Below are 72,089 nucleotides of genomic sequence, written 5' to 3' on the forward strand. Positions count from 1 at the left end.
CTAATATAATAAAAATGACAATTTTACCTAAATCAAATCATATATTTAGTGCCATATCAATCAATTTACCAAAAAACTACTTTATAGAGCTAGAAAAAATAGTAACAAAATTAATTTGGAAGAATAAACAGTCCAGAATATCAAGGAAATTAATGAAAAGAAATGCTAGGGAAGGTGGACTACCTATACCAGATTTCAATCTTTATTATAAAGCAGCAGTCATCAAAACTGCTTTGTACTGGCTGAGAAATAGAGTAGTGGATCAATGGATTAGATTAGGTACACAAGATTCAGCAGTCAATGCCTATAATATTCTATTTTTTGATAAACCTAAAGATGCTAGTTTGGGGGATAAGAACTCACTATTTGACAAAAAGTGCTGGGAAAACTAGAATATAGTATGGCAGAAATTGGGCATAGACCATTATCTAACACCATATACCAAAATCAAGTCTAAATGGGTGCATGATCTAGGTATAAAGGCTTATACTGTAAGCAATCTCAGGAAAACAAGTAATAGTTTACCTGTCAGATTTGTGGAGAGAGAAAGACTTTATGACTAAACAAGAATCAGAGATCATTATAAAATGTAAAATGGATAATTTTGATTACATTAAATTAAAAAGCTTCTGTACAAACAAAGCCAATGTAACCAAGATTAAGAGGGAGGTGGGAAATTGGGAAAAATATTTTACAACCTAAATCTCTGATAAAGGACTCATTTCTAAAATGTACAGAGAATTGAGTCAAACCTATAAAAATACAAGTCATTCCCCAATTGATAAATGGTCAAAGGATATGAACAGACAGTTTCAGAGAAAGAAATTAAAGATATCTATAAGCACATGAAGAAATGCTCTAAATCACTATTGATTAGAGAAATGCAAATCAAAACAACTTTGAGGTACCACATCTAATCAGTCAGATTGGCTAAGATGACAAAACAGGAAAATGACAAATGCTGGAGAGGATGTGGACAAATTGGAACACTAATGCATTGCTGGTGGAGTTGTGAACTGATCCAACCATTCTGTAAAGCAATCTGGAATTATGCCCAAATGGCTATAAATAATTTCATAACCTTTGACCCATCAATACCCCTTCTAGGGTTGTATCCCAAAGAGATGATAGATAGAATTGGGAAAAAAGACCCATATGTACAAAAATATTTTTAGCAGCTCTTTTTGTGACAGCAAAGAATTGGAAATTAAGGGAGTGCCCATCAATTGGACAATGGCTGAGCAAATTGTGGTATATCCTTGTTATGGAATACTATTATGCAATAAGAAATGAGGAGCAGATTGACTTCTTATTTACATGGAGAGGCTTATATGAACTGATGCTGAGTGAGAAGAGTAGAGCCAGGAGGAATTTGTATACAATTACAGACACAACATATGTGTGATGACCAACTGTGATAAACTGGAGTCTTCTCAGCAATCCAGAGACATAAGTCAAACCCAAAAGACTCGTGCTGGAGAGAGATGTTTACATCCAGAGAAAGAACTGTAATTAAACCCAGATTGAAGCAAACTTCCTGCCCTTGTTCATCTTCTTATTTGGTTTTGTTTCCTCTTTCCCATTCTTCATTTCATCTGTTACAATCCTTCTTTGTAACCTGACTAATGCCTAATGTGAAAGTATTTGCAACTACTATAGTTGATCGTATGCCACCATGGTGGGAGGGGGGAGAGAAAATTTGAAAATGAAGGAGTTGTGGTAATGAATCTTCTAAACTAAAAGTCAACTAATTAATAATAATTTTAAAAGCTTATCCTTACTCTAATCACAGTGTGATGAGATGGAAAGAACAGTGTCTCTTGGATCATAGGACATGGATTCAAAGCCTTACTAGGTCTCCCATCTTGCCTAGCTAGATGTAAACAGGCCACTCATGGGACTTTGCATGAAAATCAATATGAAGTTGTTATAATTCTTTTTAAATCACTAGTTTTGTCATTGGTATTGGTGGGGTGCCCTTCTGTCAAAACATAGCACAGTACCTGGGACATAGTGAAAACTCAAATCTTTATTGACTGACGTAGCTAAAGGTATAGGGTCCATATGATTATCTTATTAGAACAGTCAAAGGGCTATTTGTATAGAAGAAAAATTTAACTAATCTATTCTGCTTAGCCCAAGTAAAAAGCAGTGGTATGAAATTGGAGAGAAGTAAATTTTACCTCAAGCTATTGTTTCAAAACAAATTGCCTCAGGAAGAAAAGCAAGAAAAAAGTCACTACTTGTTTTGTATTTTGAAGCATGATGTCTTGTTCAGATATGCCCCTTGGAATTCTATGATGCTAGGATTTTCTCCATTATATTTACTTCAAATTGCAGGCCACTAAATGATGTAGTAGATGGAGAACAAGACTTACAGTCAAGAATGACTGTGTTGGAATACTGTCTCAGACACTTTCTAGAAGGGTAATGCTAGGCAAACTGACATTCACTGTGTCCTGGTTGCATCATCCATAAAATAGGGATAATAATAGCACCTTTCTCACAGTATTGTGGTAAGGATCAAATGCATTAACATGTGAAGTATTTTGCAAACTTCAAGTATTATTTAGGTCCTAAATATTATTATGAGATATTATTGCTCAAATGTTTACTATACTAAAATTATTTTATAGTCAATATACTTTAAGAATGATATATAAGAAAAAGCAATGGCATGTTGACCAAATAATAAAATTATGAGTCAAAATAGCTCAACCCAAGAAAGATTTAAGGATTAAATGATAATCTTCAAGCATATACTTATATGAGCACATATTAATAATAGTCAAGCATATATGTATATGTGTATATATCTGTATTTTCTTCTAAATAAATTCACAAATAAGTTTAGACAATATTTCATTTGAGACATTTACATATGCCTCACACCAACACTTCGGTCAACTATCTCATCCACACATTCATTTGAACACCAGACATAGCTCTATAAACTGTGTTGTTGTTGCTGTTGTTTTTAATGAGAGCAATTCAAGAATAAATAAGATGACAAAACTAGACAATTCTGTTAGTAAATTTTATTATAATAACTTGAAAATTGCATTGACCATAAAGAGATTTTTTTTTAAATTACAGAGACATTGACTGTTAATACAACTAGAAAATATATTTAATAGCCAATTAATTTATGCATCACAGACATGCTTACAGCAAGAGTGTAAAGCTTACACAGACTTCTGTTCCAAGGCCTTCTCAGAACTCTAAAGTATCTAACTCCATTAAGAAGAGATAATCTTAAAGTCATAATCAATAGCCAGGAGGCAAATATATGACAAGATTTGCAAATATTCAACATGAAGGAAAACAAATGACAGAAATGCTTCTAAAGCTCAAAATGTTAGGTACTTTTGATTTCTGCCATACATTTTCAGAGATTACAGATATAGCAAGGCTAGGATTTTTCTAAGGGGAAGGAGCAGACAATAAGAAATATGGTTGGAGGCTAAATGATGATAGGCATAGGAGGACAGTGATCCAAAGTTCTAAGATAAAGTGAAAAGTGAAATAACATAAAGGAGACGACATAGAATACACCATGTACACACACATGCCCAAATATACACACACATTCACACATACAAAACACACACACATATACACAAACATACATACACACAGAAAGATTTTCTTTTGACCATTACTCTCAGTCTTGCAAACTAGCTTGTCTTCTCAAGTCACCAAATTACTGATTTTTTGTGGGGGAAGGGGGTGCAAGGAGTGTGTTCTATCTCATGATAAGAGGCCATTTCTGCTCTGATCTTGCTCTGGGATCAGTGCTTGGTACCTAGACTTTCCTCATAGATTATTATAGTGTTTGTTCCTCCTATTACCATCCCTCATCATTTGTACTCAGACTAGTGCATAATATTGTATGTAAAAGTAATAAAAAATGCTCAGAGGTCAAATGCAGAATCTTCATTTTTTTGCATAGCCCTATGTTTCCCATAGGTGAAATAATCAATGTGGATCCTGTTCATTTTGGTCATCCAATTGTGCATATTGTTTAAGGACATGGGACCCAAACTTAGCAATGCTTATATATAATACCTTGGGGATGAATGCAAATAAAGTGAATTCAAAGGGGACAAAACAGAGTACATATCCCCCATGAGAAAGGGGCACTGCAAGGTATCGCTATTAACTAACAATAAATTATAACCTATACTCAGCAGAGAAGCATTTATTCACAAAATGGAAAGTTCACAAAAGCTAAAATTGCAATTCTCAGTATGCTGAAAGAATGTGAAGCTTTCATTTGGTTTTCCCAAAAAGGGAGTTAATGTCCCATTATGGCGATTTCTGCATCTGTGAAATTGAGTAAAATTAGCATTATTCATATTACGATGCCTGTTGTAGTAAGGGTGATTCAAGGACAGAGGAACATTGAGCTTGATTTTTTTTTATTAAAATGTATTGTTATTTTAGGATGGGAAATGTTGTGGGTTTATGGCCCTATAACAGCAAGAGCCTATAAACCTATGTTCAAGGATATAAATAAAGTAAAACATGCAATAGATAGCACTTATAAAATGCTAAAGATTTTTATTAACTATCTCCATCTTACCAGACCATGTTTAGTGCATTTTATGCATACATTTCAAAGTTATTGACTATAACAGTGTTATAAGCAATGCAATTATTTGCTCTCAGGAAAATTTCTTAAGTGCTCAAAAGTCCTCCCCTCCTGAACTAGAGTCTTTTATTTTCTATATGGAACTTTCAGTGAGTTGTCACCCATTATTTGAATGAACTGTGAAAATCATTCCTTGTTTTGTCTTTGGTAAGTTCATTAATGGACATATAAAAGACTCATAACCCTTGAAAGTAATGGTCTGAAACTTCTCTAAAACTGGCTAGCAAAATAGATGTCCTGTTTCAGTCCTGATCTTGTAATGGTTGCAAATCTTATAATTTGGGATTCTCTCTGCACTGAGGGGGTTGCTTATGAATGAAGTGAGTAGATATAGGTTTTTTTGTAATTATTGAATTGCAATATCTGTATAAATGTGACTCTATTATTTTAACTTTCTGAGAAATGAACAAAGATGTTGAATATGTCAAGTATTTTAATTTTGATTCTTGATAGTTCTTTCATATAGGAAAAGCAAAAATGTGATTTTTTTTTTTTTGCGGGGGAGACATGATAATGAGAAGAGTTTTAGACCTATGGCAAAATCTCATGACATGTGTAGACTGACCTCCAGTGCAGGTCAGCAACTTTATATTTATGGTCTTAGAATTTTCCCTGGGGACCCAAGAGATTGGGTAGTTTAATAGAATCACAAGGCTTACATAAGCCAGATAAAACTTGAACCCAGTTCTTGATGACTCCTAGAAGGCCACTTTTCATCTCAATTGGATGACATAATATACATATAAGAATTCTATATTTCTTGGAGGGAATAACATAATTTTAAATACAATGATCTCAACTATCAGTATATTTTTAAAAGTTCATTTTGAAACATTATTCATTAGTATACCCCAATTCCTAGAAGGAGTAGAAATTTCAATTTTTTAAAATTGCAAAGTTATTTGATTTATGAATATTTGATTCATCTTTCCTTTGTGAGAGTTTAGCAAAAGACAAATTGCTTAGAATAGTCTACTGTGTATGTTTTCCAAGTTTCTAGGGAAAATCTGATTTCTTTCTCCTAGCAATTATAATTTAATGCTTTCTTCTCAAATTACTATGTCTGTAACTAATATATAATCTCATTTTAAAACCAGTTCAACATTTTTTTAACTTTATTTGCCTCTTAAAGGTTGTACAGGGACATACTATATATGATAAAACATCTATTTCAGTCCCTCATGAGGTGGAGTGAACATGTATGCATCACAAAACAGCAAAGACAAAGAAAACTATAAATGATTATATCTTTATTTTAAGCTAGAAGAATACAGACTGAGTGGGAATATTGCAGTACATCTTTATTTTCCTTTAGTTCTGTTACTCAACTTCTTCCCATCAACCTTTTCTGTTATGAAAAGGGGAAAGGCTGTGGATGGTATCTAGTATGACATTGCCTAAAACACAGAATTAAAATATCTGAGGGCACTTTCAAGCAGAGACAGAAAGAAGCATGATGAAGGAGGGTGGATTGTGTAGAAATGGAAGAAAGAAAAAAAAAGAATGGCACATGTAGATAGGAAAGGGAAAAAAAGAAACAGGTCTCACCAAAGGAACACACCAATGCAACTGCTAATCCTGACTGAAAGCAATCATACTGAGAATGACAGGACAAGAAAATTTTATACCAGGAATAATCATGCTCTCTGTCATTACAGTTGTGTTAGAACAATTACTGAATTTCAACAATTATAGTTGAAAAGCACTGTCTTCACCCAGAACATAACTAGGAATTCTCACTTGAAAAATTCAACTGGGGGCAAGAGGAAAGATTGCACAAACTCCCTGTGGAATAGTCAAACAAAAAGGAGTAACCTTTCTCCCAGAATCTGGTCTATTATAATAGTAATGACAATATCAGTGGTCCTTTGACTTCTCAAACCCTTTAAAGAGGACAAGGAGGGAATCATAGGGAAGACAGTGGCAAGGTGACCTGGGGAAAGGATATCATGTAGCTGGGACCTGGCAAATGACTTAGGGAAGGGCAAGGGAATTGGGACAAGGTAGAATACTTCTGCAGGGAAGAAGCACTCCCTCTCTCTCAAAGATGTCAGCACCCGAGGGCAATACTTTTGTCATCCCAACCTAGTTATCATCCTGTGAATGCTGATCCACCAAACAATAATGAAACCATTCCCAAAGGTAATAAAATATATTTTTGTTAAGTGATTTTATTTACAGAGTAAAAATATAAGTTATTCTTTTGGAGGGCAAAGACTATGCCATTAGTAAAGTATATTTGTTAATTATCAAAGGTGCTATCACATTTTATTTATATTTCTAAGTGATTGAAAATACAAATCTATAAGATTTCAACACTTTTTTTTAAACACGGCACACAAAACCATTGTTTTGCTTTGAGATGATGGACACTGTTCAAAGAATCAGTCACTATTTTCACCTTATCTTGTATCCATTCCCATATTATAATTCTTCCTTGATTCCAAAAAGTCTCAATAAACTCTGGAACAACTTCTAATATGCATACATGTATAATAAGGCCTAAGTTTATTTTGAGATGAAATTAATTCTGTTTTCTTTAAAGGAAAAGGCAAATATCCCAGGCTGTTTTGTTCCTACAATCTTGTCAAAGTAGTACTTCAATGCTGTTGGTAAGAGCCAATATTTCCCTTAAGGAGGCATTATTTGTTCCCATGCCAATTCTTATTTATATACTCATTCTAGCTGTCCCCAATCCATTTAGTCCCTTGGCTATCATAACGTTAGAGAGTCAGGGGAAACTAAGAGGGTAATAGGAATATCAGGCATCAGAAGCAAGGAAATTAAATGAAAAAGTAGGACTAATGGTCAGGCAGAGACATCAACAAAGAGAATTGGGTTATTGAAGAGGTAAAAAGAAGTATAACTGAAAGAAGCAATCCATATGTCAAAGGAACTGTAAACTATCAGGAGCCATTTCAAAATATTTGGGAATGAAATTTGTACTGACTCTTTTCAATAAAAAAATGGAAGTTTTCAACAAATATAGTAGCAACATGGTTTCTTCCCTTGGTCTTCTTCCCAAGCCACTATTGTTTTATACTTAGATAAATGAAACCATTGAATGCCAAAGGTAGCAGGAAGGTCTCTACTTCTGAAATTACATGCATCCATGTTCCTAGGTGAGGAGTAAAGGTATTGATAGGATGTGTATGTAATCAAGGACATGTTCATCATTTTGCCTATGATTACCAACCCCTAGAGTTGAATAAAGGATAGTAAAATTTAAAAATTGAAAACACAAAGAAACAAATTTAAATTTATCCTCCCAGAAAGCAAAAATAGAAGGAGTATTCAGGGGGAAAAGTTTTCAAAAACAGGTGGCATAAAAAGTCAAACAATTTCAAATAAATTGAAAGTGTCAGTAAGCTAGAGGGATTATGGAGTTAAAGAGAAAAAAAAGGATTGTCTTCTGTTTAGGCCCAATTTTAAACAACCCTCCCAGTTTTGTTTTGTTTTCCCCCTTTTAACCTTTTAAGCAACCAGTGTTGTCCTGTTCTGTCTCTATCAAAATTTGATTTCAACAAAGTATCTTGGGCGGTGGGGCCAATATGGTAGAACTGCAGCAGCAACTTTTCTAAGCTCCTCCGTGAATCCTATCACTAAACTTAACAAAGTGAATCTAAATGGATTTTAGAGTGACAGAATCCACTGGGAGATGGAGCATGGCAGAATCCAGCCCAGGAAAATGCCCACGTGAGTCTGGGCAGGGGGAGCATAGCTGCACCAGTGCAGACTACAGCAGAGTGAGAAGGAATCCTAGCCAGCAGACTCACCCACACCAAGGGTGATTTGCAGCAGTCTGACCAGCACAGAAAGGAGGATCCATTGGAACTGGAAAAGAAAAAGCTCAGGGCTTGAAGCAGAGACAGCAGCTTCTCCTGGGGCTATCAACCCACAGCCTGGAAGTTGAAAAATGACCTACATGATTTTACAGAAGGCAAGATGGCAAAGCAAACCCTAGCTGCTCTGATTCCCCCTCCCTGACCTAGAAAACCCAGAGATAAATGTCCCACCCAGAATAAAATCCTGATTTACTGGAAATAACATCGGGCTTAAGAATCACTGAGAAAGGTAGTAACTGAGGCAGTAAGGTGTTTGAAGTGAAGGGCAGGAGGGGTCCCAACAAGCCCCACCTCACCTAACCAACAAGAGCTCCCAAAGCCCAGGGTGGTGGAGACAGCAAGCACTAACAACACAAGGCAAGGTGGACCTTAGCACCACCAGGGGAATCTGCAGACACCAACACTGCCAGACACCAGCTGCAGAGCCTGCCTGAGCTGTATCCCAGGGGCATAGAGGTAGAAATCTGAAGTGGCCATACTACCCCAACCCCACAGGTTACTCTGTGAGCCTCAGGGTAACTCAGGGAAAACACTGAGAATCCTGGCTTTGGCCTCTAGACACACCAGAAGCCACAGCACACAAAGTCAACAACCAGGCCCTTATCTCCCAGCCTGAGAAATTAGAAAACAGGAAATCACAATGATAAAAAGGAAGCTGAGAAAGAGAAGGGAAAGGCAAGAAAATCGGTCTGAGCTTATTATAGCAAGCAAGAACAACCAAATACAGAGGAAAGCATGGACTCTATACTCACACCTGAAATCACAGAAGGAAATATGAACTGGTCTCAAGCCCAAAAAGCATTCTTGGAGGAGCTCAAGAAAGTTTTTAATACTCAAATTAGAGAGATAAAAGATAAATTTAAATCTAGTGACTAAACTGGAAAAAAAAGTGTCACTGAAGAAAACAAATCCTTAAAAAGTAAAATTTGTGACATAACTGGAGAAAATATCTCCCTAAAAAAGGTCCTTCAAAAACTAACTGAAGACAATAATTCACTAAAAATTAAAATCACTCAAGTTGAAGCTCAGGACTCTATGATGCACCAAGAGTAAATCAAGCAAAACATGAAGATTGACAAATTAGAAGAAAGTGTAAAATATTTCTGGAAAAACAAATTAGAAGAAAATATAAAATATCTCTGGAAAAATAGCTGACCTATAGAACAGATCCAGGAGAGATACTCTAAGAATTATTCGTCTACCAGAAAGCCATGATGAAAAAAGCAGCCTGGACAACATCCATCAAGGGATTGTGAAAGAAAACTGTCCTGAAGTCCTAGAATCAAAAGGTAAAATAGTTACTGAAAGAATTCACCAGACTCCTCCTGAAAGATATCCCAAATTGAAAACTCCAAGAAATATAGTGGCCAAATTCCAGAATTATAAGATTAAGGAGAAAATACTGCAAGCAGCCAAAAAGAAATAATTCGAATATCATGGAACTACAGACAGGATTACACAGGACCTAGCAGTTTCTACATTAAAAGATCAGAGGAATTGGAATTTGATATTTCATAAGGCAAAAGAGCTAGGACTGCAACCAAGGATCAACCACTCGGCAAAAATGAATATAATCTTTCAGGCAAGGATATGGTCATTTAATGAAATAAGGGACTTCCAGAATTTCCTGATGAAAAAGCCAGAGTTCAATGGAAAATTTTATCTCCAGTTACAAGACTCAAGAAAGACATAAAAAAGTAAACAAGGAAAACACACACTCACATGCATACATGCACATAACTTGTGGTGCAATAAGAGCAAACTGTTTACCTCCCTATATGAGAAACTGATACCTATCAATATTGAAATTTATATGACATAACCTTTAAAAGGTATAGATAGATAGATAGATAGATAGATAGATAGATAGATAGATAGATAGATAGATAGATAGAGGGTGTGGGTATGAATGAACTAATCTGATGATTAAAAAAAATTTATTAAGGGGTTCAAAGGGACTATAATAGGAAAAAATGAAAGGATGGGGCAGAAAAAGGTAAATTATGCCACACAAAGAGGCATAAAAATATATTATAGTAAAGGGGATGGAGAAAGGGAGATAAACATCATATGAACATTATTCTCATTGGTTCTGGTTCAAAGAGGGATCAAAATAATCAGTTACGTTTAAGATTCTAATGTAGAAAGACACAAAAACTCATTATACTAGAGGGAAAGGAGGGAGAGGATCACTAGATTAAATTTATTCTCATTAGTTTCGGGGTCAAAGAGGGAATAATGTACTCAGATAAGTATAAAAATCCATTGTGCCTTATAGGCAGTAGGAGGGGTAAGGCAGGCATAAGAAGATAGGGGTGGTTAGAAGTGAGGGAAATAGTAGTAAGGGAAAAGGGTAGGTAAAGAAGGGGGGGGGCAACAGGGAGGAAATATTGAGGGAGGCGGTAGTCAAAAAGAAAACCCTTAAAGAGGGGAACAGAGAAAGAAGAACCAAAAAATATAAACAGGGGAGGGAATAGGATGGAGGGAAAGAGAGAGATAGTAATCATTACTGTGGATGTGAATGGGATGAACTCTCCCATAAAATGAAGGCAGATAGCAGAATGGATTAAAAACCATAATCCTACAATATGCTGTCTACAAGAAACACATTTGAATTACACACAGGGTAAAGGTAAAAGGATAGAGTAGAATATATTATACTTCAACTAAAGTAAAAAAAAAAAAACAGGGGTAGAATTCCTTATCTCAGATAAAGCAAAATCAAAAACAGATCTAATTAAAAGACATAAAGAAGGAAACTATATCCTGATAAAAAGTACCTTCAAGAATGAAGTAATATCATTACTTAACATATATGCACCAAGTGGTATAGCGTCCAAATTCCTAGAGAAGTTAAGGGAATTAGAGGAATAAATAGATGTCAAAACTATACTAGTGGGGGACCTTAATCTCCCCCTCGCTGAACTTGATAAATCTAACCTCAAAATAAACAAGAATGAAGTAAAGGAGGTGAATAGAATTTTAGAGAGGCTAGATATGATAGATCTCTGGAGAAAACTGAATGGGGATTAAAAGGAATATAACTTATTTTTGTGTACATGGCACATACATAAAAAATCCACCATGTACTAGGGCAAAAAGAACTCACAATTCAGTACAGAAAGGCAGAAATATTAAATGCATCTTTTTCAGATCATGATGCAATAAAAATCATGGGCAATAAAGGGCCATGGAAAGATAGACTAAAAACTAATTGGAAACCAAACAATTTAATCCTAAAGAATGAGTGGGTCAAACAAGAAATTATAGAAACAATGAGTAAATTCATTCCAGAGAATGACAATAATGAGACAACATACCAAAACTTGTGGGATGCAGCAAAGGTAGTTCTTAGGGGAAGTTTTATATCCCTGAGTGCAAACATAAATAAATTAGAGAAAAGGGAGGTCAATGAATTGGGAATGCAATTGAAAAAGCTAGAAAAAAAGATCAAATTTAAAATCTCCAATTAAATACTAAATTAGAAATGCTGAAAATGAAAGGAGAGATTAGTAAAATTGAAATTAAGAAAACTATTGAATTAATGAATAAAACTAAGAGCTGGTTTTATGAAAAACAATAAAATTGATAGATCCTAAGTCAATATGATAAAAAGAAAGAAGAAAACCAAATTATGAGTATCAAAAATGAAATGGGTGAATCTACCTCCAATGAAGAGGAAATTAAAACAATAATTAGGAATTATTTTGCCAAATTATATGCACATAAATTTAACAATCTTTGTGAAATGGATGAACATTTAAAGAAATATAAATTGCCCAGATTAATTGAAGAGGAAGTAGAATATTAAATAACCCCATCTCAGAAAAATAAATCAAATAAGCCATCAGTGAACTCCCTAGTTAAAAATTTCAAGGGCCAGATGGATTTACTGGTGAATTCTATCAAACATTTAAAGAAAAATTGATTCCAATACTCTACAAACTATTTGGGAAAATTAGCGAAGAAGGATTCCTACAAAATTATTTTTTATGACACAAATATCATACGGATATCTAAATCAGGAAGAGATAAAATGGAGAAAGAAAATTATAGACCAATTTCCCTCATGAATACAGATGAAAATTTTAAATAAAATATTAGCAAAAAGATTACAGCAACGTATCACAAGAATAATACACTTTGATCAGGTAGGATTTATTCCAGGAATGCAAGGGTGGCTTAATATTAGGAAAACAATCAATGTAATTGGTCATATCAACAATAAAATTAGCAGAAACCACATGATTATCTCAATGGATGCAGAAAAGACTTTTGACAAAATACAACATCTGGTTCTATTAAAAACACTAGAAAGTATAGGAATGAATGGAGCCTTCCTTATGATAATAGGTAACATTTATTTAGAGCCATAAGAAATTATTATATGTAATGGGCATAAGCTAGAAGAATTACCAGTAAGATCAGGGGTTAAACAAGGATGTCCACTATCACCCCACTTATTCAATCTTGTACTAGAAATGTTAGCTGTAGCAATTAGAGAAGAAAAAGAAATCAAAGGAATCATTAGGCAAAGAAGAGACCAAGCTATCACTCTTTGTAGATGATATGATGGTATACGTAGAGAATCCTAGAGAATCAAGTAAAAAACTACTTGAGACAATAAATAAATTTGGCAAAGTTGCAGTATATAAAATAAACCCACATAAATCTTCAGCATTCCTGTATATTTCTAAGGAAATCCAACAGCAAGAGATAGAAAGAGAAATCCCATTTAAAGTTATTGAATATATTATAAAATATTTGGGAATCTACCTGGTAAAACAGACCCAGGACCTATATGAACACAAAAACAAAACACTTTTCACACAAATAAAGTCAGATTTGACTAACTGGAAAAACATCAATTGCTCGTGGCTGGGTTGAGCTAATAAAATAAAAAATGACAATTTTTCCTAAATTAAATTTAGTGCCATACCAATCAATTTACCAAAAAGTACTTTATAGAGCTAGAAAATGTAGTAACAAAATTCATTTGGAAGAGCAAAAAGTCCAGAATATCAGGGGAATTAATGAAAAGAAATGCTAGGGAACGTGGCCTAGCCATACCAGATTTTTATCTGTATTATAAAGCAGCAGTCGTCAAAACTAATTAGTACTGGTTGAGGAATAGAGTAGGGGATCAATGGAATAGATGGGGTACACAAGTCTCAGCAGTCAATGACTATAGTATTCTACTGTTTGATAAACCCAAAGACCCCAGTTTTTAGGAAAAGAACTCACAATTTGACCAAAACTGCTGGGAAAACTGGAATATAGTATGGCAGAATCTGGGCATAGACCATTATCTAACACCATTTACCAAAGTAAAGTCTAAATGGGTGCATGATCTAGGTATAAAGGCTGAAACTGTAAGTAATATGGGAGAGCAAGGAATAGTTTACCCATCAGATTTATGGAGAGGGTAAGAGTTTATGACCAAACAAAAATTAGAGAGCATTATACAATGCAAAATGGATAATTTTGATTACTTTATATTGAAAAGCTTCTGTACAAAGATTAAGAGCGAAGTGAAAAATTGGGAAAGCATTTTTATAACCAATGTCTTTGATAAAGTCCTCATTTCTAAAATATACAGAGAATTGAGTCAAATTTATAAGAATACATGTCATTCCCCAATTGATAAATGGTCAAAAAATATGAACAGGCAGTTTTCAGAGGAAGAAATTAAAGATATCTATAAGTATATGAAAAAATGCTCTTAATCACTATTGAATAGAGAAATGCAAATCAAAACAACTCTGAGGTACCACATCTCACAGGTCAGATTGGTTAAGATGACAAAACAGAAAAAATAATAAATGCTGGAGAGGATGTGGAAAAATTGTAACATTAATACATTGCTGGTGAAGCTGTGAACTGATCCAACCATTCTGGAGATCAATTTGGAACTATGCCCAAATAGCTATATAAGTAATTTCATATCCTTTGACCCAGCAATACCACTTCTACAGCTGTATCCCAAAGAAATCATAGAAGTGGGAGGAAGACCCATATGTACAAAAATATTTATAGCAACTCTTTTTGTGGTGGCAAAGAATTGGAAATTAAGGGGATGTCCTTCAATTGGGGAATACCTAAACAAGTTATGGTCTATGAATGTAATGGAATACTATTGCACCATAAGAAATGAAGAGCAGATGGACTTCGTATCTACCTGGAGAGGCTTATACTAACTGATGCTGAATGAGAAGAGCAGAACCAGGAAAAAAAATTGTACCCAATTAAAGATACAACGTATGTGTGAAGACCAACTTTGATAGACCAGACTCTTTTAAGAGATGCAGTGCTATAAGTAAGCTCCAAAAGACTCATGATGGAGAGAGATGTCTACATTCAAAGAAAGAACCAGAAAGAACAGAGTTTGAATGCAGATTGGAGGAAACTACCTGCTCTCTTTCTTTTTCTGGTTTTGTTTTGTTTCCTCTTACCAATGTTCATTCTATCCAATACAATCTTTTTTTATAACCTGACCAAAGTCTACTGTGAAAGTATCTGCAGATACTATACCTGATTGAATGCCACCATAGTGGGTGGGAGAGAAGGGGAGGGAGGGAGAGAAAATTTGAAACTCAAAGAACTGTGGAACTGAATCATGTAAACTCAAAGTAAACAAACAAATTAATAAAGACAAAAAAAGAAGAAAAATCCTCTATATCACTATTGATTAGAGAAATGCTAATCAAAACAACTCTGAAGTACTACATATCACTAGTCAGATTGGCTAACATCACAAAACAGAAAAATGACAAGTGCTGGAGAGGATGTGGACAAATTGGAACACTAATGCATTGCTGGTGGAGTTGTGAACTGATTCAGCTATTCTGGAGTGCAATCTGGAACTATGCCCAAATGGCTATAAATAATTTCATACCCTTTGACCCAGCGATACCACTTTTAGGACTGTATCCCAAAGAGGGATACATAGAAGTGAGAGGAAGACCCAAATGTACAAAAATATTTATAACAGCTCTTTTTATGGTGGGAAAGAATTGGAAATTAAGGGGATGGCCATAAATTTGGGAATGGCTAAACAAGTTGTGGTATATGAATGTCATGATTTCATGGAATACTATTGTGATATAATAAATGAGGAGCAGATGGACTTCATATTTACCTGGAGAGGCTTATATGAACTGAAGTCGAGTGAAAAGAGCAGAACACTATTACAGACACAACATATGTGTGATGACCAACATTGATGGACGCTTCTTAGCAATGCAGGGTTATAAATCAACTCCAAAAAAACTCATGGAGAGGGATGTCTACATTCAGAGAAAGAACTAGAAAGAACAGAGTTTGAATGCAATTTGAAGCAAACTACCTGCTCTCTTTCTGGTTTTGTTTTGTTTCCTCTTACCCATTATTCATTCCATCCTTCTTTATAAACTGACTAATGTCTAATGTGGAAGCATTTGCAGATCCTGTACTTGATTATATGCTGCCATGGGGGGTGGGAGAGAGGAGGGAGGGTGAGAAAATTTGAAACTCAAGTAATTGTGGGACTGAATACTGTAAACTAAAAGTAAACACATAAATTAACAAAGACAAAAAAATTTAAGCACCTGAAACTGTTGTGCTAATTTGTAAATTATTGATAACAGCTTCTTCCATGAGGATTTGAATTAATAATGATTGAAGTCATAACTACTAGATTGGAATCCCTATTAAATTGATGAATATCTATTAAATATATACTTTATGTAGAACATATAACAGGACCCTAGAGAAAGCAAAAGAATAAGTATAGGCAATTCTTGCCATCATGGAGTTTATAGTCTAGTGGGGAAAGGGTGATGTAACAGATGCTCAGACAACTATAATACAAAAAATTTCGTAAACTCACTATGAAAGATACACAGTGTTGTGAATTCAAATGAAAGAGAAAACAGGTCTGGTTGAGGAAATTATGGAAGATTTGCAAAGGGAAATTTTGATTTGTGTCTTAAAGAATGATTAGAATATCTCGAGAGAGTGGGGAGAAAATTCAAAATGTATTTATACCAATTTGAGCAAAAATATAGATGAGAGAGTATACAAGGTGTGTATATAGGACTTGAATAGTTTGTTTAGAATATATGTATTTTAATACTTTATGGAAAGAAATAAGAGGTTAACTTGGAAATTTGGGGGAAGTTGTGGTATCAAACTGTGGAGAGCCTTGAATGTCAGGCTAAAGAATGTGAACCTTGTTCAGTAGACAATAAGGCATCAGAGGAAGGTACTAAATAGAAGTACATATGACCCTTGCCCCTAAAACCTTACATAGAACTTTGTTTTGTACTTCTCTAATGAATTGGCCTTGAATTATTGTGTCAAAATTGTCTTTCTTTTTTATAATTTCCTGTATCACCACAAGATTCAGGAGGGTAGATACACTGAATTATCTTCATTACATTAATTTTAACACATCACAGTGCTCAAACCATCTAAGTTTTACAAATAGCAAATTTTCATTGAATGAATGAGTGGTAGCTTATAGTAGTACAAAAAAATGCTGAATTGGGGGTTGAAGGATATGGATTTAAATACTCTCTTTTCCATTACATGATGATAGACAAGTGCCCTTTTATCACTCCACCTGGATGTCTCATAAAACAATAGCTTTAGAGATGGAAATAGCCTTAAGTGATATTTTTCCACCACACATATTTCAATTGAAGAAATTGAGATTCAGATAGATTATGATTTAAATATGGTCACACAACTAGTAGGCATTAAATGTAAAATTTGAATGTAGATATTCCTCACATCAAATTCAACATAGTATATTTACATTGTGTCAAACTTCTCCTCATATGGAAAATGGAGTTAGATGAGATAATCTCTAAAATAACTTCCAATAACTCAATTTATAAGCACATTAGTCAATAAGGGTTACCATTTTTAAGCAACATTGACTAGAAAAATGATTTTTAGCAGAAAAAGACTTCTTTACCTTATTAAAAATCTTGTCTCTTGGGGCGGCTAGGTGGAGCAGTGAATAGAGCACCAGCCCTGGAGTCAGGAGGACCTGAGTTCAAATCAGCCCTCAGACACTTAACAAAAAAACTAGCCGTGTGACCTTGGGCAAGTCACTTAACCCCAAATTGCCCTCCAAAAAGCAAAAAAAATAATCTTACCTCTTAGATAATTATCTATTCCACTAGTTTATAAGATTGTCCTTATTTCATGTTGATCAACATCTGGTTAGTTGTTGTTTTATTGATTCATATGGCATGTTCCTTATATCCCACACATCACAACCACCACCACTGCCCCCCAAAAAATTACCTCTGGGACATTCTCTCCCCCCACAGTCAATAGAGAAAATGAATGCAGATATTTGTCATTAGTGAGAAATTTTAACCTTCCAAAAAGACAGAATAACATCATATCTAGCCCAAAAAAGGGACTATGTCATGAGTATTTATTTCAAAGTTAATAGGTTGTCTATGACTCTTGTTTATAAGCCTGCCTTGCCATTTAATATTCACATTGCTTAAAAGCACACTAATGGCACTGATGGAAAACACATATTCATTTTCTAACTAATTATCACAAACTTGAGGTTTGAATTCAAAGAAAGTGATATTTTCCAAAAGTTTTATGATCCAAAAATGGCCATAGTTAAATTTTTATTGAAAGAAAATATACTTTCATTTATTCCTAAACAATATCACTGAACGAGAGTCAAAGATTTTGGAACATAATATAGCTGCTAGTAATGGGAAATATTTTTTTCCAACATCTATAGAATAAGACATTTGAAATGTCCATAATTGACCTTTGTTTCTTTTTTTCCTCTGTATCAGAACCATCAGGAGATAGCTAGGTGATAATACAAATAACTGGGGATATTCTGATTGCCTGCCATTTTAAGTTCTATGGTCAATAGTTCAAACTTCATGACTAGATATAATTTAGCTTTAACCCAACTAAAATTACCACCACATGCTTCCCCAAAGAAACTTTAAGTGAAATCAGAGTTCTATTTTGCCACATTTTAGTTGCTTGGATTACACTGGCCTGATGCCAAAACAGTGAAGAAGAAAAAAAGGCTAATTCTGTTTATGACAATAATTCTATAGCAACCTTTAAAATCCTCCAAGAGATTCTAGTACCATGTCCTTGTAAATAAAAAAGGAAAACCTACATCAAGCATTTGTTTTGACATTAATAGAATTTAAGACAAAACAAATTCATACATTTATGAGTAAGCAAATAAGTTTTGCTAAATAACCTTCACTCAGCTCTGAGCAATGCCTTCTCCTTCAGTATTTTAGCTTAATCAGTATCAGCACTCATTCCGTAGGACAAGATTGCAACTTTGCTTACACCTCAGTAGATGGCCTTAGTGAGCTGATGTGATCAGAAAAATCATCAAATTTACAGCCTACATTTTTTGATGATGGGTCTCTCTGCACTAAACTTCTTTAGTTTTCATATGAAAGTAGAGTAACTGAAACAATTTATGAAGTCTTTGCAAATTCTTAGCAGTGGTTAGAAACCATGATGCACATGCATCTGGTTGAAGAAACCAAGGTCACCCCTATACCACAAGAAGGAGTCAGACTATGACTTTAATGCAGGAAGAAGGTATTTTACAGTAGCTAGATCAAAGTCCAAAAGAAACATCTCTGCCAGGAGCATATTGACTCAGAAAACCACAAATTAAAATCTATATTGTATTTATATTTATTTAGTAAATATTACCCAATTACATTTTAACCTGAAACAGACACACTCAGTGGTGTTGTGGTTTTGACATTTTTTCCCACACTCTTCTAAAGACAAAGCATTTAATATGACTAATCTGGACCATACCGGCTCCAATTTTACCCACAAGGCTATATCTTGAGGCATCTTAGAAGTGCTTCCAACCTTTCTTATGACCTACTTCTAAGGATTAGGGTGAGTATGTTACCTGATTTTTAAAATGCTCAGTATTTTCAGAAATTACCAAATACTACAAACATGAGTTCATTTGTTGTTTTGTTGATTGTCTATTCTTAGAAAGTGGAGCAAAGGCTATTTAAGCAGATGAAACTTAAACATATGTCACACATACATTTTTATTTTACAAATAGCTGGCTATTAAGCATTTACCAGCACACTCCTTGTGGTACCTCTATACAGAATGCTATGACTACTAGAAAGTTTGTGGTAATTGTAGGGCCATAATCACATCAGAGCATGCTAGGAAAAAGCATCATCATGTCACACCTGGACATTGGTTGGGCTTCCAATTTCAAGTCTCTTTTAAACTCTAATCCATCCTCCATTCAGCTTCTTAATGTGATGGTCTAACCATGACATCCTTTTATTAAATATATTTCATTGGCTCACTGCCTCCTACTCCAGGATCAAATATAAAATCCACTGGTTTTCAGAGACCTTCATAACCTCGCCCTTCCCACCTTTTCCGTATTCTTACAACTTCCTTCCCCCAAAAGTCAAAGACAAACAAATTCTCCATTCCAGTGCCAGTGACCCCGATATTTCCTGTATGACATTATGTTTCCTGACTCCAGATATTTACATTAGCTATGCACTGTGCCTAGAATTCTCTACTCACACCTGTTTTCTGGTTTCTTTCAAGTCCCATCTAAAACCCACCTTTTACAAGAAGGCTTTCACTATCCATCTTAATGCTAGTCTTCCCTCTATTATCTCCAATTTATTGTTTGTACATAGTTGTTTGCATCTTGTCTCCCACATTAGACTATGAACTTCTTCAGCATAGAGACTGTCTTTTACTTACCTTTGTATTCTCAGCATTTAGCATAGTGCCTAACACATAGTAATCACTTCATAAATGCTAGTTGACTGCCTGATTGATTTAACCACTGGAGTGCTTTTTTCCTCATCTGTAAAATGGAGATAATAGTACCTACCTTTTTGGTTGTTACAAAAAATTAAATGAGATCAGGTATATAAAGTTCTTTATAAAAATGAAACATAATATAAGCTTAAATATAATGAGCTCATATAGAAATGTGAGTTTTTCATGATTTTTTTTTGTAATCTTGACTTAGGATTTCATTGCTTTAGGGAAATCCTGGTGAGGAAACCCTTCCTGCCATTGCAGATCAACAAATGTTCTGTGATAAATGGTCTTTCAGAGTTGTACACATAACTGAAAAGCTAACAGGATTTTCCCAAGGTCACAAATGCAGTACATGTCAGAGGAAGAACTCAACCCCGTATCTTCCTTTGTCTGATACCAGCACTCTGATATACTATGTTGCCTCGGGAAGAGTGGTGGCGGCAGTGATGGTGATGATAATGGTAATAGCAGCAGTAACAGTAACATTAACAGTCATCCCAGTAGTAGAAAGAGTAGCAATAATTATAGTAGCAGTAGTGGTGTTGATGGTACAAGTAGCAGCAGTTACTATGTGCCATGGTTTCAGAAGAAGTTGCTCACATGTAGATTCTGCAGAGGATTAGAAGAGATAGCATATATGTAACATATCATAAAAATGTCACCTCTTATTATGGCTATAATTATCCAGCCAACTAAAAAGGGAATAAAGATGAATTAGAAATGTTAACAGTTGGTCTTATACCAAATGACTTTTCAGGCATAAGATGATAATCAATGTAGCCATGACTTGGGGAGAGTGTGGAGGTGGAAGGGAAGTCAGTGTCCCATAGAGTGTCAGCAGCTACTAGTTATGAGCTATTCATCTAGGAAGATACACTTGTTTTGCAGAGAAAATTGCATTATATATTTAATATAACTTCTTGTTTGGTTAAAGGTAATTGGGCTGTAAAAGTACAATTTAAATATTATTATATATTTTATTTAAATGCTGCTTACAGTAGTATTGAATTTTCAAACATAGTATGGCAAATTATATAAATTTAAACTAATAAGTCAAAATAGTACACAGAAGAACTTGCTATCTAGGGCCACTAATGTAAAGGAACTATGACCACTCCCACCCCCCACCACCAATGTTTTACTCATTAACTATGAAGACATGAGAAGCCCCAAAGTTACACTCTAAAATGGAAGTCTCATTAGCCAACTTGCATCAAGAGGAGGTATGGTGGCACAGAAAAGTATTGACTTTAGAACCAGAGAATGTCAGTTCAAATTCTATTTCTGATAATTCTGTGTCCATGGGTCAGTTCATTCCACCTATTTTTTTTTAAGCAATTGGGGTTAAGTAACTTGCTCAAGATTACATGGCCAGTTATTTCTGGGTGTGGTGCTATGTATCTGAGCCTGGATTTGATCCCCAGGTCATCCCAACACTGGGGCTGGTGCTCTTACTCACTGAACCACCTGGCCACCCCTAAGCAATTAGGGTTAAGTAACTTGCTCAAGGTTACATGGCCAGTTATTTCTGGGTGTGGTGCTAAGTATCTGAGCCCGGATTCGACCCCCAGATCATCCTGACACTGAGGCCGGTGCTCTTACTCAGTGTGCTTACCTGGCTGCCCCTCATTCCACCTCTTTAAGGCTCAGTTTTCACCTTTATAAGGTGAGAGGGCTGGATTAGATGGCCTCTGAAGCCCTAACTACCTCTAAATCTATGCTCCTAAGATATAACACCTCTAAATCTGACCAGATTGGGTCAGTTTCTAATTTCCTGCCTGCTATTGATTGATAGGAGCAGATCCCCAACTTAGAAGTCCACCTTCTCTTCATAAAGGATAGAAGACATCTCACTTTTCCATGAAATGAAATGAGCAAGTAAGAAATGAACATACACAGCAGGTTGAGAGAGGAATACCATAAAATGCAGGATAATAATTCCCCATAGACCAAAGCCCTATATAAAGATGCCAGTAGTTTGATTCCATAGGATTCTGATGGCTTCAATAACATCCCACTAAAAGCTAAGAAAGGTAGCCAATCACACCACCAGCATCAGATACATAAAGTCTGAAGATAAATACAGCAGTGAGTGACGGAAAATGGTGAAAATGGTAACATATCTCTATGGTTATTTTTTTTTTACTTCAGTGCTTGTAATGCCATGATGGATGTGGCCCCAATATTCTAACTTCATTATAGGCCTAGCCCCACTGGACTAGTCCACTGTACCTGCCTATCTCCCCCAGCAATTCCTAACTTCTTCATATATGCCTCACTGCTCATTGGAACAACAGGTGTGTCCCTGAACTCTTAGTACCCACAGAAACAGCAGGTGTGTTCATGTAATGGGAGTCTAGTTGCTGTCTCTACCTAGTCACTTCCCTCAGACCCATTCCCACAGAAACAGGTGTGTTCTTATATTCAGTTGCAATCACATCATCCATCTAGCCCCAGACAGGACCACAATAGCTAGCCAGTTGGAGGGAAGAATGACCAGAATGTTTAACCACTGAACCATAGATGGGATGCCTCCTCCATTACCTAATCCCTTAACAACCTCCTCCTGCCTTTTTCATATTCCTCTATTTTATGTAAATTTTGATTAGGTAATTGTATCTTTATCCTATAAAATCCATCTTGCTTTCTCTGAAGTTGCAGGTTCCTCTTGGAAGTTAGCCCACTTCATGTCTATACTTGGATTAAAGGTGGTCTGACTCTGAATTCTTTGAGACAGTTCCACCACAACACATCACGAAAAGGCAACAGTTTTTAGGTGGGCAAGGCCCCCACCACAACAGTTTTGCGTGTCCCTGGGTTTAAACCACAACACTTTCATATCTCTCTGGTTATGATTGACTTCATTGCCTGTGATACCATGATAAATGGAGCTTTAGAAGTTAGGGTTTTTTCTTTCTAAGAAAAGGAGTGACTATGTGCAAGGGGCTATAAACTGTGCAAACCCACTGACATAGCAAAACCAATTCTAGGTCTGTATCCTAAAAATATCATTAAAATGAGAAAAGAACCCACATGTACAAAAAATATTTATAGCAGCTCTTTCTTTTCTGGCCAAGAATTGGAAATTGAGGAGGTGCCCATCAATTGGGGAATGACTGAACAAGTTGTGGTTTATGAATGTAATGGAATGCTACTGTTCCATAAGAAATGATGAGCAGCTGGACTTCAGAAAAACCTGGAAAGACTTAAATGAACTGATGTTTAGCAAAGGGAGCAGAACCAGGAGAACATCATACACAGTAACAGCAACATTGAATGATGACCAACTTTGATAGACTTAAGTCTTCTCAGCAATACAATGATCTAAAACAATCCCAAAAGATTCATGATGGAAAATACTATCCACATCCAGAGAAAGAACTATGGAGTCTGAATGCAGATCTAAGCGTACTATTTTCTCTCTCTCCATTTTTTGTTTCTTGTTTCTTGTGTTTTCTCCCTTTGATTATAATTCTTCTTTACAGCATGACTAATGTGAAAATGTTTAATATGATTATGGATGTATAGCCTATATCAGACTGTAAGCTGTCATGGGGAGGAGGGATTTGGGGAGGTAGAAAATTTAGAACTCAGAACCATATGGAAGTGAAAGTTGCAAACCAAAAAGAAACAAATAAATAATTTTTTTAAAGTGTCCTTGGTTGTGTTTTTTTTAAACTTATTTCAACACATCTGAAACAGAATACTAGAGCATCTCCCACCATCATGCTTTAGAGAGGCTGTTCCAGTTTCCTAGAATGTTTTCCCTCTTCAACTCCACCTCTTACAACTCCTATATATTTGTAGAAGTAGTTTGTTTTTATTTTTTCTTTCTGTTTTAATGGAGTCAGCAATGGGAGAGAGAATAGACTTCTTATTAACTAAAAATACTAAAATAGAAAGGTTAAAAGTGCTACAAATGTGGAATATTGCATATACTTTGATTGTTCATTTTGCTTAATTGATTCACACTGTTCCAAAAGATTTTTCAACAAAGTGGAAACAACTTAAAAATATTTTAATGTAAAAACATACTTTAAAAATCTTTAGAAATAAGTACAGGTACCACAGCCTACAGCAAGACTTTGTGGATCCCAACCACGTGGTATAATCACCAAATTTCTCTATATATATTTTGTACAGATTTATCCATATACGTGTTGCTTCCTCTGCTCCTCCCTCCAAGTAAGCTCCTTGAGGGAAAGGATTATTTGGGGCTTTTCTTTATTTGTATCACCCAACTATATTGGTGTTTAACTTATCATAGGCATGTAATGAATGGTTGCTGTCCTTCATTTTCAGAGAGGACCAAAATGATATCACTATGCTAGAGTCAAGTTTCAACGTGTCCGACTATGCCTGATCAGAACAAAGAGAGCTCAGGAATGCTCTACCACAGGTTGGGCAAAAATAGTCACTGTGAACATTTAGGGTGGATACTCTAAATTTGCACATCCTGTGTTTCCTTTGAGCTGTTTCAATTTTGCTTGGCTCATAGAGCACAGCATCTTCTCTGATGTAGGCACACCATCCTGAGAAGTCCTGGCCAGTGTCTGCCATGGCACACAATCAATTCCAAAGTTCTCAAGAGAGACGTTCAGAATGTCCTTGCATTGCTTGTTCTGACCACCATGTGAACACTTGCTCAGGGTGAGTTCTCCATAAAACAGTTTATTTGGATAAATGTATGTTTTGCATTCAAACAATGGTGGCCAGCCCATCGGAGTTGCACTCTCTGAAGCAGAATTTGAATGTGTGGCAGTTTAGTTTGAGTGATGACCTTAGTATCTAGTACCTTATCCCGCCTAGTGATCTTCAGAGTCACCAATCACTAAGACAATTCAAATGGAAGTGATTCATTTTCCTGACATGGAGCTGGTATACTCTCCAGGTTTCACAGGCATGCCACAATGAAGTCAGCACCACGACTCTATAGACCTTCAGTCAGGTAGTCAGTCTAATACCTCTTCTCTCCCATACATTCCCATTCCTTCACAGCCTCCCAAACACTGAGATACTCGGACAATGTATACCTCAACCTCATTATCAATGTGTACAGGACTGGAAAGTACACTACCAAGGAAAATGAACTTATCCACAGCATTCAAAACTTTTCCATTTGCTATAACCGATGGTTCCATGTATGGGGATATGGTGGAGGCCTATAGAGAACTTGTGCTTCCTTAGTGTTAATTGTTGTGCCAAAATGAGCACAAGCAACAAAGAATACTTTCTTGCATCTCATCTTTAAAAGCTGCATTGAGTAGACAATCATCTGCAAAGAGAAAATCATGCATCAACACTCCCCTCACTTTGGTCTTGGCTTGTAACCTTTGCAAGTTGAAGAATTTACCATCAGTGCTGTAGCTGACCTTGATGTTGGGTTCATCCTCCTTGAAAGCATTTCACAGCATGACTGAAAACAGCATGCTGAAAAGCATGGGACCAAGCACACAGCCTTGTTTCACTCCATTGATGACTGGGAAAGCATGAGAGCATTGTCCATTACCTAGAACCTGGGCAAGCATGCCATCATGAAATTGTCATACAATGCTGGTGAACTTTTCCAGGCAACCAGATTTTGACAGAATTGTCCATAAAGCCTCATTATTAACAGTATCAAAGGCCTTGGTTACATCTACAAATGGTATGTATAAACCTCTGTTCTGCTCCTTGGTTACACCTACAAATGGCATGTATAAACCTCTGTCCTGCTCCTGGAATTTCTACTGGAGTTATCAGATAGCAAAAATCATATCAACTGTTCCTCAGCCCTTTCTGAAGCCACACTGACCATCTTCCAGGTGAAGGATCAGCTATTAAGGAGGACTCTGGCAAGAATCTTGCCAGAAATGATTAAGAGAGAGACCCCCCCACGCCCAATGATTGTCACAGGACAATCTATTTCCTTTACCTTTATAGATATGGACAATGGAGGCATCCTTGAACTCCTGGAGGATAACCTCCTCTTGGCATATTGTTGTGGTTTGAACCCAGGGAGGTAAAAAACTGTTACATGGGGGGCTCTGCCCACCCAAAAACTTTTGCAGGTATTTTTGATGTTTTGTGGTGGAACTGTCTCAAAGAATTTAGAGTCAGGCTACCTCTAATCCAATTTTAGGCATTTATTGAGATTGTCACCTCTCATGAAGCAGGCTAAATTCCAAGAGGAACCAGCAACTTTAGAGAAAGCAAGATGGATTTTTATAGGGAAAATATGCAATTACATAACATATTTTTACATAGAATAGAGGAATATCATTAATATTAAAAAGGCAGGAGGAGTTTAGGTATTAGGGATTAGGTAATGAAGAAGGGGTTTGTTATGGGATTTGGTAATGGAGGAGGGATCCCATCTATGGTTTAGTGGTTAAACATTCTGGTCATTCTACCCCCAACTGGCTAGCTATTGTGGTCCTGTATGGTCAAGATGGAAGATGTAATTTTGATTGAATTCAAGAACACACCTGTTTCTGTGGTGGGTCTGGGTGACTAGGTAGATGCAGTAGCCCGATTCCCATCACGTGGACACACCTACTGTGTCTGTGAAAGCTAAGAGTTCAGGGGCAAACCTGTTGTTCCAGTGAGCAGTGAGGCATATATGAAGAAGTTAGGATACTGGGGGAGGTGGGGAGTTAGGTAGGTAAAGTGGGCCTGCTGTTCAGTGAGGCCAGGCCTATAATGAAATTATAATATTGGATCTGGGGGCAGCTTTATTAAGATTCCATCAAATAACCTGTTGAATGACTGAGTTAATGAATTACCTTGTCAGTTTGAGGAATTCTAGCTGTTAACTAGTTATCATTTCCTATCTTATCATTTGTCTCAATGGTGATATAATCCAAATTGGTCGTTAATAAATAACAACAAAATAATCATAGCAACTATTTCAAGATTCAGTTGTTTTACCAACAAATTAAATAAGCATTTATTATCATTGAGACACAGTGTCATGTTCTTGGATCCCTAATGCAGAGATACCACCTTACTGACAAAGGTTCACATGGTCAAAGCTATGATTTTTCCAGTAGCAATAGATGCTGTGATATTTGGACTATAAGGAAAGCTGAATGCCACAGAATCAGTGCTTTCCAATTGTGGTGCTAGAGAAGAATTTTGAAAGTCCCTTGGACAGCAAGGAGATCAAATCAGTCAGTACTTAGAGGAATTCACTCAGTTTATTCACTAGAAGGTCAAATTTTGAAATTGAAGTTTAGATACTTTGGCCACATAAAGAGAAGACAGAACTCATTGGAAAAAATCATGATGTTGGCAAAGATTGAAGGTAAAAGGAAAAGAGAATGAGATGGATAGAGAGTGTCATGGAAACATTGATCATGAGCTTGGACAGACTTTGAAAGATATTGGAGACCTGACATGACATGGTCTATGGAGTCATGAAGAGTTGGATATGACAGCAATTGTTCTGCAGTTCTGAAATGAATGTCTCTTTATGTTTGATTCATCCTATAAATCAATTAGAACTTCTCAAATGAGGTGACATTTAACTCCTCCTGTTGCCAGAAAAGGGAAGGAAGAACCTCTGAGTTCCATACTTCAGTAGTCCTTTGATCTCATCGATTTTGGTGCTCCCTCCTATAATTCACTTCATAACCAATCCTTGCCCTCCTATCCTCTCCCAGTGTGGTTAGGGGGTAAGGAACACCCCAAATTAAGGGCCTTCATGTAGTTCTGTTGATATCACCTAAATGACAATGGAAGATAAAGCCTGTCCACCAGTTTTCCCTTTCACTTGTTTCATGTTTGGTCCACATTTTAACCAGTTTTACATTTGTTCAGTGACATTCTTTATGCCACTTCTCTAGTTCAAGTCTTTGTTGTAATGGTAATATAATTTTGAATTTGAAGATCCCTTTGTGTTAGCAAAAGTAGCAAGTACTTAGCACTTAGTAACTGATCAAGCTTCTGTTGGGGAAACAGAAGGTATAAACTGTCTCCTATTACTGACATAACAGGAAGAGGTTGGCTGAAAGAGTAAGCTAATGCTGTGTATATGAGAAAAGCCCCAGAGAGGCACAGTCAGAATTTCCTTGAGACCAAGATCTGGTGGTAGAGCAACTACAGAAGAATGGAAAACTGAGTCCTGAGAACTTGTGGTGGTGGTGGAGCTTCTTCTGAACAGGATCCCAGGAGCCCAGAGCCCAGAGACAGGAGGCCAGGAGCCAGGAGGCCAGAGCCAGGAGCCCCTGAGCCTAGGAGGCAGGAGTCCAGGAGCTAGGAGTCCAGGTGACCGAAGCATGACTGGGATGCTGAGACTTTGTTTGTTTGTGGCTTGCTTGAGCCTTGAATTCCCTAGAGCAGAAATGGTGAAGGATCTGACATGGACCAGACCTTGTGAAGTTCAGTGTGGAGCAGGAACTGACCTGAGAGCTGGTCAAGGAACTGGGAGCTATCTGCCATTATACCCAGGTGACAGTCTGGTGAATCCAGGTAGAATCTGGGACCATGGAAGGGGATCCAGGGAATCTCAGAATAGGCCCCAGATCAAGATGAAAAGACCTCTCCTTAGGTACTGAGTAATTATGGAATTATAGTTTACTAGTGACCTAAGGGGTGTAGGGTTTTGTGTATGATACTTAGTAAGACTTTGCTGAATAAGTGACTGATTGTACTTTGAGTACTTTGAGATATTGTTACAGATAAGTGACTGAGTTAATCAAGACTGCCCCATGAGTGGAAGACTTTGACTATTATACTTTGAGACTACTGATAAGCGACTAATTGAGTTAACTTAAGAGTGACTATTTTACTTTAAGACTCTGTTGTGAATATTATATTGTGATTTTCTGTGATAACTTGTAATATTGTGAATGCTGTACCTTGATTTTCCACGGATGGTTTGCTTTTGTTGTGTAATAAATAGAGTGATCACTATACTGAGTAATCAGAATCTTAAAACAAGCTGTTCACAGCAGCAGTTCTTCTGGAAAGCTTCTGGGCACGACATCACAGTTGTTATCATGTAACAGCTTAGTCATGACACTCATCATGGTTTTCTCCATTGGCCTGTGTGTCCCACTCAATGTTAATTCTGTAAAGACTATAGAATTTAATTTCTTAAAGCTGCAAATCATTTAAATAAATCAAATTAAGTCTGATTTCATGTATGATAGACTGCAGTTGGAAAGAATGACTTTTTTGTACCTCAGAATAGGTATGGTTATATACATCTTGCAAAATGGAAAATAACCAGTTATACTGTCAGCAGAATTATTCTCCCTATTAATTTGTCATTCTTTCCATGCATTTTCCCAAATGGAAACCTTCAAATAGAGGACTAGACTTGTAGTCAAGAAGCTTCAGGCACTTACTAACCATGAGACCCTAGGCAAGTAACTTAACTTCTCTTTGTTTCAGTCTCTTCAGCCTTAAAATTAGTTTAAAACATAGCTGAAGCATTTGCCTCACAGTGGTTTTCTGTAGATCAAATTAAATAATGTCTGCAAAACACTTCCAAACTCTTTAAGTGTTATGGAAATATCAGTTATTAAAATTACTATTTTTCAGTCATTAGTAGTATTACAAGGACTTATTTTATGGTATAGGGACAACCAATCACAAGATCTAAATAGATCAATGGTATCCCAGGATGTTTTGTTTCTTAAGGAGAAAAAGGACTGACCCAATGTGTATGCATTATAATTTGTTTTTGGCATAATGTTTTGCTGTAATGTATTTATTTTTACCTTGTTTATTTTGGACTAGAAGGATCACAATCTATCCATCACACTTTCTAGCAAGACAACTCATCACAGAGATTTAGCCTATAATCAAAAACTCCCACAAATTGTTTATTTGTATTCATTTCATGAATTATCTATTTTACACTTGCTAGCAAAACATAAAACAGTTGGCCTTTATCACCTATTTTAGATTTCTTGAAGTTATATGACTCAATGTAGACCCTTAAAATGATGTCAGTAACATAGTATGCATATAATTAGTTCAGATGATAGAATAGGAATAACCTTGGGAATATGCCATTAAGAAAGTGTGAGAGCAAGTTGTAATAACTGACAAGTAGATATATGAGTGGCAAACATAAAGGAAAATTGGTGAGAGAAATATTTTCAACAGTTTCATCTTCTAAAGTAAGTCCATTTTCAGATTCATAGAGTTATATTTTAAACCAAAATTTCTGATCCAGAAGCTTTAGAAACAGCTGCTGGAACATCCATCTATGGAGATGGATTGTTACTGGAGACAGTGTTATAATAAAGAAAAGTTTCTTATTTGTTTGATTATCCAAAGATTTTTATGTAAAGATAAAATACTACTAAAAGTCAGTGGCCATATATATATATATATATATATATATATATATATATGTGTGTGTGTGTGTGTGTGTGTGTGTGTGTGTGTGTACATATACATACATTTAAAATTTTTGATTAATGAAATTTTTATTTAAGTTACACTCATGTTACAGGAATGAATACAAAGGATGTCTCAGTGATTAACTGTGGGTCATATAATTCCATGTGTCCAAGCTCCAATCCTGCAGCTAACAAGATGGCTAAACATAACAAAAAGGTCAGAATTGTTCATAAATATGAACACATTCAGATGCATCCTTCAAAAAATGGTGAATAAAATTGAAATTATCCAGCATGCTAAGTATACCAGTTCTTGCTGTAGCAAAACCAAAATAAAGAGATGAGCCGTGGATATCTGCCATTGAGGATCCCGTATGAAAACAGTAGCTAATGCTACATGGACCACCTCTGTAGTCTCAGTCCTCTCTACAACCAGAAAACTGAAGGCTGAAAGAACAGCAAAAACCTTTCTCCTTATCAAATATTTGTTGTCCATAGTCCAACAATAAATGAGTTGATTAATGAAATAAAAATCACTTTGAGTCTTTAAAAAAAATGGGTTATAAAATTCCAATTTGTAACAAAAGCCCCTGAGAACTTCAAGTATGATTAATCAATTTATTAGGGAGTCCAGGGGTCCCTAATTAATTGGGTACAAGATGTTTCTCATGACCAGGGACCCCTCACCTTGGGTACTAATTACTTTTATACACTTGGGAGAGAACTAAAAATAGGGGGAGGTATCTCAATTCACTGATTAGTAAGTTCCAGAAGTGGGGAAATCTTATGGTCAACTAAGGAAAAAGTCCATCAAGTATAACTACTTTCATAGGTCATAAGACCTTATGCAGGTTACTAACTCTAGGTCATCCCAGCAAGGACTTCACAAAGGCCATCAGACCCTTTTAATAAGACCTCAAGGCATTGACAAATCATAAGACCTTAATGTTTGACCAACAGTATCTTAGAACTCAAGGAAATTGTGGGTTTGAAACAAAGGTCACTAGGGAGTGAACAGTGGTGATTCATAGGGGTGAGAGGTAGAGGTATTATGCCAGCAAATGAACCATATTACAGCATGGTGGGAGTGGGGTGAAAGGTAATATAGTGATTACACTCATTACATTTCTAACTAACAACATGAATCTAGCTAATAAATATAAGTAATATATTCATCAATACATGGTGGACTGATCAGCATTAATGTACATAACTAACAAACAATTCTATTCTGCTTAATTTACTAATACAATCACTGATATCCATCAAATCACAATAAACAGAATAAATACTGATTGATTTGAGTAGTGGGTATCAAAATTATTGTCAGAATGCATGATGGGGAGGAAGGTATAAGAAGACTAGAAAGTTAAAAGAGGATTGATTTAGAAAGATCTTTCAGCACTAGAGGGTTTATCATCACATAACCAAAGTTCCTCTAAGCTGAGGGCAAGTAAGGGTAGGAAAAGTCTAAAATGCCTATGTGCATTCACTCCATCCCTTACAGAGGTAGAGCACTATTACTATGCAACATTAGTGAATATTTCAGTTTTTTTCAATGTGATGTTCAATGTTTCTGAACTATTTTTCTTCTTTGTTATATAAGATGTTTCTGTGAAAGGAGATAGAATGGATATTTTGGGAAATGTGGGTGATATAGAAATGAAATATATAAGTGAAAACTATAATTTAAAAAGTAAGTCAAAACAATTATATTAAAGACAATATTCTATACACCACTGATTGCCTCACAAAATTAAAGGTAACAGGGAAAGCCATAAGCAAAATTATGAACAGTAGTTTCACTTTGGAACTTCACCCTCATTTTCTCAGCATTTTCTCCTTTGGTATTGTTTCTTCTCTCCCCCTTTAAGTGCTATGAGCTTTTTCACTTCATCCTCACTGTGTCACCATCACCACTACCACCACCACCACTGCAAATACCACTGCCACCACCTCATTACTCATTTGAATATGACTGAAATTAACATTATTTTTATTCACAGACCAAGGGATTTTTGTTTGTTTGCTTGTTTGTTTTCTCTTGAATTTCTGGTTGTCCCTATATGCGTGTAATATCAAAGATAAGTTTCACCAAGCACATTGGGCAGTTCAAATTTCATCTCAAATATTCTGACACATGAATTTAAAAGATCCTAAATCTAATTCCTCTGTCTACCCCGTTTATGAACAAGGTTATATACCCCAACCCTCAAGCATAAGTGTGGTACAAAGGAGAATGGACTGGTAATCTGAAGAATAGAATTCAAAGAGTATCGACCAGTGTGAACAAGTACCAACAAATGTGTTTGTTACCTCTTCTGAATGCACTTGTATTTTAACAATATAGAGAGAGATTGATAAACCTCCCCTGGGTCTGACGGACAGATTAAAAGTCTGTCTGGTTTAAAGATTAAAGTCTGATTAAAAGTCTGGTGGTTTTGTTCAGTTTACTGTCACTATTGACAGTCAATAAAGTAGTGTATAGATGGGAATAAATGGTTTTGTTGAGATGATATCCAAGGAATTTAAGTTATCAAGTGGACACAACATGTTTCCTGCGCTCCAATCTAATATATCAATCCTCTCAGACTCATAAGTGTTGAAGTTTATAAAACTGAGGTCTGCATATTGACCCACCAAGATGAGAACATACGAGGGTATTGTGTTGTCTTGATGCAGGAGAGATGCTAACAGTGGTAATTATACTTAAGACTTTAAAAACATCTTATAGTGCCACTCTATAAAGATATGATGATGATGATGATGATGATGATAGCATTTTTATATACATTATATCATTTGAACTTAACCCTATAAGGTAAATATTATTTTATAGTTGAGAAAATTGAGGCAGAGAGGAGTCAGTCACTATGCTCAGGGTCATAGTGCCATGAAATTTTTAAGGGAGGATTTGAACTCTTCCTCATTCCAATCCCAGAAATTATCCACTGTGCCTCCTACCTTTCTTAATAATTTAGGGCACTGTAATGGTAATGTAATTTTGAATTTGAAGATCCCTTTGTGTTGGCAAAGGTAGCAGGTACTTAGCACTTAGTAACTGATCAAGCTTCTGTTGGGGAAACAGAAGGTATGAACTCCTGTCTCCTGTTGCTGACATAACAGGAAAGGGTTGGCTAAAATAGGAAGTAGCTAATGCTGTGTATATAAGAAAAGCCCCAGAAAGACACAGTCAGAATTTTCTTGAGACCAGGATCTGGTGGCAGAGCATCTACGGAAAAATGGAGAACTGAGCCAGAATTTCCCAAAAAATTGTGGTGTTGGAGCTTCTTCTCAACAGGATCCCAAGAGCCCAGAGCCCATGAGCCCAGAACCAGGTGCCCCAGGAGCCCTCCTGGAGCCCAGGAGCCAGGAGTCAGGAGCCTAGGTGACTGAAACATGACTGGGATGTTGAGACTTTGTTTGTTTGTGGCTTGGTTGAGCCTTGAATTCCCTGGAGCAGAAATGGTGAAGGATCTGACATGGTCCAGACTTTGTGAACTTGAGTATGGGGCAGGACCTGCCCAGAAATCTGGTCAAGGAACTGAGAGCTGTCTGCCATTGAACCCAGGTGACAGTCTGGCGAATCCAGGTAGAATCTGGGACCATGAAAGGGGATCCAAGGAATCTCAGAATAGGCCCTGAGTCAAGATGAAAAGTCCTCTCCTTGGGTACTGAGTAATTATGGAATTATAGTTTACTAGTGACCTAAGGGGTGGAGGGTTTTGTGTATGATACTTAGTAATTGATTGCTGAATAAGTGACTGATTGAGCTAATCAAGACTTTGCCCCAAGAGTGGAAGACTTGGCTATTGTACTTTGAGATATTGTTACTGTTAAGTGACTGATTGAGTTAATCAAGACTGCTCCAAGAGTGGAAGACTTTGACTGTTGTACTTTGAGATATTGCTACTGATAAGTGACTGATTGAGTTAACTTAGCTGCCCCATGAGTGGAAGACTTTGACTATGTACTTTGAGATTACTGATAAGTGACTGATTGAGTTAATCAAGACTTTGCCCCAAGAGCTTGTGGAAGACTTTGACTATGTATTTTAAGACTACTGATAAGTAACTAATTGAGTTAACTTAAGAGTGACTATTTTACTTTTAAACTATGTTGTGAATAATATATTGTGATTTTCTGTGATAAGTTGCAATATTGTGAATGCTGTACCTTGATTCTATGTGAAAGTTTTGCTTTGATTTTTTATGGAATAAATATAGTGATCACTATACAGTGTAATCAGAACCTTAAAAGCTGTTCACAGTAGCATTCTTCTGGAAAGCTTCTTTGCATGGTATTACAGGCACCTTGGTACAGATGATGACAATTGAAACCTTTGCAAGTTGTGATCATTAAGAAAAAGAATCAGAATATGAGCTTATTTCAAAGAAAGACAGGCTTCAGTATTGTAGTAAAAAAAAAGCTCCAACTAGACAGGGATCAACATGCATATGATACACCTTGGGAAAATGAGCAGTTAGAATTGGATGGAACCTTAAAGGTGTAGCTGTCTAATTTTTTTCAAATGAGAAAAGAGACCCTGCATGGTTTAATAATTTGCTCATGCCCACATAGGTGATAATAGTAAGTGGGAGAAAGGGGTTTGAATGCCATTCTTATGATTTCAAACCCATATTCTTTTCACTACAAATAACTGCATGGCTTGGGTTATAAACTTGATAATAATGGATGTGGAGAGAAATCATATCCAGGATGTTTGTCTTTTAAGTCTGCTTAAAGTTACCATGTTTGTGATGAAATTTAACTTTTATATTGTGTCATGATATATTCAACATTGATATTATATACATATATATAAGGGTACCAACGAAGTAAGATAAAAAAAACTATAAAAACCTTGATGTCTGAATATTACTATTGTTCTGTATAGGATAATGCTTATTTATAATCACATAATTTTACATAAATGAATAACTAAGTGTGGTAAATTAACTTTGTTATAAGTTTTATTTTATCTTCTATATGCCCCGTCTTCATATTATGCTGCTTATGAAGAAGAGTAATTTATTTATGTAGCATGGAAATGTTCTTAAAAATTCATTATTTGTTTAAAGTCTCATCTGAAGTTTGTTCTTATTTGTATTCAGCCAAAAATATTACCAAGTTCAGTTAAATTCGTAACTGAATATTGACCTTCAAAATTTTCAAAAGAATTTGGGCTTACTGTCATTTATCTCACATATTTCAATTTATTTTATTACCCTGAAATAACTGAAGTGACTATGTTATGATAGAGAGAGCAAAGGACTTGGAATAAGATAGCCTGGTGTCCATTCCTAGTTCTGCTACTATTGACTTTTTTGACCCTGACATATACTTACCTTCTGTTTCAGTATTTTCATTTGTGAAATGTATGAGAGTCAGTGAGGTTTGGTGAATACTGAGATAATCTAAAGAGTCAAGAAGACCTAGGTTACAGTTCTACCTCTGATATTTACTATTTGTTTAACTGTAGGAGCTGGGAAGAGGAAGAGGAGGGGAATAAGCACTTATATAGAGAATTCTATGTGCTAGGTATTGTTCCAACCCTCCCTCCCCCTTCACAAATATTTCATTTGACTGACACAAAAATCCTGAGAGGTACTATTATTATTCCCATTTTGCAATTGAGGAAACTGAGGGGAGAGGAGGATAAGTGACTTACCCAGGGTCACACAGATAATAGGCATCTAAACTCAAATTTGAACTCAGATCTTCCTGACTTCCGGCACAGCATTCTATCCACTGCATCACACAACTTCTTCAGATAATATATTTAACTACTCAGAGTCTCTGTTTCTTCATCTATAAAATAAAGGAGTTGGATCAGAAGGCCCCTGAGGTACCTTCCAGGTCTAGATCTATAATCCTGATCTTCTATATCTTAGGTGCTCAGTACTCAGTCAACTCTCTAACACAATAACTCTCAGAGGACAGATCTGTGTGGTTTTGTAGAAGTTCTTCTCCAGAAACTCTCTGCTCCAAAAAAAAATCATAGATCCAGCAAATAAATAAATAAGTAAATCAATGAATTCATTAATGAATATATGAATGCATAAATAAGATGAATGAATAAGATAAATAACCTAAATAACCTTTCAAATGTGGGAATTTGGCTCAATCTTTAAGGTACCTTGAAACTCTCAAATTCTATGACATTATATTAAAAACAAACCTTGTAAAAGCTGTACAGGACAAGAAACATAAAAGAACTTTTCAGAAACATATAACATGCATATCCTTAATTTATGCCTATAAATATATGGCTTTGAATATAATTCGTAAATGTTTTAATATTTAAAACTCTATTCAGAGAATTATTTTCTTCCTTTCTGCTTTTTGTCATTAATAGGGATATTTTTTTTAGCTATTTAAAGCCTCAATCATTGCAGTATACAGTGATGAAGAGACATGAACATATGCTTTATATTTATAATTCAATTTTCCTGTGTTTTATAATTTCATTATTCAAATACATTTATACTTCAAAGATATGTGATTTCACTGGTGAAGGCATTCATTCCTGCCACCAACATAGATCATAATCTCTCCACAATCTAATAGATGGATTTCGAATGTTAGTATCTGAAAAATTCATTAACTCATAGCCAAATTAGTGATGAACCTCTCTTAAGGTAGACACTTTGATTTTTGGATAACAAATGTGCTAGATACATTTTAAATCCTTTCTAAGCAATCAAAAAACATTTATTTAGTGTGTTATATCTTAGCACTGTGCTAAGTGATGATGATTTAAAGACAAAAATGAAAGTTTTTGCCCTCAAAAAGTATGCATTCAAAGGTAGGAACATATATACACATAAGTAAATGTGCAAAGTTCATAAGAGCTTTTGCTCTTCTACCATGACCTTGGAAAATCCAAGATCACTCCCACTTTATGAACAGCCTAGAATTTTAGTGGGGATTTCATTTCAATAAGCATATCACATAGTCCAAGTACATTAGTATTGTCAAATCATTTTACTTGAATCTTTAGAAATAATTAATGCATTTATGGCATGTTTTTTTCTATTATCTGTAACTCCAAATATAGGTACTAATGAATATGCATTCATAAATAATACTATCATTGCATCTATCTAATGGATGGCATTTAATAATAAAATCAGGGAAAATAATATAGCATACTTAAATTTCCCTTGATATTTCAACACAGGACTTTTAGAGATAACTGAGTTTGAAATGTTACCTTCTGCTAGAATAACTATATCCTCCTGGGGATGTTTAAATACATATATAGGGAGATTTCTGATTACATAAGTTTTAGGATGTCCAACAATAAATAAAAAATACAAAAACGCTTGAGGACATCGTATGGATTTGCTCCATAAGTTAAAGGACTGGCTGTCCATCAAGCAAAAAACAAACAAACAATTGTTTTTATCTCTGACAAATTGCATGACTGTCCTTCCTGTTTCAGTGTAAATGAGGGGCAACTAATGATGTATAATATGCAAATATATGTTTTATTAGGTGATTAGGGTTAATGAAATCTATAATAGCTACTGGTTGGGCTAATCACACAATGTTAAACAATTCAAAGATAGTCTATGATCATTTAGAATGAAAATATAACTTTGTGTCTTTTACTTCCAAAAGAGAAATGTCTCTCATGTGTGTGTTTTTTTTATTCTAGCACAAGAGTAAGACATAAGGTCTTATACCCCTTCAGTATAATGAATGACATGGGCTAAATTATTTACACTCAACTAAGCATAAAATAATTTATACTTATATAGAACCTTTAAGAAAACACTTTCATATTATCTTATTTGAACATTACAACCGTCTTGTAAAGTAGGCAAGGCATGTTTTAGTATCCTCATTTTATTGATCAGGAAATTGAGGCACAAATATAAAGAAAATGAATTAACCTTTCTGACTCTATGTATTCATTAATAGATGAGATGATTGGACTACATGATCTCTGAGACCCATTCCTTGAAATCTATTATTCTTTGATTCTATAACTTTCACAGGGTAGATTTAATCATTAATAATTAGAATTATTAATGTCTATAGTAAAACCTCAATTGGTGAGAATTCTCAGGCAATGGATTATTACAATTAATAAAATTTTTATATTGAACCAAGGTTAAAGAGAGGATCCCTTCTGGTTTCCATTCCTTCTCCCCAGTGTAAAAACTAAATTATATTAACTTACTTTCCTGAATTATTAAATATAGTTATATACAGTATGATTTCACTTCCTTGCATGATTAAGGAGCTTGAAATGTTCCATGATTCACAAACATATAGAATCATTGAAAGATTATTGGTGGTAAAATGTTGGGTTTCTGTTTCAGGGAGCAACTTGGGGATGCTTGAAAGCACTACACAGCTTTCAAAGTGCAATTCATCCTGTTCTCCCTCCACTACTTAATTCTGGTTCCTATTATGGGAATGGGAATCTGAAGATCTTCCCTGCCCCTAGGCCCTTTGATAGGCTCAAGTGACCCTGAGAACCTTCCTTGATTTGAAAATATACTCTGCCCCCTAATAGGCTGAATGTGATCACATGGAGCCTATGGTGGGAGGCTTGTTTTTCAGGAATGCCCACACCTTGGTGCTTTGTGATTGGGCAGTGGGTCAAGAGGGCTGTGACATTCTCTGAGCCAGGAGAAGGCTATATATATACACCGTGATATGAGATTTTGCTTTGGGGCTCAATTTGAGAAGAGTTGTATGATTTGACCAAATGAGACTCTAGGCAGCCATTGAGCCCCCTGGCTTTGAAAACCCAGATGTTGGTGCTTCTCTTTCTGGTAACTAACTAGGTATGGAGGTAATGGTCAGAAAGTTGGAAGCCTGTCTGCTGATGTTTCTCTGTATTTGTTGTCTGCTTGTACCATCTGTTTATATTCTCTGAAGTTCAGGGTGCTGACCTTTTCCCCCTAAACTAGGTAAATGATATATGTTTGATTAAAGTAAGATTGTTAACCCATTTTGAGTTGCTGTCTTTTAGAAAAACCTATTTAGGAAAAACTAAGAACCTGTGCTAGCAGCCATCCTGTTTATGCTAGGGTGATTCCTGCTACGGTTTCATATAATTTTTTTAACCTCTAAATATGTCCAAGATAGGTGTACTACTGGATCAAACAAGTATTATTCCTCTGAATGCATAGGACAATCTGGATAATCATATATTACCAATGATAACATCTAGGAGATGTGACTGGAAAAGGTGGTAGAAAAGACATTGTCTAAAAGCTATGGATATCAGATGAAAATTCTGAAAACTACACTGGTACTTTTGTACTTTTTAAAAAAAATGAAGTCTTCAAACATGTTGGGTGACCACCTATGGTGGATTCATTAGAGAACAGGGCAAAAATCATATAAGATGAGAAGACATGGATGAGTTGTGAATTGTATTATTGATGCAAGTATCCATATTGATGAGATCATAATTCCGCTCAAACTTACATATTTAAAGCACTGTTCTATAGAGAGAAATATAACCCAAACCCCACCTACCGGTAGGTTACAATGTAAAAGGCAGGGGTTTCAAGTAATTATAATACAAGGGAAATAAACAAGTATAAAGAAGTCCAAGCAATGTATTATGATAAATTCTAGAAGAAAAATGTCACTTTCACTGGAGAAAAGGCAGATAGGAAGGCTATTCATGGAAATTTTAATGGAGGGTGTAGCACTTTAAGCAAGGCTTAAAGACAGGGGAAGGACTTGAAGCGTTGGAAATGGGGTAAAGGGAGGTCGATTTGGGGTAATTCCCTTTCACAGTAACCCCTGTCAGTAGGGATTTTTCTGGCCTTTCCAATTTACAGTAGTGCTCTGTGAACCTCAGGATTGACAGAAAGCTAACCTTCACTTGCTGGACCTACACACTCCACACAATTCATGGTACCAGTGTGAAATTCAAATTTAGTTCATAGTGATTATAATATTGATTACAAAATTCCATCTTGTCACTGTTCCCCATTTTTGTGAGCTACATTCTCGTGTTAGCTATATTCTTGTAAAAGTTTTGTTCATATAATTCTGAGAATATGCTAACCACAGAATTTTCTAGGAAATAAGGGTACAAACCTTAAGTTCCCCATTCCCAGAATGTTCCAGTCACAATTTTCCTTTCCTCAAAAGTTCCAACCTCAAATTCACTGTTCCAGGCTCAGTTTCTCTGTTTAACTTCTCTGTTCTAACTGGAAGAAATTGCATTAACCACTAGTCAATTAGAAAACTTTTTAAACATATTCTTCAAGATTACATCATTTTTATTTGTTACTCTTTATTGACTTTAAGAATTCTGTGTGAATTGTCAATGGTGTCCTTGTATTTACTGAGGTAGTCTTGGACCCATTTATTTGTAGTTGCTAGCCTTGCTAATAAATTGGTTTGCTCAGAAACCTAAACTTTTGTCCTTCAGATTTCTATTACAACAGTTGGTGAGTTAGCCAGAAAGTCAAGTAAGAGACTCCAAGCTCCTTGGGATGGCAGTCTTTGAGTAGCTCCCTAGAGCACTCCAGTGGACTTTTCACTGAAGGGCTTCTCTATAGAGGACTTCTTTAGATATTAGAATCCCCCTTGACCTCAAACTCAATTTTTTTTGAGCAGGTAAATCCCTGGCCCTTAAAGATAGTTGGCATTGTCCCTGTTATAGGTAAGAGGAAGGAATCCATTGCTACTTAGAGTAGGAGTCTCCATCCCTGCTATATGTAGAAAGAGGAATACATCCCTTCTTTAAGTAGGGAAATGTAGGGAATCCCTTATATAGGTAAGAGGGGGTAAGAGGGATAATTCCTGGCACTCTTTCTTTAGAAAGAGTGAATCCTCTGTTATAGAGGAGATCCCTTAAGAAAGCTAATTTGGTAAGTAGAAAAGAGGATGGGTACACTAAAAGGAACCCTCTTATAAAAATTTCTTATATGTTGGGACCAAGGGAAACCACCAATTCAGCCTTGGAAGACAAAAAAAGCACACCATTAGCCTGTGAAATTTGGTATAAAACTGATAAAGCTTCAGCAAACTATTTTGACCCCAATTCAACTCTTTTGATTATTACTTATTAATGAAATTAAGAGGGTCTACTGAACAGCATCAACCAAAACAAATGAGTTATTGATTCTGCTGAACTGCTCTGTATGATGGGTCACACCCACATTCTCCTAATGAATACTCTTATCTTTAACCTCCTCTTCTAACTTATTCTCCTTCTATAGTAGGAGATTTGATTTCTTTTAAAAATAGAGGACAGGCTATAAGTCTTTCCTCTCTAGAAAAGATTTGTACGTTATATCATACAGCCTAGAAGTATGGTACCTTTAAAACTATATCACCCTTTTGTCCATTTGATCTCTCCACATGGAGAAGAGACACTCCTAAATTTGATGAAGACCCTGAGCCTGTTAAAACCCAATTTAAAGCCATATTTAGAGGTTATAACTCAACCTGGGGAAATGTGACTGACTTAATGAAGGCCTTGATCCCCCCTGGGGAAAGAACAGCATTATTGCAGCTGCAAATAGACAAGCCCCAGTAAGTGCCAATCGTGCTGGCCCAAGGGGTCTTCCTAATTGCCCTTTGTAAGACCCCCATTCGAACCCTAATGTTCTAGCTGACTGCATCAGGCTGTTACAGACTAGAGAATCCCTAATTAGAAGGATGGAGGCATGTGCTATTCACCCCAAAAATTAGAATAAATTTCAAGAAACTTGCCAGGAAGAAAATGAAACCCCTACCTGCTTTTATGAAAGGTTATGCAAAAGTGCTAAGTGGTATATTTATACAGGATTAAATCCAATCAATCCAAGAAATGCTCCAGCTTTTGTTAGCAAATCCATGCCAGAAATATATAATCATAAAGTTACCCTGGATCTCATGAAAAGAATATTAGAGAACTTAAAAGTATTGCTTAATATGTTTATGAAGGAATAGATAAACAGAAAATAAAATCTAAGCTCAAACCCCAGACAATCTTAGCTTTCATTCATAAAACTCTGACTCCATCTCAAAACCAAGAGTTGCCAACATGTTCTTGCTGTAACAAGAAAAGCCATCTCATCAAAGATTGTCTAAAACAGAAGCAGGAGTTATAAAGAATTAATAGAAGTGATCCCAGGGACAGTCAGGGAAAATTTACAGCATAAAGATGTGTGGGTGGGAGCAGCTGCAGGGACATTTAAATCTGGAGAAGATTGTTTTTTCCTGCTCCAGATGTCTTTGCCCCAGCTATCCCAGTCTTTGTCATCCACCACACAGTTACTTTCAAATTTGCTGACTGTAATGGTAAGGGAATTTGAATATTTCCTCTGAATAGGTCTAGGGAATTTGAAGGTCTGTCCTGCCCCTTAATGGGCCTCAAGTGGAACCCAACAAGAGGGGCTTGATTGGGGGGGAGGCTTGTCTTTCAGGAAGGCCCACACCTTTTGTTAATTTGTAATTAGGCATTGGGTCATGAGGGCTGTCATGTCCTCTGACCTTGAAGAAGTATGTATATACTCTGAGGTTAGCATTTGGCTCTGAAGGTTCGTTTATGGGAAGAGTCGTGTGATTTGGCCAGATGAGACTCTGGGTAGCTGCTAAGAAGCCCCCCAGCTTTGAAAACCCAGATGTTGGTGCTTCTGTCTCTGGTAACTAACTATTTATGTATGTAAATGGTCAGACAGCTAGAAGCCCTGTGGTTGGTCTGTTGAATTGTGTTATTTTCTCTGTCTGTTTCATTGCTAAAATGCTTCTTGGAGAAATTGTGCCCCAATATGGCCTCCCTGCTCATATCGACTCTGCTAGGTCTCATTTTTGTTTTTTGGTACTCTCTAAAATTTGCTCCTGTCTTCAAACAACTCCTAAGTTTCATATCCCTGATTACTCACAAAATTCTGGTCTGTTAAGCATAAAAAAAAATTAAGGCATATAAACAAAGAACTTAAGACTATGATTGGCAAACTATGTGCTGAAACCCATCTGAAAGGGCCTGATGCTCTTCCCACTGTTTTATTTTATTTGAGAATCAGACCAAAGGGAGAGTTACGCCTCTTTCATTCTGAAACATTGTTTGGGCACCCTCTCATAAAGACAAAATCATTCTCTTCAGTTTATACATCATTACTGGGAGGAGGTACCTCTGTTGCCTCTTACTTACAAGAACTACAAAATAGACTGAGGGAATTGTACAACATGGAAGCATCCATACAGACCAGGTCTTTGGACTTTTCATATTCATTTGATTCCATTACTTAGAACTTCATTGCATGATTTTTATTTGGGAGACAAAGTCTACATCAAGAACTTTCATTGGATCTACTCTCATAGACTTTGCTCTCCTCAGCAATACAATGATCCAAGACAATTCCAAAAGACTTATGGCGGAAAATGTTATCCACATCCAGAGAAAGAACTACAGAGTCTCAATAATCAAAACATACTATTTTCATTTTTTTGTGTTTTCTTTTTTTCTCTCCCATTTTTTTTCCTCTTTACTCTGATTCCTTTCTCACAATGCGACTAATGTGGAGATATGATTGTACATGTATAAATTATATCGGATTGCTTGCTATCTTGGGGAGGGGGTAAGGGAGAGGTAGAAAAATTTTGTAACTCAAAATCTTACAAAAGTGAATGTTGAAAACTATCTTTATATGTAATTGAAAAAAATAAAATACTATTAAGTGGGGGGAAAAATTAAGTATAACACGAGGATAATAAAGAATTTTCATCAGATCAGTGAAACTCAACCCACTTGGCAAGGCCCAGTCCAGGTGTTAATGACCACCACAACTGCAATTAAAATTTTTAAAAAGGACTCTTGGATACACAGTGCCCATATAAAACCTGTTATATTGTTTCATACGAGCAATGTATCTGAAGATGTTTTTGTTTTACCTTATCTTAATACTATCACCAGGTAACTCTCCTTCCCCAGGTAATTTTAGAAATGAAAAATAGTCAAATATGGGAAAATGGAAACATTTTTAAATTATCATTTGCTTTTATGCCTTACAATCTTACTCATCAAATATTTTAATTTCACTACTGTTCATAGTTTAATTGTGATGCTATTACCAGTTATTCTCTCCTCCCCAGTTAATGTTACTGATATTGAAAAGACAATTATAGAATAATGATTACACTTTGCCATCCCATTTGCTCTAGCTTTGGACATTTTTGTTGTGGCACTCTATATAATACCTCATTTTCTGCCCAATCTCTTCATTATCTTCGTACTAGTACCTATTGCCCTTTCTGCTCTTTGATTCCATTCTTCCCAAGAGGATTGGAAAAATCTTAACTCTATTAGTAAGCTTCATAGTGAAATTGGACATACCTTTTATCATCTTAAAGAGGTCAGGCCCCATAGATGTTGGACATGCCACCATATTCATCAAGGGCAACCTGATCCCTGTGAGGCTTTTCCTTTTGCTCCAAATTATATTTTGTCAATTTCTGACTTCTAAATAAGTCAGAATTATTCCAAGGACTTGATTAGACCTTTTTGATTCATTTTTACTGGCCACTTGTCATACATATATATGATCCCCAAAACCTTATAAATGATGCAAAATCAAAGCCAATCACTTTCTCCCTTTATCATGATTATATAACTGCAAAAAATAATGAAACTATAGTTCTCCACAAAAGTAGGACCATTTAATTACAGTAGCTACACCTCTTTAAAATTTTACTATCTGTATAATCAGAAACAAAATTTCAGTAATTCCTTGAACTTAGAAACTATTCAGGGGTATCAACAAAATACATCTTTTCCAAACATTTTAAGAGGAGATTAATTTACTTTAATTTACTTATGCTATGACCCTTATTCATAAAAAACAAGAGCCATTAATTTCAGATATAAATATTATACTTTTGTGAATATTACTTTTAACAGTTCATGCTTTTCATGTTTTTGAAGTGGTAATGGCAAAAGAAATTACTTCAGAAAGAATGTTTTTTTTCACATTTTTCTTTTTTTTTTTTCTTTTGGAGGGGGAAGGTAGGGCAATTGGGGTTAAGTGACTTGCCCAAGGTCACATGACTAATAAGTGTTAAGTGTCTGAGGACAGATTTTGAACTCAGGTCCTCCTGACTCCAGGGCCAGTGTTCTATTCACTGTGCCATCTAGCCAACCCTCACATTTTTCATGGGCACTTGAGATTTTTGTTTTTGTTTGTTTGTTTGCAGAGAAAAGGCTTACACTACCACTTTCCCTAGATTTGTTTGGGACATGTGGAATTACCTATTTGGCTTCACCATTGTCAGTGTTTTTCCCCCTGGGGGGAAGGGAGGGCAATTGGTGTTAAGTGACTTGTCTGAGGTCACACCACTAGTAAGTGTTAAGTGTCTGAGGCCGAATTTGAATTCAGGTCCTCTGAATTCCAGAGCTGGTGCTCTATTTACTGAGCCACCTAGCCACCCCCCAGTGTCAGTTTTTAATCATTTTATAGGACTGATGGAGAAACATTTCACTGGAAATTTAAAAGCCTGCTGGCATAGAAATGAGAAAAGTGCAAATCTAGATGAGATAAAGAATTCTAATCCAGTACAGAGATATTTTTGTTTTGGTCAATGATTCTAACTTTTGGGATGACTGCAGTAATAGATTCAGTTAGAAAGATTTCTGTGGAAATTAAGAAGTTTACCCAGGTCACAAGTCAGTCCATAACTTCCCTTCAAATTGAGATAAACCATTTAGTTCAAATGGTCATACAAAAAATTCAGAAGGAGTCTGTGCTATAACAACCAATCCTACTGTTCCTATAATAATCAATCAGGAGAGATTATAACAAATTGCCACCAAATTCACTAGGTTATAATATAAATCCAATCAGACTAATAATCAAAGCCCATGGTAGGACCCCTCTTCTTGATCTTTTTGGTGGTTCTCCTGCTTCCAAGGAGATGGCATATTAATTACTATAATCAAAAGGGCTCTTATCTTCATCTTCATTTTTTACACCTTATATTGGATGATGTTTTATTTGCTGCACTAAAATGTGCTTGAAGATGATTCCTAAAAAATCTTATGGTTATCCAAGATGGTGGTACAAAACATACTTATATTAATTTGATTAAATTAAATTAAATTAAATTTTTAGTGATTCTTGGGAAATATATTTCTTATGGATCAAAGGGGGAAATTGTGAAATCCCTATATAACTTGTATTGATTATAATACATAAGGCTCTATCTTGTCACTCTTTCCCATTTTATGGGTTGTATTCTTGTGTCAGCTATATTCTTTTAAAATTGTTGTTCATATGTTTCTGAGAATGTGTGCAACCACAGAATATTCTGGAAAATAAGGGTATAAGCCTCAAGGTCTCTGTTCTCAGAATGTTCCAACTACAATTTTCCCTGTTCCTGAATGTTCAAATGTTCTAACTTCAGCTTTTCTATTCTAGCCTCAACTCATTAAAGTATAGACTTCTATATTTACAGCTATATCTATCTATCTATCTATCTATCTATCTATCTATCTATCTATCTATCTATCTATCTATCTGTGTACATATTCAATTAGGCATGCCCAGCTCTCTGTGATGCCATTTGAGGTAATCTTGCCAGTGATACTGGAGTTTCTAGCTATTTTCTTCTCAAGTTAATTTTACAGATGAGGAAACTGAGGAAAGCTGTAATTAAGTAACTTCTCTAGAGTTATACAGCTAGTAAGTGTCTGAGGTCAGATTTTAAGTCAGGTCCTCTTGAACCCAGGACCAGCAATCTATCCACCGTGCCAACCTAGCCTATCTGTTCCACTTCATTAACTTTAAGAATGCTGAGTGAACTGCCAATGATGTCACTGTACCTATTGACAAAGTCTTGGGACTATTTATTGGCAATTACTTGCTTTGCTAATAAATTAATTTACTTGAAAACCTAAACCTTTGTCTCTTGGATTTTTGTCATGACACTAGTGAAGGTCAAATTTTGTGAGGTGGTGAGGGTTCCCATCCTGTCTATTTGTTTACTTATTTTAAGTTCTTGCTCCTCAAGTATTTGGTTTCCTCATTCCCTACTATACTAATACTTTTCCTTCTTTTTATATTCTATTACCATACTATTAATTCAGAATGTCTATTCAACATAGTCTGCTTCTAAATTGGGGGCCATATAAATGAAGGAGACTTCAGTGAAAACCTTTCTCCAGGTTGTGATATGGTTTACTGTCTCTGTGTGAATCCAATTCCCCTTGACTTCACTGCTTTTCCTGGGCCCATAATAATCTGTCCATTTGAGTCTATACCGCACTTCTATGGACTATGTTGGGGTCCTTCTCAAACTGAAATAGATCTCCTCTTTGAACACTACCTTCCCATCCATTATACCAGGACTGCACAACCGCATAACTGGTGGTCCATGGGCCACTTAAGGCCCAGGGGCATGCCAAAGGATTTCAAGGACCTGTGATTTTGAATAACTAATGGTTTGCAATATTATTCAGTATTATGCCAGCTGCTATGAGGAATACAGAAGCATCATAAAAGAGATATTCACTGTCTTCATAATATATATGAAATTGGTTGAGAGATCATACAGATACCATAAGCATTGGTAACACAAACAATAGTAAATAATTTAGTGCATCATTGTATGGTATAGAATCTAAGTGTCTAATCAGCAAGGCAGAATAGTGAATAGGCTCTAAATCATGAATATCTGAATTCAAATCCTATCTCAGACACTAACTGTGTCACCTTGAACAAGTCACTTAACAACTTTTAGTCTGTCTCCTCATGTATACAATGGGAATAAATAACACCTACCTCACAGGGTTGTTCTGAAAATCAAATAAGAAACACACACACAAAGAAATACAGATCTATCCATCTAGAAGATTTTGCACATCTTTAAGTGTTAATGATAAACATTTTCATAGATGAGGGTTAGCATTAATTATTAAGATATTCAAGGAAGGTTTCATAAAGGAAATGGGCTTTGAAGGAGGATTGGGCTCTGCAGGTAGGAGGGAAATGAAAGGATACTCTGAGTGAAGGAAATACCATGAGCAAAGGAATGTTGAATAAAATAACTAGATTACAGTAAACCATGCAGGCTAGCAAGTAAGGAGAAATATGACTAGAGAGGTAAAGTGAATACATTATAGATGTGGTTGAAATAAAGAGCAAAAAGCTCTAATTCTATGAAACAGGAAAAAGGGAGTCATTAAAGGTTTGAGAGAAAGGAAATGATATGACTAAAATTTTACTTTATATAGATTGATCTGGAAGATGGTGGAGTAGAAGCACTAACTAGGTGTAGGCTCCCACTCCAATCACTTCTAATACATGTAAAAAATTACTCTAAACAAACTTTAGAAGTACAGAACCCAGAAAGTGACAGATAGAAACAAATCTCCTGCTGAAGGAAGCCCAGCAGGCGGACAGAAAGGGTCTATCCTGGGAGCTGAGTGCAGTCCAGCATGAGCCACGCAATTCCAGCCCCCAGGGTGGCCCCAACCAGAGGCCTCCATAGCAGACTTCATGAGAGTGAATCATCAGTAGCTGTGGTGGTTTCCAGACTTTTAAAACCTTAAATGCCAAAGACAAAGTAAAAGGTCAGTGTGGAAATCTGTTGGAATGGAGGGAACTGAAGATTACAATCTGGCCCCTGCCCCTGAGGTGAGAAGTGGCCACAGGGACAGCAGCTGTGCAGCCACCACTGCATGGCTGTCTCAGGAGCTCATAGCCTGCAGATCATAGGAAGACCAATGACCATTGAGAGGGTAATCACTCTTGCTTTAACCTGCTTGGGTCTGGATTGCAGTCTTGGGTGGTGGTCTTGGAATGTGCGACCACTGAGTCAAAACTTGTGGGGGCTACAGAGAGTGTGCCCTCCTAATAGCTCTGGCAGCTGTGAAAACCCCAGCAATTTGGGACAAAGCTCTCTCCATTCCGGAAGCAGAGTTCTACTGTGGCAAAGAGCTCAAAAGTCAAGTATTTGGCTGGCAATATGAACAAGCAACAAAAGCACAAACAGACCATAGAATCCTATTTTGGGGACAAAAACTATCAAGGCATGGAGCAGGAGGAAGACAGCAATGTCAGAACTCCTGCATCAAAAACCTCCAAGAAAAATATGAATTGGTTCCAGGCCATGGAGGAGCTCAAGAAGAATTTTGAAAATCAAGTAAGAGAATGAAGGATAAATTAGGAAGAGAAATGAGAATGATGCAAGAAAATCAGAAAAATGAGTCAACAGCCTGCTAAAGGAGACCCAAAAATACACTGAAGTAAATAAGAACTGAAAAAAATAGACTAACTAGAATGGGAAAAGAGGCTCAAAAAGCCAATGAGGAGAAAAATGCCTTAAAAAGCTGAATTTGCCAGATGGAAAAAAAAATTTCAAAAACTCACTAAAGAGAATAACTCCTTAAAAATTAGATTGGAACAACTGGAAGCTAATGACTTTATGAGAAATAAAGATAATATAAAACAGATCCAAAAAATGAAAAAAAAAATAGAAAGCAATGTGAAATATCTCATTGGAAAACCTACTGACCTAGAAAATAGATCCAGGAGAAATAATTTAAAAATTATTGGACTACCTGGAAGCCTTGATGAAAAAAAAAAGCCTAGACACCATCTTTCAAGAAATTGTCAAGCAAAATTGCCCTGATATTCTAGAACTAGAGGGCAAAATAGAAATTAAAAGAATTCACCGATCACCTCTTGAAAATGATCGCCAAAAGAAAACTCCTAGGAATATCATAGACAAATTGCAGAGTTCCTAGGACAAGGAAAAAATACTGCAAGCAGCCAGGAAGATACAATTTGAATATTGTGGAGACAATCAGGATAACACAAGACCTAGCAGCTTCTACATTAAGGAAATGAAGGACTTAGAATATGATATTCTGGAGGGCAAAGGAGTTAGGACTAAAACCAAGAATCACCTACCCAGAAAAACTGAGTATAATGATACAGGGACAAATATGGTCATTCAATGAAATACAGGATTTTCAAGCATTCTTTCTTTCTTTCTTTTTTTTATTTTTTTAAAGCAATAGGTGTTAAGTAACTTGCTCAAGGTTACACATCCAGTTATTTCTGGGTGTGGTGCTAAGTATTTGAGCCCAGATTTAATCCCTAGGTCATCCCGACACTGGAGCCAGTGCTCTTACTGTGCTACCTGGCCACCCCTATTTTCAAGCATTCTTGATGTAAAAACCAGGAATGAACAGAAGATTTGACTTTCAAATACAAGAAGCAAGAGAAGCATGAGAAGGTAAACAGGAAAAAGAAATCATAAGGAACATATTGAAGTTGAACTATTTACATTCCTACATGGAAAAACTATAATTTTAACTCATGAGACTTTTCTCAGTATAAGGATACTTGAAGGGAATATATATGTGTATTTAAATATAAATATATATATATATGTATGTGTGTATACATACATTTATATGTATGTATAGGAGGGTGTATGTATAAATAAATATGTATGTGAACGTCAGTATATGTATGTTCATGTGTACATAGAGGGCACAGGATGAGTTGAATATGAAGGGATATCTAAAAAGTAAAATTGAGAGGTGAAAGTGGAATTTATTGGGAGAAGGAGAAAGGAAGAGATAAAATAGGGTAAATTAACTCATATAAAAGAAGCAAGAGAAAACTGTTACAATGAAGGGGAAGAGCAGGAAGGTGAAAGGGAATGGGAAAACCTTATTCTCACTGAATTTGACTTAAGGAGGGAATAACATACACATTAATTGGGTATCTTACCGTACAGGAAAATAGGGGAGTAGGGGATAAGAGGGGGGATGATAGAAGGGAGGGAGAGGGTAGTTAGAAGCAAACATTTTGAACAGGGATAGGGTCAAAGGAGAAAGTAGAATAAGTGGGGGGTGGGATAGGATGGAGGGAAATATAGTCTTTCAAAATATAACTACTATGGAAATGACTTGAGTAAATACACATGTACAACCTATATTGAATTGCTTATCTTCCCAGTGGGGGTGGGTGAGGAGGAAAGAAGGGAAAAATATCTGAAACTCAAAGTTTTAAAAACAAATGATTAAAAATTTGTTTTTTACATGCAACTTGGAAATAAGATATACAGTTACTAGGGTATAGAGACCCATCTTGCCCTACTAGAAAGTTAGGGGGTTGATAGGGGAGGATATGAGAGAAAAGATTGGGGGAAAGAATATTCATTAAGTTTGCTATTTTGTGGTGGGGGTAGGGGAAAGATGGGGAGAAAATAATTGTAACTCAAAATCTTGTGGAAATGAATATTGAAAACTAAAAATCAATCAATCAGTCAATTGATTAATTATTTTTAAAAAGGCTAAGAAGTCATAGAAATTGAAAAAAATTGATCTGGTATGAGGAGAAACTAGAGTTAGGGAACCCAGGTGTTAAAGGAATATAGACATGTGGTACTGAGTGCTTGGTCTAAAGTGGTTAGGAGGAGGAGAAAGAGTATCAGTAGTAGTAAATGACATATGAATACATTGCTTTAGGATTTGCCAAGTTCTTAATTTGCATTATCTTGTTTTATCCTCACAACAACCCTTTAAGATAGGTTCAGCTGCCTTTTAAGAACTAAAGCTGTAGGAGGCTAAGCAACTTGTCCAAGATGTCATAACTTGTAAGTGTCTGAAACAAAATCTCAACCAAGGTTTATCCTGACTTTAGCAGGATTGAAACAACTAGATGGCTCAGTGGATAGAGCACTGAGCTTGGAGTCAGCAAGACCTGAGTTTGAATCCACTCCCAGACATTTACTAGCTGTGTGATCCTGAGAAGTTACTTAACCTCTGTTTGCCTTAATCCACAGGAAAAGGAAATGGCAAACACCTTCATTATCCTTGCTCAAAAAATACCATGGGCAGCATTGGCATGCTATGGTCCATTGGGTCATGAAGAGTCCAACACAATTTTGAATTGAACAGCAACAACAATCCTGACTCCAACTCCAATGTGTATTGTACATTATATGGCACTGCTTCTTAGGTGGTAATAATAATGTTATAAAGATAATGTAGTTGTTTCTAAAGCAATCATTTTGAATATGATTTCCTGATCTTTAAATAGATGTTAGGGGTGATTGGAAAAATATTTACTGAACCAAAAACATACTCTGGGAATTGTTATTTTTATTAAATCCTTGATCTGAGCTTTGTTTTGACTTTTCTCTTTATCAAAAAGGCAAGTAAGGAATAAAAAGTGGGAAAAGAGTGGTATGAGTTTGGTTCTACTTCAATGAGGCTTTACTTAATTTTTATTTGACTTTGTAATATATTATGATTTGGGGGGGGTTTGGTCTTTTTCATAAGCAGATTTGCATTTCTGGCTCTGCTTTGGCAATATTGAAACATTTCTGTCAAAGACAGTCCTAGATAATAGCATGAATGAAGCTTCTGTGTAGATTTGTTGGAGTTTGAATAAAGGTTTGAATCTCAGTTCTGCTATTTGCTACATATATTAAACTGGGCAAGTTTATCCATATTTCTCAGCTTAATTTTCTTCATCTGCAAAATGAGAGGTCTAGATTCCATGACAGCTAAGGTCCTTTCCTATACTGTGATTACTCCAAGAGGTAGAATGTTTATGCTAATGTATGATTATCAAGGGAACACTATCCATTCCTTACCCAAGTACCTCACTTAAGGATAGAAATTATACTACACTTCCTGATCTGTCACCACCCACAGCCTCATTAAAAATTTCCATTCTTATCTTATTTACTCCAGTGTTGTCAAGGCACCTGGCTTAATCATATAGCTAATTTGCTACCTCCCCCAGGATATTTGCATTACAAAAGAGAATTTCAGATTTCAGGCTCCAAATGGGCATTAGCACCAGATGGTCATCACTCCATTATCACAAGGGATGTCTCACAGACATGGAGACAGTACAAGGGCCTTCAAATTCTACACAGGGCTTCAACTTGTTTCATGAAATAATTTGTGCTGAAAGTTCTTCCACCTGCTTAGTACTGAAATTTGAACTTTTCTCCTGAAACTTGTTCAAACTTTCATCTCTTGATCCCTTTTTCTCTTTATGTGTTTTATTTTCTAGGCCTGCAAACTACTCCTAAACACCAGGACTCAACTTTTGTAGATATTCAATTCAATCTCAGGCAATAACTTCCAGTTCCAAAAATTTTGTTGCCTTTCCTTTCATTCAACAAATAGCAAAATGTCCACAATCTACAAATTTTGTAGGGAACAAAATCTAAGATACAAAGCAGAGGAACACATTATTTGGGAGGGAGATGTTAGAAGATTATCAGAGAAGACATTTTTTCAGTTTGACTGGAGCATACATGAAAGGGAATAATAGGCTAGGGCTAGAAAAATAGCATGGTGCTACATTGTCACAGGACTGTAAAGGTGAGCAGAGGAGTGATATGGCAAGATCTACGCATAAGGTAAATTATTCCGACAGTGGTATGAAGAAATGAGTGATGAATCAGGAGATGAAGAATACAAGGTAACAGTGACTTAGGCCTGTACTGAGTGTGGAGGGCAGGATGAGGGTAAGGAGAGGCATTGCATGTGGACTTTTCAAATATGTGAAAAATTTGTGAAAATAATAATTTAAATCTATATGGGAAAGAAGTCAGCATAACTAGTGGTTTGAAAGGCAGTCTTCAATTGATAGCACTTCGTTCAAATCCATCCTCTGTTTGATACTCCCTGGCTATAAGATCTTGAGCAAGTTACTTTCATAGTGCCCTTGGTAACTCTGTAAACTGAAAAATATATGTAGATCTTCATCGGCTTGAGGAAGTTTACTTCCTGGCAGAATCCTACACCAATAAAACCACATGTCCAGGCAAAAATTGGTAGGCAAGTGTAACAGCAAGCAAAGTAGTATTTTTAAATTTTTTTCTGGATTGATTTTAGCCAATCAAGTGTCCTTGATTGAATCAAGAATCTTTGATTGGAAACAGTGTATATCATATTGCTAGGAGGTAGAGGATAGAGTACAGAGAGGAGCAGACCTGAGAGAGAGAAGTGAGCATGAGTGGCTAGGGTAATTTCCTTGTGGGGAGGCCTAACAGAAAGAATGTTTGTGATGTGGACACTCTGTTCATCTGTGCTAATTTTCCAGACAAAAGCCCTGTCTCTTGGTCTCTATTAATTTCTTAAACAGAAGTGATGGTGCTGGTAATGTGTAGAAATATTGTTGTAGCCCTGTTAAGCTTTGTTTTCCTAGAAACAGAGGCTGCAGGCAGGAATCCCTGGAACATACTGTCTGGCAGGAATTTGGAGTGGATCAATCACAATGAGTTGAGACATGGGACAGGAGCAGAGAGCTGCCTATAGCCACGTGAAAGTCAGGAATGGTCATCCCACAGAGAAACAGCCATGAGGTTTGGAAGTCAGTCTCAAGTTCAGATGAGAGAGCACTTTACTTGGACACTGTGTATTGATTGAGGACATTGTGACCTAATGTGCCCTAAGGGTAGATGATGTTTGTATTTTCTGCTATCCCTTAAGGATGATATGTTGTGTGAAGGAAGACCCTGGCCTGGGACCTCCTGCTTATATAAACAACTTTTTGGGGAATGTTACTGAATGTAATAATATATGCTGTATGGGAATTCTGATGAATACTATAAGATATATTGATTGATATGTTTTGTTACGACTATGTGTTCATCTTAGTAATAAACTGTTATGTTATGCTGTTGTGACTGTTATGTTTTAGTTTATTCCTGAATGAATAAAAATTTGATTATGCCATGTGATTAGACTCTTGAAATTATTCACAGCAACAGTCCTCAGGTGCATTGCTGTGATTGGCTTTACAGCAAGCAAAAGATTTCACGAAAGGACTGAATGTGCAATAATCCTGATTTTCCAAGCTAATTACATACTTATGTCTCACACCCTTCCTACCCTCTACCATCTATACAAACTGGCCATCTTTCTGTTATTTTCACAAAACATCCTATTTCCATTCTTCTTGGATATGCACAAGCTGCTCCCATGCCTAACATGTACTCTGTCTTCCCCTCCATCTCTTAGAATCCATTTCATTTAAGGCTCGGTTCAATTTCAACATTATACATAAAGATTTTCTTGAGCAACCAAACTTCTAGGACCTTCCTTCTGAAATTAATTTCCTTGTATTTACTTTATGTTTACATATACAAATATATACATGTACAATGCTATTCCCCCATTGAATATAAACTCCTTGAGGGAAAGAATTGTTTAATTTTGGACTCCGTATTTCCCATAGCACTGTACCTGCCTGGTACACAGGAAGTATTTAATAAGTGTTCATTGTTGGAGTAATATAATTTTCATTATACTTTCATATATCTGTGTAGTTTATCTTTTATTTTTTGTGGGTTTGAGATTTTTGCCTGACATATAACAAGTAGTAAGTGCTATATAAATATTAGCTATGATGATGAAGATGATTATTTGTGAATGGTAAAATTATTAAAAAAAATTAATAGCTCAAAAACAAACAAAATTTGCTAAAAATTGGGGTTTCCCTCCTTCCCATTTCTGCTAAGGAACCTGCATATTATCAGAGATTTTCATTAAAGAATTGTTATTAGATATTATAAAAGGACCAGTTTTTTCCTTATGTGCCCAATTTTCCTGAATTCTCTGACTTCCCTGACACAACCTTCTCTCCTCCATGCAGAGCCTGATTGTTCCCATCTTCCCTGACCAAGCTTTCTATTCTAATGGTATAAAAGGTCCCAGCCCCATGTAGTTAGTGCCTTTCAGACTTGATATGTGCCTTAAACCATGTGAGTTGACATTCAGATAAATTTTCCAGATAAAGAAAAGAGGAGACACATGGGCCCATGTCCAATGGAGCTAAAGAAGCAAGTATTACTTTGCTTGCCATTACATAGGGCAAAATGTGTTAAATGTTCATTAACTTTCAAGAGCCTAATCTCAACTCAACATCTAACCTGAACTAAGAAGGTGCCGCTGTTATTAAAGCCATGCCTGCATCACATCGTATCAGCCTAGAGTTGGAAGGAACTTGAGCATTCATTAGTCCAACCTCTTACTCTGAGCTCAAATTCTTTCCATGTAATCTTGTATTCTGATCCAAATGTTTTTAATCACTCACATTTCTATATTACTTTCTAGTTTGCATAGGTCTTTACAGATGTTATCTTATTTTAACCCTGGGAGGTAGATTATTATTTTCCCTATTTTACTGATTAAGAAATTGAGACACATAATCTAAGTGGCTTTCCCAGGGTCACAGAACTACTAAGTATCTGAAGCCAGATTTGAACTCATATCTTCTTGACATTCTTTCCAGCTCTCTACCCACCACACACTCAGAGATATAGTCAAGACCCTTACAGATGGGGTAACAAGACCTCATTTCTTGGACTCCTGAGAAAGCATGCGTCATGCATAGTGTCTAGAGAACTACAAGTCAGAACAACATGGGTTCAAGTCCAATCTCTAAAACAAATTGCTTGTATCCTGTTTTTTTCAATTTTCCAGGTATCAGTGACCACTAAAGAGAATCCATAGTGACTATTCATTCCCCACATTTTCATTTCTTTTTCAAGGTCATGGCCTTCAACTTGAAAGAGAAATGAAAATACCACATGCACCCACAAATCTTTTCTTTAACTCAGGACTTTAATGTCACAGGAGATATATCCTATGTGTCTTCTGACTTCATTGATTTCTTCATGAATCAACAGCGATGATTCATTAGGTTTGATGAGTCTGGCTTAGATACACATGCCAGAAAAAGAGTATACCTCTAAATTATCTATGTCAGATTGACATAAGACAATTTCATTCCTTCAATACAAATTTAACAACTACCATGGCATTTCTTTTCCTTGTGAGCAGTTCCTCCACCTACTAGTTCCTTTGTATCCTCCTTATTTTTCTATAAGACATGGAACACTGCTTCAGAAGATCTAGATTCATTCCCCATAACAAAAACCTCATAATCACAGTATAGTTTCAGTCAAGCAGACTTCCTTCTTTTTATTCTCTACTGTGTCAGTCTTCTAAAAGTCTCTAGACATTGATGTTAATTCTTTTTTGCCCTTGGAATGCTTTACTTTCTGGCTTTCTTCCTGGAAATAGTTTTGAATTTGAAAGAGAAAGGTTTTGCTGGTTTAGCAACAGGGATTGTGATTCATGCTTTTTAAATAGGATGCTTATTTATATGGCGCATTTTTCTCCTGTCCATTACCAATTTAGGTCTGGTTTCCTGCAGCCTCTGGACTTGATGGTGAATTTTCAATGAAAGACAGGTTTGACTTTCAGACAATTAGAATTCCTCATAAATGGAATTATCACCTTCTACAATGGTGAGTTTCCCATTACTAAAAATATTTAAATGGATGTTTTAGATTGTCTGGAGCATTGTAGAATGAAAGCTTTCATAGTGTGAAAGGTCTGAGTGCTCCAACTTCTTAGGTACTTCCCAACCCACTTATTTGAATCTAGAGAACACGAGATTTAGACTTCCTTCCCTTTCACCCTCTTTTCCAACAGGAAGACCAGATTGCATTGGCAGTACATAAAATTAGTTATAGCCTTATTCTGGAAGACAAATGTTACATATCATTCACAGGTGATTACATCACTTTTCTCAAAGTCCATAATTATTGGGTATCAAGAAAAAGCTTCCCATTAGGAAGCTCTCTACCAATGCAAATCAGAATTTTTTCTGAAACTTTTAATCTTAGTGAGTTGCCTGGGACACTGAGAAGTCAGGTACTGGTTTGCCCAAATTAACAATTATGCTATGTTTCAGAGGTGACACTTGAACCCAGGTTTACTTGCAGTTGTCCACAAGTGTGTCTAATGAAGGTGTCATCAGGGAAACTGGATGAATGAAGCATAAGACTCTAGAGGGACAAGAATGAATTATATTGAATTTTCTTTTTTTTTTCTTTTTAAAATAGTATTTCATTTCCCCCCATAATTACAGAACAAGGAAATTTTTAACATTAATTTTTATAAGATTTTGAGTTTCAAATTTTTATCCTTTCTTCCCCTCCCCTTCTCCTGAAAATGGTAGACAGTTTGATATAGTTTATACATACTATTATGTAAAACATTCCCATATCCATCATGGTTGTAGAAGAAGAAACAGATCTAAAGTAAAAACAATATATAAGAAAGAATAAAGTAAGTGGAAAAAATATGCTTCAATCTGTGTTGGGTTCATCAGTAGTTTATATGGATATGCATAGCATTTATATTTCTTTGTGAGTCCTTTGTACCTGCCTTGGATTATTGTGTTGCTCACAAAAACTGAGCCATTCATAGCTGGTCATCACATTATGTTGTTGATAATGTGTACACTGTTTTCCTAGTTCTGCTCATTTCACTTTGAATCAGATCACACAAGTCTTTCCAGGTTTTCCTTTACTGTGTGTCTTTCTCTGCTTCAGGTGTGTTTCTGGTAAAGCAACACATTTTAGGATACTGGTTTTTGATCCACTCTTCTATCTGTTTTATGGGAGAGTTCATCCCATTCACATTGCCATTATGATTACTACCTGTGTATTTCCCTCCATCTTTCCATTGCTCCTGTTTGTGATCTCTCTCCTTTCACCCTCTCCCATATCACCAATGTTTTACTTCTGTCTACCACCTCCCCTGATCTTCCCTTCCTTCTGTCTGTCTTCACTCCTCTTTTATTTAATCTCCTCCCCTCCTACTTCCCTGTCAGGTAAGATAGATTTCTATATTCACCTGATTGTGCATATTATTCCTTCTTTAAGACAATACTAATGAGAGTAAGGTTCAAGCAATGCCCATTGCCCCCCACTCCCATCTTCCTCTACACTGTTATAGATCTTCTTCACCTCTTAATGTGAGATAATTCACCTCTATTCACTCTCCCTTCTGTATCCATTTCATTCCTCTTTCTCATCCTTTATTTTTTAATGTCATTCCCTCAAATGTATTTTGTATCCATAGCCTCTGTTCATCTTTATTCCTTATTTCTGTACTTTTAGTGACACAATTTTTAAGAGATACAAGTATCATCTTCCTGTGTAAGAATGTAAACAGTTTAGCTCTATTGAATTCCTTCTGTTTCCCCCCATTTTTGCCTGTTTATGCTTCTCTTGGATCCTGATACTGGAAGTCAAAATTTGGTTTAGTTCTGGTTTTCTCCCTCTAAAGGCTTGAAATCCTTCTATTTCATTGAATGACTCTTTTTTTCCCTTGATGTATTATGCTTAATTTTGCCAAGTAAGTAATTCTTGGTTGTAACCCTAGCTCCTTTGCCCTCTAGAAATCATATTCCATGACATCCAATTCTTTAATGTTACAGCTGACAAGTCCTGTATGATGCTGATCACAACATGCCAATATTTGAATTGTTTCTTTCTGGCCACTTGCAGTATTTTTTCCTTGACCTGATAGTTCTGAAATTTGGCTCTGATGTTCCTTGGGGCTTTTATTTGGGATCTCTCTCTTGAGGCGATCAGTGGATTCTTTCAATACCTTTTTGCCCTCAGGTTCCAGGATATCAAAGCAGTTTTCCCTGATAATTTCTTGAAAAATGCTGTACAGACCCTCCTTTTTATTATGACTTTCAGGTAGTTCAATGATTCTGAAATTGTTTCTCTTAGATCTATTTCCTGGGTCAGTTGTTTTGCCAGGAGGTGTATTACATTTTCTTCCATTTTTTTTTCATTCTTCTGAATTTGTTTGATTGATTCATGGTGACTCTTCAAATCATTAGCTTCCACTTGCCCAGTTCTACCTTTTTTTTTAAAGCAATTGGGGTTAAGTAACTTGCCCAAGGTTACACTGCCAGTTATTTTGTGTGGGTGTTAAGTATCTGAGGCCGGAACTGATCCAGGATCCTCCCAATGCCAGGGCTGGCGCTCTTACTCACTGCGCCACCTACCTACTCCCCAGGTCTACCTTTTAAAGTGTTGTTTTCCTCAATTAGTTTTTGTTCTTTCTTTTTCGTTTGGCCTATTATAATCTTTAAGGAGTTGTTTTCTTCAGTGGATTTTTGTAACTTCTTTTCCATTTGGCCAGTTCTACTTTTTAAGCATTTTTTCAAGCTGTTGAGTCTTTTTCCATAATTCTCTTGCATCACACTCATTTCTTTCTCCCATTTTTCTTTTGCCTCTCTTATATGACTTTTAAGCTCCTTTTTCAGATCTTCCATGAGTTCTTTCTGGCCTGGAGACGATTTCTAATTGGGGGGGGGGAGCAGGGAGGGCGCATTGCCTGTAGGTGTTTTGACATCGTTGTCTTATTCTGAGTTTGTGTCTTGGTCTTCCCTGTCATCATAATAATTCTTTATGGTTAGATTAATTTTTTTTGTTGTTTTCTGCTCATCCCTACCTTTTTTTGGCCTTTCTCGTTTCTTTTAAATTTGAATTCTGTTCCCAGGGTGGAAGGAACTTTTTGTCTAGTTTCTTGTGCTATTGACTACAGGCCCTGGCTATTTACCTGGTGCTGTACTGATGTTGTCCTGAGACTCATAGGGGACCCTCATGTCTGGTTTTGTGCTGTGGGGGTACAGTTGGGGGGGGTGACTGGTGTTGCTGGAGGCCATAGGGTCTGGTAGCTTACCTGGTGCTGAGCTGGTGTTGTAGTGGTGGTGTCTGGCATGTACTGAGGCTCAGTGGTGCTTTTTTGTGTTTTCCTGGGGCTACACTGAAACAGTGGATGTCTGGTCCCTAGAGGATGACTATGCCCGGGACTGTGCTGAAGCACATGGAGCTGCTGGGGGACGCCTACAGGCCTGGAGTCATGCTGAAGCACATGGTGGTTCTCAGAGCTGGATTCTATCCATTTCCCTGGCTAGACAAAGGCACACAGGGGTCCTGGTGTTGGCATTTATCTGCTCCAATGCACAGGGCTTAGAATCTCCCACTGGTTTGCTGAGGTAGGGCTTTCTGCTGGCTTGCTGGGATACATCATGTCCTGAAATGTGGTCCCCTTTTACTTGAGTGAGATGGGCCTTTCTTGTTGATCCTCCAAGGTTCCAGGACTAAAAGACCACTCCACCCTGTCTTTCTGCTGACTCTGCTATTCAGTGATTTGTTCTGCAGTATTATTTTATGGTTATTTGGTTGTTTGGAGGTGACTATGGAAAAGCTACAGCAATTTGCTGCTTACTTCACCATCGTGGCTCCAGGAACTCCCTGTTGAAACACTTCGTGAGGAACTTCAATACTAGTGATACAGGCAGAGAAATGGAGCCCAACAAAGCCGGTCAGAGTGGACAAAAATAAGATCTGAGAGGTTAACCAATCAAAGTCTAAAGTCAATGAGGGACTTTCAAAGGTATGTGAAGACATAGTAATAAGAACTAAGATGAATTACATTTTGAAAGAGCTTCAGTGCACCATGAACCATTTTTCCAAGGCAGTTAATTTTATTTTTTTAATGTTAGTTTGATGCCTTTGTTTATACCACAATAATTTCCCATTTCTCCAGTGTTCTTTGAACCCACTCTTATAACAAAATATAACAATTACACAAAGCAAACTCAGCAATTGTCTCTGACAATGTGTAAAACATCTAATACCCATGGATTCCTCTCTTTGTCCTAAAAGGAAGTATGTTTTGTCATTTTCCCTTTGGAATTAAAGTTGGTCATTAAATTTAATAGGAATTCAGATGACTTTCATTATAATTTTCATATAGCTTCACTAACATTTACTTTACTCATTGTTAATCACTGATATTTTTCTCTATATCTCAATTTGTCTCCATTCTTCTGTTAGTTCATACAAATCCCTCATTTTTCTCTGACTTTCCCATATTAATCATTACATAGCCACTACTTTATTTATGATTTTCCATGACAAAAATGTTGCTACTAATATATACATACATATATACATATGCATACACATATACACAACATACATATATACATACACAGTCATTTACCTATCTATGTATCTTAACATATGAAGTATTTCACTGTGTTCCTGACATCTTTGCAGTAGTTCCCCATTAGTATGGTAATAGGATCACTGGATCAAAAGTCATTTTGTAATTTTTCTCAAATATGTGCTAACTTCATTTCAAAATACCAAGTCATAGCCCCACTAATATTATTATGCTTTTCTTTCCACATCCCTCCAACATTGACTATTGATACTTTTTAACATATTTGTTAAATGCAGAGACATTTTTACTAATCAGGACAAGTTGCCCATGCCCCTTTTGGTGTCCTACAATCTTTTTACCTCAGTAGAACTGTTTTATTTAATATTATTGACAGTATGGAATTCAGTATAATTATATTTAATGTTTTGTAGATTACCAGTGTGCATAAGAACCTTCATTCTATCAAATCTTTCTCTATACATGAACAACCTAGCAAACACTCACTCTGCCTGTGTCTGTATGTTTTTCTCTATCCCTTTTATCCTCCCTTTACTTCCAATATAATTCTGTTACTATAGATATAGATAAAGCTATGTAAGATGAATACATGTTGAGTTACATTATTATAATATGGGAATACTGCTTCAGGAATACTCCAGGAATACTAGAGCCTTGATCTACTAATTACATGTTTGAAATTCAATTTACCACTCACTGACATTTACATATATATTAATTTCTGGACATAATAGGTGTAGTCAAGTTCTATTCAGTAAAACAAAAGGCCAAATCTCCTGTGGTCCATTGCCATAGTGAATAATCACCCTATTCACATGAGAAAATGCATATTCCTCTAACACCATTCCTCAAAGCCTTTGAATCTCAATGGAGATCTTCCTTTCAAAATTTCTTTTGATGGTTTGATGTATATTTCCCTTGATATTCATTTCTCTCAGAGTTCAAATCTTTCCTGTAAAATGCATGAAGAAAATAAATGAACTTGTTTGTTAAAGGGTTTTATTTTCCACTTACTTTAGTATTATGTTCATAATTATTTTTAAATCAGATTACCTTTATTTAATATGGACTAATTATCTTTCATCTATGGACCCTTCAAAAGGCAATTCTCAGATATGAACCTACACCTTGGGGAGATTGCTATATTATTCTGACACTTCATTTATTTCTCAGAACATTTGAAGAACTGTGGCTTTTTTTATTTGCCCTTTCCAGTCATATCTATGCTACTTCTCTCCATGTACTCTGTGCTCCAGAAAAACAACTATTTTCTGTCCCCTAAATGTACTTTGTGTTTTCCTACATTCTGTATTTGTTTTTCTCCACCCTGGGCCTTCAGTGTCCTTTTCCTCTTAGTCATCCTCCAATTCAAATGTCAACCCTAGCATGAAGTCTTTCATATTTCTCCAGGTTTTTAAACATCTATTCATTCCTTTTCACCTGACATAGCATTTTGCTTTGAATTTCTTTAATATAGTCATCATGTGATGTGTATTATAGCTATTTATCTTTATGTATTAATCCTCTACCAGTTTATAAGATCTTCATAGACAAGGACCATCTTTAAATAAACTATTTTCCTCTTCATCTCACATTTGCTTGCTCACATATCAGTATCTCTAAGATTGAATTTATTCATCTATAAATCCTCTTTGTCCCAGAACTGTGACCAGGTTTCCTGCTCTCCTGCAGCAGGAAAAACTTTTGCTCCTCTTAGCCCTAAAACTGAAACCAGGGCTCCTGCTTCCTTGACCAACTACAAGCACTCCTCTGTGCCCTGGAACTGTGACCCAGAACTTTGTATGGGCAATAGAGTTGCCAATCATCTCTAACTGCATCCAGGGTCAGCAAATGGTCCCCTGTAATATGTTTCTGACCAGTCTTCTGTCTCTCTTACCCCTTCTGGGCTGAGGGCTCCTGAAGCTGCTGCTGCTGCTACTGCTGCAGCTGTCACAGCTACACCAAGACCTGTGGTCAGTGCTGCTGCTATGCTCTGTCCTTACTCTCATCCCAGTGTTACAGATCTCTTTTGCTGACCTTCTAAATTGTCTAAGACTGGTAAAAAAAAAAAAAGTCTCATTCTCACTTTCTGTTGATTCTGACACTGCGAGATTTTATCTGACTAGTTATTTTAGTTGTTTGGAGGTAAATATTGAGACAGGTCAGCTGGGTAGTTGTCTCTATTTTGTCCTCTTAATTTCATGTATTTCTAAATGAAACCACTCTTTTTTGCCCACAAAACTCCCTATGGGGATCGTTTTATGCTATTAGAATGCAAGCTTATTGAAGGGGAGGATTATCTCACTGCTTGGCTTTTAGTAATCACTTAATATATGTTTATTCATATATGCATACTCAGGTCAACATTCTATTTATCATAGCTCCTGAAACATAGTAAGTATACAATAAACAGGTTTTCATTTATTAATTTCTTGGCTGTAAAGGAAAAGATGAAATATTATTGTTATTATAGAAATGGATGTTCAGGTGGTTCTTGCTTAATCCAGATTTCAATTTCCTTCTCATAGTTACTTATGTAACCTATTTATATTACATAATAAGCTTATTATGATTATGAGAGCTATAATACACCATTCATCAATGCAGCATTGATTTTAGTTTATTTTTTCAATAAAGTCACCAATTATTAAATTCTTCCCCACTGACATGAGATCTAAAGAATATAATCCTTGGAATTTGCAGCTTTGGTCTTTGAGTACTTATATAAATAAATTTAGTTGGGATTGGAGTAAGTAGGCATTTACACTGTGTAACTAATCATTGGGCTGGCAAATGGCACCTTGCTCAGTCCTAGTCAGACTACATCTACATTTTTGTATTCAGTCCAAAATGAAACATTTTAGGAAGCACATTGAGAAATTTAAGCCAATTCACAAGGGGGTAACCAATAAAATGAAAGCCTAGAAACCATGCCATACAAAATAGTTAAAGGAATTGGGGATGATGAGCCTAAAAAAGACAAGGCTTGGTGAGGAGAAAGAAGTTGTATTAAAGTTTTTGAAAGATTGTGATAAGAAAGGATTATGTTTTCTGCTTGGGCATAGGAAATTGCATTTAGAATAATATTTGGAAATATTAATGAGGCACTTTTTAGCCTGATCTTCTTGATAAAATTGTCTAAAAGGGAGATGTATTTTCTGAGGAAGTAGTTAGTTCCTCTTCATTGGAAGTCTTCAAGTAGATATTAAATGATCAATTTGGGGGTTTATTATATGACTAGATCAGAGGTTTCATGTTGTGGCCCACAACAATCCCAAGTACCTCTTAAATCAGACTAAAATATAATTTAGAAATATTTAACAAAATAAATAAAAATACAATGAAACACAAGTAATATTAATTTGTGGTTTTCTAAGTCAATATGTGAACAACAGGGATCCTTAGATAATATTTAGTAACTCTCATTTTTATTTGAGTTTGATACACCTGGACTAGGTATTTTCTGAGATCCTTTCCAACTTTAAGATATTTATGTTCCTAAAAAAAAGTGCTGGAAGACAGGAAAATTACAGTAGTAGCCATAAAATTTAATTATTAAAAAGTTGCCAGAGCACCATTCTGGAGACACATTTCCTGTCTTTTAGTAGAAAAAAAAAATCTTAGCTAACAGTATAAGAATACTAATACCCAGATACAGATAACACGAGCATTAGAGCTACAGACAATGGACTATTAAAAAGAGAAACTCTTCCTTTTCTAATTCTTCCATTACTGGTTTGGTTTTTTTTTTAACCTCACATCTTAAAAAAAGACACTCTATTCTTAAAGCAACATATATGTGCATATATATGTATGTATATATATATATACATATATATACGTATATTTTGCTAAAACAATTCAAAGCATAAATTTTGTATTGCCCTTAAAAATCAATTGTTTACTTTCCCTACCCCAGCCTTAAATGTTGACATGGAAAGCTAGGTGGCACAGTGGATAGAGAACAGGGCCTCATGTCAATAAAACCGTCATTTAAAAGCAGTTTCAGACACATACTTTCTATCTAACCTTGTGCAAGTCACTAAAGCTCTGTTTGCCTCAATTTCCTCAATTGTTAAAATGGGAGGATAATAATAGTACCACCCTCCCTATGTTGTTGTGAAGAGCAAATGAGATATTTGTAAAGTGCTTTGCTCAGCACCTGGCACATCAAGGGTAGACACTATAAGAATGCTAGCTATTATTATTACTACTGAACAAATAATGAATAATTTTAAAAGCAATTGTAAATTTCTTATTATGTACCAGGCACCATACTAAATGTTGAGGATATTAATAGACAAAGCATGATTAACCATATCCTCAAGAAGTTTACATAACAACACATAAAAACAGAGATCAGAGAGAGCCAAGATGGCAAATTAGAGACAGCAACCCAGCCAGACTCTCCTAACATTCCTCTCTAAACAATTTAAAAATAACACCTTAAATTGAATTTTAGACTAGCAGATCCAATAAAAGGTCAGGTCATACATCCAGACTAAGATAACTTAAAAGGTTAGCTGGAGAAGTCTTTGACACTAGAGTGAGAGGCTGCCCAGAGCAGATGAGGCAGCAGCATCAGTAGTGAGCCATGACAACTGCAGCAGTAGTTTCATGAACTCTCAGCCCACGCATCAGACACCTGATCAGAAAGAGATGACAGGAGAACTTTACCTGGTGTGGGCTGCAGTTGGTGCTGATTTGTGACTACACTGCCCAAAAAAAAGTCCTTGTTTGCAGTTCCAGGGAAGAGAAGAGTACTTGTGGTCAGTCATAAGGGAGCAGGGGCCCTAGTCTCAGTGTTTACTTGCTTGCTGCAGGAGGAAAGCTAGCACTTGCTGGTGCAGAACAGGAAACCCAATCATAGTTGCAGGGCAAAGAGGAGTGAAGATGAAAGAGAGAAAGGACCTTTCCTGGGTAGAGATTATAGCAGAGATCAAGAGAGCAATGATGAAACCTCTTTCTGGATCAAAAAACCTTAAAAGTATCAAACTTTTCAGACCCCACAAAACTAGCACTGAAAACAGCATCAGGAAAAAAGTCTGAACCTTGGGACAGTGCTTTCCCACTCTGAGGTGAGCAAAAACCAACTTCAACATAAGGTTCAAAGACAAAGAAATAGACTGGGAAAATGAGCAAACAACAACAAAGCACTTTGCCATTAAAAAAAAAGTATTATGGTGGCAGGGAAGAACAGGACACAAACTCAGATAAAGACAGAAATGTGAAAGCAGCCATAAGCAAAGCCTTAAAACCATTCTAAATTGACACAAACCGAACAAGAATCTTTGAAAGAGTTAAAAAAGGTGCACATGCTCTTTCTCTGGTAGTAGTCATAAAAATATATATTTAAAAAGGTGTCAGAGCACCATTTTGGAGATACACTTTCTTGCTTTTTGGTAGAAAAAAAAATCCTAGCTAACAGTATAAAAATACTAATATCCAGATACATATAAAATGGAGAAGAAATGAGAGTGATGCAAGAAAATTATGAAAAGAAAATAAATAATTTGGTAAAGGAGCAGAAAAAATACTGAAGAAAATAACACCTTGCAAAACAGAATTGAAAAGAAAAAAATGAAAAAAACTCATTGAAAAGAATTGGTCAATTGTAAAGAGAAGTACAAGCTTACTAAAAAAATACTTCCTTAAAAATTAGAATTGGGCAAGTGAAAGCTAATGACTTCATGAGACATCAAGAAACAAGGAAACAAAGTCAAAAGAATGAAAAGTAGAAAATAATATGAAATGTCTAATTGGAAAAACCTGGAAAATAGATTGAAGAGAAGTAATTTAAGATTTATTAGACTACTTGGAAACCATGATAAAAAACAATGGCCCAGATATCCTATTTTGAGAAATTATCAAGGAAAACTACCCTTATGTCCTAGAATCAGTGGGTAAAATAGAAATTGAAAGACTCCACTGTTCACCTCCTGAAAATGATCCCAAAATAAAAGCTCCTAGAAATACTATATAAAAATTCCAGAGCTCTTAGATCAAGGAGAAAATATTGCAAGCAGACAGAAAAAAGAAATTAAAATATCATAGAGTTGGAGTTAGAATAACAAAAGATTTAGCTGCTTCTATGTTAAAGGATCAAGAGGCTTGCAATATGATATTTAGGAGGGCAAAGGAGCCAGTATTATGACCAAGAATCAATTACCCAGCAAAATTAGGTAGAACCTTTTGGGGGAAATGGATATTTAATGAAATAGAGGACTTTGGAGCATTCATGATGAAAAGACCAAAGCTGAATAGAAAATTTAACTTTCAAAGATGACTCAAAACAAGCATAAAAGGTAAATATGAAAAAACAAGCATAAAGGATTCAATAAAATTAAACTGTTTGCATTCCTATATGGAAAGATGACACTTGTAACTCTTAAGTATTTCTTCATTACTAGGGCAGTTGGAAGGATTATACATAGATAAAGGACATGAGTATGAATTGACAATGATTGAATGAATAAAAATTTAAATGGTGAGGAAGAGGGATACATCAGCAGATGGGAGAAGGGAGAGGTAGAATGAGGTAAATTTTTTCACATGAAAGGTACAAAAGGACTTGTACATTGTAGGTGAAGATGGGGGTGGTAAATTCTTGAAATTTATTCTCATTGGAGTTGGCTAAAAGATGGAATAACATACACATTAAGTTGAGTAAAGAAATCTAACATACCCTACAAAGAAGTGGGGGAAATGGGGATAAGAGAAGAGGGGGATGATAGAAGGGAGGATGGATTGTGGGAAGTGGTGGTCAGAAACAAAAAACTTTCGAGTGAATACAAAAGGGAGAGAGAGAGAGAGAGAGAGAGAGAGAGAGAGAGAGAGAGAGAGAGAGAGAGAGAGAGGGAGGGAGAGGGAGGGAGAGGGAGGGAGAGGGAGAGAGAGAGGACAAGCAAGGGAAAAATAGGATGAAGGGAAACATAGTAAGAGAAGTGTGAATATAAATAAGATGAACTCACACAAAATGGAAACAGAGAGTAAAGTCAATTAAAAACCATAATCTTGGGCAGCTAGGTGGCACAGTAAGTAGAGCACCAGTCCTGAATTCAGGAGGACCTGAGTTCAAATCTAGCCTCAGACACTTAACACTTTCTAGCCATGTGACCTTGGGCAATTCACTTAACCCCAATTACCCTGCCCTCCCCCCTCCAAAATAAAGAAGAAAAAAAAATCCCTAATCTTACAATATGCCATTTAACAGAAATACACTTGAAGGAAAAAGACGTACATGGAGTAAATGTAAGGGACTGGAGCAGAATCACTTATGCTTCAACTGAAGTAAAAAAAAAAAAAAGGCAGTGGTAGCAATCATTATTTTGGCCAAAGGAAAAACAAAACTAGATCTAAGTAAAGGGATGAGCAGGGAAACTACATCTTGCTAAAAAGGTACCATAGACAAAGAAGTAATATCAATAATGAAAATATTCACCAAATAGCATAACATTAATATTTATAGTATGCAATAGAAAAAAAATGCCAAGGGGGGACCTCAACTTTCCTTTTTCAAAAACAGATAAATCTAACCAAAAAAATAAACAAGAAAGAAATTAAAGAGGTGAACAGTGATGAGGGTAGCTCCCAATAGGTTCAGCAGGAACTCTGATCTTATCTAAGACCAGAAAACCTGCAATAGCATCTGGAAAGAATTTAATGTCTCAGGCTTAGTTGGAGTGAGAGTGGTAGAAGTTTATTGTTACGCTGCTATGAGAAGTGGGCAAGAGTCCTTTAGGGGACCTGCAAGTGAGAGGGGTACAGGCTTTTACTTTTAAAGGGTAGGGCTGCCATTGTCAGGGCTGACTGGATTGATGTAAGGGACTTCAGTGCATAGCTAAAGGTTAGGGCTGACTGAGAGGAACTTGTGACTTTAGTGCATAGATAGTTTAGATGAGATTTGGGCCAGACCTGAGGAGACATGAGGCAAGAACAGAGGAGTATTTGGGCCAGACCAAGGAGACATGAAGAGATTAAGTAAGAACAAAGAAGTCACAAGTTGTTGCCTAGGCAGAGTGTGGATAGGGGGAAGAGGCAGAGTTTGACAATACAAATTGCAGTTACTTTTGTACAAACTGGTTTTACAAATTGATGTTACAAATTGATTTAGACCCCAGGTACCCCATCAAACAGTATTTTAGAAAAGTTAGATATTATAGACCTCTGGAAAAATTCAATGGAAATAGAAAGAATATACCTTTTTCTCAGCAAAACATGGGACCTACACAAAAAATGATCATATATTAGGGCATAAAATCCTAACAACCAAATGCAGAATAACAGAAATATTAATTATATCCATTTAATATCATAATGTAATAAAATTATATTCAGTAGTCATGGAAAGATAGATTAAAAATAATTGGAAATTAAATAATCTAATCATAAAGAATAAGTGCATAAAATACCAAATCGAAGATTCAATAATTCCGTTAGAGAAAATGACAACAATGTGACAACATATCAAAATTTATGGGATGAAGTCAAAGCAATAATACCTTGGGGCAAATGTATATCTCAAAATGCTTTGCTGTTGTTCAATCATTTCAGTCATGTCTAACCCTCACTGACCTCATTTTGGAGGTTTTGTTCCATTCTCCTGCTCATTTTGTAAATGAGGAATTGAGATAAACAGAGGTAAGCACCTTACCCAGACTCATACAACTAGCAAGTGTTTAAAGTTACATTTGAACTGACAAAGATGAGGCTTCCTAACTCCAGTTCCAGCATTCTATTCACTGTGCCACCTACCTACCTGCCCTGTCTAAATGCTTACATCAATAAAATAAAGAGCTGATCAATAAACTGGGTGTGCAACTAAAAAAAAAAGGAAACTAGAAAAAAATGGAAATCCTGAAAATCAAAGGAGAAATTAATAAAAGTAAAGCAAGAAAAATCATTGACTAATAAAGTTGAGAGTGGGTTTTTTTTTGGGGGGGGACAATAAAATAAACAATCCATTGGTTAATCTGATTTTTTAAAATAAGAAAACCATATTACCAGTATCAAAAATGAAAAGGGTAAATTCACCACCAATGAAGAAATTGAAGCAATTATTGATAGCCATTTTGTCCACTTAGATGCCAATAAATCCGACAACCTAAAAGAAATGGATGAATATTTACAAACTTATAAGTTGTACAGATTAACAGAAGAGGAAGTAGAGTACCTAAATAGTCCCATCTTAGAAAAACAAATTGAATAAATCATCGATGATTCACAAGTGAATTTATAAAATATTTAAGGAATAATTCATTCCAATCCTATATAAATTATCTGGAAAAGTCAGGTGTCCTACAAAATTCCTTTTGCAACATGAATATGGTGCTGACATTTAAGCCAGGAAGACCAAAAACAGAGAAAGAAAGCTTCTGACCAATTTCCTTAATGAATATTGATGCAAAAAATTTAAATACAATTCTAGCAAGGAGATTTGAACAACATGTCACAAATCAGGTGGAATTAATACCAGGAATGCAGGCCAGGCTCAATATTAGGAAAACTACCAACATAATTGACCATAGCAATAACAAAACCAACATGTCATCATTATAATATTATAAAGCCAATCACAGACATTTCTCCTGAGGACTGCTGTTATCAATTACTTTAAAGATCTAAT

The sequence above is a fragment of the Petaurus breviceps genome, unplaced genomic scaffold (assembly GCF_028583685.1).
Source record: "Petaurus breviceps papuanus isolate PSGF00001 unplaced genomic scaffold, PetGlider_PUasm1.0 90822, whole genome shotgun sequence".
NCBI classification, from domain to species: Eukaryota; Metazoa; Chordata; class Mammalia; order Diprotodontia; family Petauridae; genus Petaurus; species Petaurus breviceps.